Here is a 72089-nt window from a genome sequence, read left to right as displayed (position 1 = left end):
TCCAATGATCTGATTAGGTGCATGGTGCCTTTTGACATATCTTGCTAACGTATGTTTTTTGGATTTATTGATTGAATTATGAACTTTAGTATCAAGCTTAGGTCTCATTGTCTATGACTTGGGTCCATCAAACTCAGTTTGTTCTTGAAGAAGCTCTATAGCTTATGACTGTGACTCAGGTCCTTTAGATTGTGACTTGAGTTGCATTGTCTGCAACTTGGTAGCTATTGAAGATTTTTGGGACTTAGGAGGTGAAGCTTCCTTTCTTTCAGATAGATTTGGCTTGGTATTAGGTTCATAGTAAACCAATCTTCAATAATCCTTAGGCTCTTGACTGCTTTCTTCTTCACTCTTTTTTGCAAACTCATCAATCCTCACATGTGCACTTTCTATGTTTTTATAAGTAGACAAATTCAAAAATTTGTATGCTTTACTTCTAAAAGAGTCTCCTAGAAATATTCCTTCATCACCTTTGACATCAAATTTTCCTTTTCTAGATTCTTTCAAGATAAAACATTTACTACCAAATACTTTAAAATAACTTGCATTAGGTTTGTAGTCATAGCGTAGTTCATATGGAGTTTGATTTGAGTCTTTCCTCAACTGTACTCTATTCAAGGTATGAAATTCAGTGTTGATAACTTCCTTCCAACTTTGATTGCAACATTCTTTTCTATCATAAATGTTCTTGCATAATCCATTATGGATCTATTGCTTCTTTTAGCTATACCATTTTGTTCTAGTGTACTAGGGGCTCATACTTGTCTTTTAATTCCTTTTTCAATGCAGAATTCATTCGAGATAAATTCATCACCTCTATCTCATATAAAACCTTTTAGCATCTTTCCAATTTCTTTTTTCTACTCTTGCCAAATACCACTTGAATTTTTGAAAAGCTTATGATTTTTCTTTTAGATACATTATAATCATCTTTCTAAAATAATCATCAACAAAGAGAATAAAGAACTTTTCTCCATTGTAGCTTTCTATTCCAATATGTCCACATAAGTCTATATGTACAAGCTCAAAGAATTCTTTAGAATGATAGTTTTTCCTTTTGAAGCTAGTCCTCCCATCTTACCAATTTGAGAATTTTTGAATAGACCCATATCAAGTTTCTTCAAGCTAGGAATACCTCTAACTTTTTTATGATTGCTTATATTAACCAAATTATCAAAGTTCACATGACATAATTTTTTGTGCCACAACCAACTTTCTTCTACTTGAGCAATAAAACATAAACTTTCACTAAGATCAAGATAAAATAGGTTACCTTTTGTTTGTTTGCTAGATCCAATTAGATTTCCTTTTCCATCTAGCAATTTTGCCTTCCCATTCATAAATTCTACCTTCAATCCAATGTTATTCAACTATGCCACACTGAATAGATTATTCTTCAGTCCTTGAACCCAATAAGCATTATCACATATAAGTTCATTGGTTAATGAGATACAACATTTTCCTTTTATGCAACAAGGTTCATTGTTTCCAAATCTTACACTTCCGCCATCATAATGTCCCATGTGTTCAAAATTTGTTTTACCTCCAATCATATAATGTGAGTAGCCACTATCAGTAATCCATGTATCATTTTTTCTAACATGAGAGATAAGTTCCATCTTATCTCTGTCATCATCATATTCATATTTTATAGCAATATATATACCATTTCATCTTCATTGCTCTTAGAGTTTTTAGCCATAAAAAAAAGATTTCTTACCTTTATCCTTGAAACTCTTAAATTCCTTCTTGCCTTTGTACTAATTAATTTTCTTTTCATCCTTGTTTTCTTTGTTTGGACACCTAGTAGAAATATGACCAACTTCTTCACAAGAAAAATAGATTAGAGGAATCTTGACTTTGTACTTTCCTCTACTTTTGGAGCATTTCTTTGCAAGTAGGGCTTCAAAAATTTCAACATAACTATCAAAAATTTCTTCTATTTCTTCTTCATTTCCTAATTTATTATCCTTTTATTTCTTGTTATTTTCTTGGAATGAGAGTTTGGCTTCAAATGCAGAAACAATATTTTTTGGAACTAGGAACATAGTTATGATAGTTATCCAATTCAAAAGCTATCTTCCAACTAGAGAATCCAAAGTTATTTTTTTATTTGGATCACATCTCATTTCTTAAATAGATAACACTCTAATTGCATAAATAGGAGGAATAGTTCTAAGTACCTTGCTTACAATTTTTTTTTCATTAGTGTCTCCTCCAGATACTTTGATTGCACTCACAATTCCTTTGATTTGTTCCACATATTTTGCAATGTTTTTGAATCTTCTCTCAATTTCATCTAATAAAATTAACCTGTAAACTTTATTCTTTCACTCTTCTTACATTTTCATTTCCTCCATAGATGTCTTTTAGTTTGGTCCACATTGCATGGGCTATTTTCCAATCTTTTACCCCATCAAATTCAACATAACTGAGAGTAGATGCAATATCAATCATCATGATGTTATGATTCTTATTTTTATTAATGTCTTCCATTGATAATGTTCCAAGAGGAGTCTTGTATTCAACATCAAGATATTTACATCCAGACTCAGTGAGAGTCACCAGATGTAATCTCATAAGTTCTTGGCATGCTTCAAAGTTGTCTCTATTCAACTTGGGAATCTCTCTTGTATAAGACATATTCCCGATCCTTAGATTAGGTCCTTGAAATTTTCTCTACAAGCACCAACAAATTTGATACCAATTGTTGGAAATATAAGAGGAGTAATTGAGAGGGGAGGGGTGAATTAGTTAAGTTACAAAAATAAATCTCATATCCCTTAGATATTAGAAAAATAATAAACTCTACAAACTAAGCTCTATTGATGCTCAACAAACAAACAAAAATATTGTAACTTGGTAAACATTGAGAATGCTTGGTAGTTACTTAACACACAAATCTTAAGATGTTATATGTGATTACTTATTATTTTAGCTTAGTTGCAAACATAGAAAATAAATAGCATGAACACATTTGACACCAAGATTTAACATGGAAACCCAATTTGGGGAAAACTACCAATTGTAACTAGTTACTATTTTCACTCTTATGAAGTGACTCCTATTAGTAGCGAACCCTATTAAAGGATACAAAACACACTATTAGGTGTGACCCTATTAGAAGTGGTCTTGTTAGAGGTCTTTAGATAATTCAATAGAACTACCACCTTGTTAAAGGATTTACAAATAGTTGTGAAGCCAACTTTGTTAAGAGATTTAGATCATTTCTACAATGGTTAGAGAGTAACAATTATATGACCTGATTTGGATGCAATTGAATTGATGATTACAGATCTCAATTCTAGCTTGTACTTGATTCTTCTTGATTGAATGTATCATTTTAGCTTCACAAGGATATTCTTCTTATCCTTCTAATTCTCTTCCTCTCTACATCATGAGATCTTCAAAATCTTCCATGTATTCATATTCAAACTCATACACTTTAATCCTTTGATTTATATCTTTCATATTATTAAGTCTGCTCAAATATAAATTAGAATAACTAGCATTCATCTTATCAGTTAGCTAGAACCAATAGATAAAATAATTAAACTCAATATGCCAAAATAAGAAAATCCTTTGCCAGTCAACCTTGCTCAATTTATACTAAACACATAAATGTTTTTCTTGTGTTAACCAACTAAAACTCAGTCAACACTACATACTAGAAAAGTTCCTTTGGTAAATGAGTGATCTCGGTTAACACTAGCTCCATCCAAAATTTCATTCATTAACTGAGTGTAACACTTATCTTCCACAGAAATTCCTTTGACACCCAAGGGAAATTTGTAGACATTGCCTTCTAAACTAGGCAAACTCTGGATTGCTTGGTAGCCATTGAAAATTATATTTCATGCTTGAGTAAGCTCAACATACACTGACTGATGATGATATGACAATTTTTTTAACATGAAAGACAATACACAATTAATCAATTATATTCAACAAAACATGGGTTTACTTTCTTAAATACAAATCTGAAACTTTTGGCAAATTTAAATAATTCATGGATTTTGTTGAGAAAAAATGTGATTTACTTATCTTGAGGTATTGAGATTTGACAGAGAATGATAGTATAACTCAAATGAATTTTTATATTATTGTAGGACTAATGGAATCAAAAATAAATTTACAACTAGTTACACACCACAACAAAATAGTGTTGCAAAGAGAAAGAATAAAATAACAATGGAGATGGAAAGAAGCATGTTGAAAGGTAAGAATCTTCCTATTGAGTATTGGGCTGAGGCAGTTTCTTGTGTTGTTTATATCTTGAATAGGAGTCCAGCAAAGATTGTGAGCGACATGATTCTACAACAAGCATGTAGTGGTAAGATTCATGGTGTTTCTTATCTCATAGTATTTATTTGTATTGCATATGCACATGTTCCAAAAGAAACTAGAAGTAAATTAGATGATAAGAGTGAGAAATGCATTTTTGTTGGCTATGATGAGAAATATAAGGCATATAGGTTGTTTAATCCTATCACCGAAAAATTCATTGTGAATAGGGATGTTGTATTTAAAGAGGATAAATCTTGGGATGGAAATATAGATAAAATGGTTATAGGTGTTGCAACTATACCATATGATAAAAAGGATAAAAAGGATCATGAAGACCTAGAGGATCAACGAAATGACCAAGAATTAACTCCAACCTAAAGGCCACAAGAAGGTCACTTAGAAAATGAATTTGAAAAAGGAAAATATTTGAATTCATAAGTAAGTAATGATTCAAATCCTATAATTGCACAATTGAGATCAAGGCTTAAAATAAAGAAAACTAGAAGCTTGAATGAGATTTATGATGAAGTAAAATAGATTTGCAATCAAATTTTTCTTTATTTGCTCAAGATCCTATATATTTTGAAGATGCAATTAAGGAAAGACATTTGATTAATGTAAATAATCATTAAATAGAATCAATTGAGAGAAATGATACATGGGAATTAGTTGATTTTCCTAAGAAAAGAGATTGGATAGGTGTAAAATGCATTTATAAGACCAAGTTTAAAGCTAATGGAGATATAGACAAATATAAGGAGAGGTTAGTTGCTAAAGGATTTTCACAAGAATATGGGGTTGACTATAATGAGACATTTTCACTTATAGCAAGACTTGATACTATTAGAATAGTATTAGCTATTGCAGCTCAAAAAAAATAGATGGTTCACCAATTGGATGTCAAATAGACATTTTTGAATGGATATTTGGAAGAAGAAGTCTATGTAAAACAACCACTAGGATATGAAGAAATTTTTTATAAGTTGAAGAAGGCACTCTATGGATTCAAGCAAGTTCCAAGAACCTAGTACAATATAATATATTCATTCATTATGGAGAATAGATTCAAGAGAAGCACCAGTGGACCTACATTATATACCAAGATCAATGAACAAGGTCAAATTTTGATTGTTTATTTATATGTTGATGATTTGATCTTTAAAAGTAATATATCTATTGATATGTTTAAATGAACAATGAAAAAGGAATTTGAAATGAAAAATCTAGGATTGATGAAATATTTTCTTGGCATTGAAGTTACTCAAAATGATAAAGGAATTTTTATTTGTCAAAATAAATATGCAAAAGATGTTTTGAAAAGATCTAGATTGATAAATTGTAGTCCAATGTCTATACTCGTGGTAGTAGGCACCAAACTAATTAGAGAAGATACTGAGAAAGGTTTTGACTCAACTATATTCAAAAGATTGGTTCGTAGTTTGATGTATCTTAGAACAACTAGGCTAGATATTATGTAAGTTTACGCTCTAGATTCATGGACTCACCTAAGAACTCACATTGGTAGGAAGGAAAAAGCATATTGAGATATTTTGAAGGAATTATGAATCATGACATATTGTATTCTACTTTAGATGATTTTCAAATGGTTGGATATATAGATAGTGATTTTGTAGATAATATAGAATATAGAAGGAGCACATTTGGATATGCATTGCATCTTGGGATAGGTGTTGTGGCTTCAGCATTAAAGAAGCAACCTATAGTAACTCTCTCATCAACTAAAGCATAGTATGCATTGGAAACAACAATAGCATGTCAAGTAGTATGGATGTGAAGGATTTTAAAAGAGTTAACGCAAGCTCAAGATGGACCTACTACAATCTACTATGATAACAAGTTTTCTATTACATTTTTAAAGAACCATATGTTAGAAAAGAGAAAAAAGTACATTGACACAATGTATCTCTTTATTAGAGAGCTGATTAGTAATAGAGAAATTAATCTACATATTGCAGATTAGAGGAACAACTTGCAGATATCTTCACCAAGGTTTTGGCATAGGAATAATTTGAGATTTTATGGGAAGCATTGGGAATCATAAAAATTAATGATGTAGATAGTAGAAATTAAGGGGAATGTTAGAAATAATAATTTCTACTTAGAATTAATTGTTTGTCATTAGATGTTTCTAGATTATTAGGATTAGGTATTTTGGTTGTGTCAGCTATAGTATTTTCCATATAAGTATATATATATATATATTTTGTCTTGTCGGCTAATTCTAGATTTCTCTAGAACATTGTACACTTTCCTACAAAAAGACACTATGTATTCATTTGGAAGAATAATGAATGTAATACAATATATTTTTATTGTCCCACAACATACTATATTTGGTGTACTAATTTTCTTGTGCCTTTTCCCATCCTTCATTCTCAACATCTCTATCACAACTGCCTCTACATATGGTAGCTTTTTCAGATCCTCTATGCATAACAATTCAACTCTTTTCCTTCCATGACACGTCTTACCTCCTAATAAGACCTTTCTTGCAAATGAGGATGTATCATAAGATAATCAAGAGCCCATTCTAGAGCCATGGAAGTGCTATCTATTGTGAGAAGAAAGAGCTCATACATATTCAATTTCTTTTCTTCATTGGACAGCTTTAACTTATGCTTTTTATCTTCATCTTCTCCTTCTTTGTTCACAGATACAAACACTTAAAATAGAAATTAGTGGCACTTTACTTGAAGTATAGACAATAACGACAAGAAAATTAAATTAAAGGAAAGAACAACTATAGAATAGCACTATGGTGAGATTTTCAGTTCTTTTTTATTCTTCTTAATGATGGAATAAAGTAGCAAGTATAAGGAAATGAATCTAGAAGCCTTGTAAATGCATAATTGACTAACCTAATATGTTCTCGAATTAGCACATCTAGTCATAGGAGGGAACTCTGGTCTTTAAAGTCAAGGCCAAAGTATACTCGGGCTAGAAAACATAGTGTCATCATTTGCATCCATCTCCTTTTCTAATGTGCTAACAAGATTAACAACACATGACTGATAAAAAGAGTTGTTGGTCGCAATGTGGAAGGAACCAAGAACGTTGTTAGAGTGAAGCTTTCTAAGCTTAGTCCAATGCTCTTTGCAAGAAGAAATGAGAGTGGTTTTTAAGTTTTGCATGGTGCATTGTAGGGAATAAATCATTGGATGATTTGAGAAGTTGGAGGCTTGGTTTACCAGTGCCTCCCATATTGTAGATTGGCTGGTGAGAATTATCATTGGCGATGGCCTCATCATGGCTATCATCATAGGGCCATAGGTCTTAGCCATATTTGTGAAGGTGAAAAGAATATTTTTGCCTTCATTATCTAATGAAGGTTGCCCAACAAGGCTAGCCTAGGAGGACAATATTGATATTGATATTGATATTATAGAAATAGTACATGTAAGAAACAACAAAGTGAGAAGAAGTAATATGACAGTTCATTCTCCAATGGTGAAGTGGAAGAGATGGAGAATTTCATCACAATTGCTACTACTCAACATGTTATCCATGTTAGAATCACAAGTTGTCTCCCAGATGCAAATACTTTTCCTAAAGGGGAATGAGCATTTTGCTAGAATGTGTAATTTCCCCCTCAAATAAAATGTAAAAGCATTGTAGAGGATTCTAGAAACTCTAGCTAGATTACTGAATAGGTTAGGTCAAATTAATATTTAGGTTTTTAAATTTCTAGATGTCATTTATGTTTAGATAGTTCTAGAAAAATCTATTTGTCTTATGCCAATTAATTTTGATGTTTCTAGAAATAATCAAAGATATCTATAAAAGAGACACAATGTAATGGTTTTAATCATAAGGGAATGGAATGAGTTTATAATTTCTATAGGTGCTTTTATTATGTATTTTTTGTTTGATTATTGTTGTGGATCCAATCCATCCACCCCATCAAATTGGTATTAGATCTGAAAGGATATAATTGTTGATTGTGATAAAAGAGCAAGTGGTGTTTCGATGCTACCAAATTGTGGAAGATTGTTTTGTGTTATGAAAAAAGACACTTGTTTTGAAGAGTACCGCATAGGAAGTTTTGAGTAGCTATGAGAAGAGGGCAAGTTGGCATGAAAGAACGTTATTGAGAACAAAAGAATCAATGGAAAGAAGAGTCTTCATGAAGATTATGAAGGGAGCAAAGTGTTTATAAAGCGTAAAAGAAATGACAAGGAAATAATAAAAGGTATGGTTTGAATTCTTATAATTATTTAATTACATTTGAGAAATTCCTCTATTTCCATTGAAAGATAATTATTTAATTACATTTGAGAAAATCCGCTATTTCCATTGAAAGAAAAGAGGATCATTGTCAGAAAAAAGGTGTTAACTAAATTATAACAACAAAAGAATATTTTGTGAAGTCTAGTTTCCTAAAGGGTTTGTTTCATGTTTTTTGAAGATTTAATTCTAGAAGTAAAAAGGCATTTAGAATTTTCTATAAAAAAAGAGTAAGCTATGTTAAATTGTTTATTTTAATAGGAAATGCTGGTAGAGTTCAGCAAGAGAAGATAGATAAGTTAGAAGAAGTATTAGTGATGGTCAAGAAAGAAAATGCATGATTATTGTGTGAAAAATATATTATACAAAAAGAAATGGCAAAAGTAAGAAATCAAATGGGAGAAGAAAAGTTTAAATTGTTAAATGAAATTAGTGTCTATATAGAGGCAATTGAAGAGCTAGAAAATAGGTTAAAATTTGTAGAGGAAGTAAATAGTTGGTAGGTGAAGGAATAATTCAAACTTGGAGATAAAAATAAGGAGTTAGAAGAAAAGTTAAAATTCTTTTTAGACAAGATTAATATATGAAATGGAGAACTAGAAGAAAGAGTAAAGTTACTTGATGGTTTAGAGGAAATGATGAAGAAATGAAATGGAGAAAATAAAAATGTAAAGTCAAAGAGATCAATATGTGATGCTTCATATAGTATAAATGATATGTATTCATCACTTGATAAATGTGATTTTCTTGTAGTTGAAAGTGTTTGTGATGAAAAGTGCAAGAAAGAAAATGACAAAAAGTTTGCAGATTTCATTTTTTATGATAATAATTTTTTTTTAATAATTTTAATAGAAATGTTGGGTTGAGAATAATGAGAAAATTGGGTTTTAGAGGTAAAGGTTTAGGTAAAAATGAGTAGGGAATAAGGAATCTGATTGAGCCTACAATTAGGCCAAAATATGAAGGTCTTGGATATTCTACAAATAATAGAAAGATGAATAAATGTTCAAGAGAATTTATTAAAGGAGTAAAAATTGTACAATGTTCACACTATAATAGAAAAGAGCATACAAAGGATAGATGATGGGATTTAAATCCCTATAATATTTGTGACATGAAAAATCATTGTGATAAGACATGTTGGAATATAGAGTGCAAGAAGGATTGTATGGTAGGTTCGATAAAAATGGATTGTGGATGGAGCTATGGATGAAATTGGTAGAAAGTTGCAGGAATGATTAGAGGTTTTTTCATATACAAATGTTCAACTATAAGAAGGAATGTCATAGTATTGGGAAATAGATTAAAGAAAGGCATCAAAGAGGCAAAATGTTTCAAAGTCTATATGCTTGGATGTTGACATTAGAATTTGGAAAAAGAAAATAAAAAAATATGGCACATTGGAATTTGTGTGCACTAACATATGAGGTTGAAATTAGGGGGGAGTGTTGGAATGTATAATTTCCCCCTCAAATGAAATGAAAAAGCATTCTAGAGGATTCTAGAAACCCCAACTAGATTACTAAATAGGGTTAGGCCAAATTAATATTTAGGTTTTTTAAGTTCTAGAAGTCAAATTTATGTTAAGATAGTTCTAGAAAAGTCTATTTGGCTTATGTTGGTTAATTTAGATGTTTAGCTCTATAAAAGAGACACATGTTTCAATTGCAATTAAGCATCGTCTATGACCTAAAACCAATTTTTAAATTTTTGGTGAGAAGGAACAATTGACCTAAACAACATCTTGTATTGTCACCATTTTTTAGTGTATCGACACCAACATTACCTCAACAACCTCCTTAATATGGAAAGAAATTTAGCTTTAGATCGTTGAATTATAAATTGGCATATTCACCAATCAATCAAGTCATTGATTTTTTAAAAATTATTTGACTTCAAGAGACTGTGGAGCCATAAAAGAGGCTCCTCACAAGATGGTTCTTTTCATTTAATAATTATAGTAAATTAAAACATTAAGAAATAGAATATAATTGTATTAAGATTTTTAATTTATTATTAAAATATAGTATAGTTATATTTTTTCAAATTCAAATATCTTATTAGATGTAGAAAGATAAATTTTATGATATTAATAATCATTTTAAAAATAAATATAGATTAATAAAAGTATTGAAAGGTGTAGATATCTGAATCTTAAGAATCTTCCTTAGTCATAATTGATTTACATTTTTATAAATGAATAAAAGATGGGTGTTTTCTCTCATGTGATACAATAATTGATTTTAAAAATGTTATACCAAAAGAATGGAGCCATCGAAAGAGCTCCAACATAATATCATTTTCCATTTAATAAATTTGATACCTAATGTTAGGAATTTTTTTAAAATAATAATATATTAACAAAAGTATTGATATGATTATATAACAAGCTTATGTTTCCAATATTTGTCACTACATGTAAAAGAATAAATATTAAGCATTTAGCTTTTGTCATCAATGTTTAAATAAAAATTACTTCAACACTAATCATCAACAATTATATTATTGAAGTTTAAATGGGTGCATTCGCCAATGCAATAAAATCATTGATTTAAATAAATACAAGTTGACTACAAGAATCTATGGAGCAATCAAAAAGGCTCCCCACAAGATGGTTCTTTCCATTTAATAAATTCAATAAATTAAAAAGTTAAAATTAGAATATACTTCTATTTTAATTTTGAATTTTTTATTAAAATGTAGTATAGTTTTATTATTATAAAAAATTTGCTCCAAAACCAGTGACATCCCTATATGGTAACTAATTATAGTATTGAAATGAAAATGGGCATATTCACCAATGCAATACAATCATTGATTTAATTGTTTTTAAAAATAACTACAAGAGTCTATAAAGCTATAAAAAAGACTCCCCACAAAACTTGTATTTTGATTTTTAATTTATTATTAAAATATACTATAGTTTTTTCCTCCAAATTCTAATACATTTGATTGAAATTTTATAATATTAAAAATCATTTAAAAAAGGAAAATATGTAAACAAGAGTTCCGTGGAGTTATAGTCGTGCTTTGTCAAAGAATTTAAAAAAAAAAAAAAAAAAAAAAACATGATAGATTTAACCATTTTCTTACTTATTTAGATAAATATAATGTAAAATTTAATTTGAAATATTTTATTACATTAATAATTAATAATAATAAATTTTATACAAATAGAATTTTAATTGTACAACATTGCTAAATATAATTTTCATTGTAAGTTTAAGTAAATAAAATCACATAATTATAATCCTAACCATCATAGTAACAAGCACAACCCATACAAAATATAAGAATGTTATAGTTTTTAATGTTAATAATAGAACTACAGATAGAACATAAATCAACTAGAGCAGATGTACAGTGTTCCTTCCTTACTGTAGATAAGAAAGAACATATACAAAGGAACACTGTACATCTGGACGAATTTATCGACGCCCATAACTTACACACATATTTAAAAGCTTTTCAGGAAAGAAGCAAAAGCACACAAAGTGATGATACCCAAATTGTAGAAATCTTCGTAGCCCTGTGTAATTTGTGTTAGATGAGCTTACTAAGTAGCAAACATATTATCTTTAAGAATGCAAGCCCTCAATTGAAAGTACAATGGCATTTATTAGATCTCTTTCAACCCTCTTCTTTACTTTGAAGTTTCTATCTGATTACCTATAGTAGCTTTTACAAAATAGACCCCATTAATAAAAGTCATTCATAGCCATTACAATATCTCATGAAATCTAAATCAGTTTGGAGAATTTTCAAAACAAGTGGCTAGTGGAAGAATATGCCAAATAGACCTAAGTTTGCAGTTTTGGTGACAAAATAAAATTCTAAGAAATTTAAAGCAACACTTACTACAAATAAGTGATTAAAGTCAAATAAGGTCATAGATATTTTTAGAACGAAGATGCAGGTTGAAGATTCTATGCAATAAATCCACCATTAAAAAAATAACTTAAGCTTTTTGATGCAAAATAAAATCCACAGTCATTATAAATAAATTAAAACAATTTTGGACAATAAGTTGGAGGGAGTAGCTTCTGATAAACAAATCCTGTTAGATAGATTGAGGTCTTTACGAGAAAGTAAAACTCTGAAAGCCAAATCAACTCAAAGAATTTTCAAAACAGGAAGTAGGTAGGTCTTCCATGGGCCAAGAAATAGAAGGAAGTTTCATGACACAGTACACCATTATACAAACCAAATTTCTGCGATTCACAACTTGAACTATTGATTCAGGCAGAGATGAATCCAGGGAACGGAAAACAAAAAAAATATTATTCCTTCCTCAATTGCATCAGAGAGTGAAAATTCTAAACAATACAAATTCTCCTTAATATATGATTACAATGAGTCCACAAAGCTATAAAAAAGTATAAAAACAACCCAAAAATGATTCACGGTTTCCTCAAATTGTCTGATTTAAAGGTGCAAAACAAAAATCATCGTATTGTTATCGCAGCAATACAGTGGGACAATACACGACGGATGGTCACTAAGTGTACACACTATTCCTGTCAATCATTTTTTAACATACCTAGAAATGGGAAATGACCTTTGGAGAGTACTGTTGGAATAATTAAGAGTCTGTTCTCTACATCACTAGTTTGTTGCACTGAATCTACTGTTTTGTTTAGCAATTGACTCCCGTTCCCTATTCTCTAGCCATCAGTTTAGTAGAACTGTACTGCTGTCACAAATAATAATGAAGACTCTGTCCACTACCGTACACTTGGAAGAATTCTCTTTCCATTCATTTATTTCACAATTATCTCAAATTCTATACAAGCATACACATTATACCCAAATGATTATTGGAAAATGAAGAATTTTATTCTCCCATCTTCTATGTTGTAGCAGATTTTTTTATATTAACTTAAGCTGTAGCAAATCTTTCTATTATTTATGGTGTTGTTATTGTCAATTTCATTTTCCATCATGGTATCAGAGCTTTGTTGACACTTGGGCTGTGGCAGATTTTTTTGTGTGATTTTTTTTAATTGCAGGTTATAATGTGATTGAGAAGCATCAAAGAAATCTTTGGGTGTTTGTAAAACCAAGATGAGTGGTGGAATAGATTGTTTTGTTTGTTGAAGTTGCTGCCTAAAGGAGAATAGAAATGTTTGGTAAAAGATTACTCAAGAGAAGGACTGCTAGCATTTTGTCCATTGCTACATTAGGAGAAGAATGATATTGTGGAAGGTAAAATTATCTATTTCATAAATGTAGAAAAAGGAAAAGAAGAAAAAAGGTCATAGAGTTTGGTGCGATATTGTTGAGATGGTGATCATGTCCAATAATCTTATATTTGAATTCTTAAAGGAATAGATGAGGAAATCTGAAATTGTCAGTGTGATTGTGAAATGTGGTAAAATGCCAAGTTAATTCAAAGAAAGTGTTATTTGTGGATTAATAGCAATGGGGAAGCAAGGTAAAAGAGTGTTAAAGACAAATGCAAATTTAATTTATGAGATAGACATTTTAGAAGAAGAATTAATAAGTGTGAAGGAAGAAAATGGAGACTTAATTTGTGAGAAGAATCATTTGCAAGAAGAACTTACACAATTAAGAAATCAAATGAATATAGAAATATGCAATTTTTAAAATCAAATTAATGACTATATAGATGCAACTGGAGAGCTAGAGAAAAAATTAAAGTTGTTGGATAATGTTAAGAATATAAATGATGAATTAGAGGAGGAAATGAAGAAAGTAAAAGAAGAGAATTACTTGTTAAAGGATGAATTAGAGGAGAAAATGAAGAAAGTAAAAGAAGAAAATGACATGTTAAAGGATGAACTAATTCAATTTGTCATTGAAAGAAATGCATGTGTCAAAGAAAAATCAGCATGTGATGTTTCATGTGGTACAAATGATTTGAATTCACCACTAGAAAAGTGTGACTCTATTGAGGTTGTTTGTGATAAAGAATATGAAAATGTGGCATCGAATACTATTAGCTATGATAATAAGAATGTTGGATGGAATATAATGAAGAAAATGGGTTACAAAGGTAAATGATTGGGAAAACATCAACAAGGAATCATGGAGCCTATTGAGCCAATAATGAGACCAAAGTATGAAGGACTAGGATAATAGGATATATGATAGATGAAAGAAATGATTATATAGATTCAATCAAATTTGTTCAATGTAAACAATATATGCAATGCTCAAATTGTAATAGGAAAGGGCACACAAAATACAAGTGTTGGGATCTACATCCATGCAGTCTTTGTGGATTAAAGAGTCATTGTGAAAAGACATGTTGAAACAAAGAGTGTACAAATAATTTTATGGAGAAATGTTTCAAAATGGACATTGGATGGAATTATGGATCAAGTTGGAAAAATATCATAGGCATGATTAAAAGTTTGTTTAGATACAAATGTTTGAGTATGAGGAATAACCAAAAACATTTGTTGAGGTGAAAAAAACTAAAATATTATTGAAGGGTTTGTGGTAATTCAAAACCATTTGTTTAGGTGAAAAACCTAAAATTTTATTGAAGGGTTTGTGGCAATTCGAAACCATTTGTTTAGCTGAAAAAAAAAACTAAAAGTTTATTGAAGGGTTTGTGATAAGCCAAAACCACTTGGTTAGGTGAAAAACCTAAAAGTTTGTTGAAAGGTATGTGGTAAGCCAAAATCACTTGTTTGGGTTAAAAACCCTAAACAAGGAAAAACAAATTTTCTTATGTTGTAAATGGGTACCTAACAATTCTCAATGCTGGGACCTATTCTATTGGAATTTTTTGTCATAATTTCTTCCACATAAAGAGTCTTTAGCAGTAGAAATTAAGGGAGAGTGTTGGAATAATTAAGAGCTTGACCTCCACATCACTAGTTTGTTGCACCAAATCTATTGTTTTGTTTAGAAATTGACTCCTATTCCCTATTCTCTAGCCATTAGTTTTGTATAATTGTAGTGTTGTCACAAATAATAATGAACATTTCCTATTCTCTAGCCAATAGTTGAGTATAAGTTGAGTGTTGTCACAAATAACAATGAAGACTCTGTCCACTACCGTACACATGGAGGAATTCTCTTACCATTCATTTATTTCATAGTTATCTCAAATTCTATATAAGCATAGACATTGCACCCAAATGATTATTGGAAAATGAAGAATTCTTATTCTCTCCCATCTTCTATGTTGTAGCAATTTTTCTTATATTAACTTAAGCTATAGAAAATCTTTCTATTATTTATGGTATTGATATTGTCAATTTCATTTTCCATCAAGTACTGATTTCTAGATGAACTTATGATGAGAAGTTTGGATCGACATCACCAAGTATATAAATGCAACAAAGGATGAAAGAATTTGTAAATAGGACTTCAAAAAACTAATTATCAAAGAACTATAGAATGCATCCATAGTGCTTTTTACTAACTCTTATTATCATGCTAGTTATCATTGTGAATACATTCATTGGTTCTATGGTTATGATGTCTTAGTTAATGCAAACTATTTAATGCACAAGAATCTTAAGAGTATGAGGCTTTATAAGCAAATCAATGAAAGAGATGAAAACTATTTTGTCCACATCACATTGGTTTTAGATCTGATCTTCAAGGCATATTTAGCCCTTTTTCTACTCCTCTTCCTACTCTTGCTTTTGCTAGCACTGAACAAAAATTGCATAGAGTCAGATCTCCAACTTTCTATGATTTCAAACTCTATCAAGAAGTAGTGAAACATTCTCACATAGTCCCAAAATTCAAGCTTCAACATACAATACTAAAATATTTTGCTACAATTTCAATCTTTAGGAAACTTGTAGTGAAAGATACTTAAACACTTTGAAAATTTAATTTTTAAAAGATCTACAATGAAAGAGACTCACACAATCTCAAAATCTCAACCTTTACTAAACCTATAATAAAAGATCCTCATACAATTTCAAACCTCAAGCTTTAACAAACATGTAATAAATACATTCACACAATCAACCATATAGAAAATTGTGGAACACTCTAGAGGGAAAAGAGGAACAATCAATAACAATGACACTCTGTAACCAAAATTATAGCAGAAATATCAATGTAGCTGAAATGCTTGAAGTCAATCGCTGTTAATTATGGTTGTAGAATTAGAACTCCAAATAATATATGAAAAGATGCCTCATAATAGAATCATGGATGCAGTTAGGTGAACTATTATAATAATCCCATCTGTCCATGATCTTTACATATGTGGATTCTTACCTTTTTTCTCAATTTGTTAACCTTCAAATAAAAAAGATTGCCAACAAAATTGGCCAAGGCCAATCATAAAATAGCAATAAAAATATAAAAATATAGTTTAATAAAATAATTTGAGAGAACCATACCTTATAAAAAAAATTTGCACAATTTTCAAAATATTGATTAATTGGAGATTAGCTTTTGAAAGCTATAATCTCTGCCTATAGCTAGGCAAGACTAATAAAAGTATTAAATTATATAGAATTCTAAATTTTAAGGAACTTTCCAATGTCATAAGTGATTTATATTTGTATATGTGAATATAAAATGAGTGTGTTCCTAATGAAATACAATAAGAACTTTTTTAAATGTTAGACAAAGATAATCTATGGAGCCATCAAAAGAGCTCCTTACAAAATGAAATTTCCCATTAAATAAACCCTAATATTATGAATATTTTTATTCCAAATCAAAATATATTAATAAAAGTAATTATATGATTATATAATAAGTTTTAGTTACTAATTGTTGTCATTACATGTGAAAGAGTATGTAAAAGAGTAAATATTAATCATTGAACTTCTATTGTCAATGATTAAGAAAAAATTACTCCAACACCAATGATGTCCCCAATATGGTAAGCAGATATATTATTGAAGTTATAATGGATGTATTCACCATTGCAATACAATCATTGATTAAAAAAATGAATACAAGAATCTATGGAGCCATACAAAAGGCTACCCACAAGATGACTCTTTTCATTTAATAAATTCACTAAATGATTTTTTTTTATTTAAAACATATTTTAATTTTTAATCTATTTTTAAAATATACTATGGTTATAAATTATATGTGAAAGAATGATTTTTATTTGGGAAAAACTTTATATATATTAATAATAAAAACTAGTTCAAAAAGGGTTGCCAAAGAGAAAAATAGAGAAGAAAACTTTTAATCATTGCCTAATACAAAAAAAAATTGTAAAAGGAAAAATACAAGCATTAAACAATGTGAGCCCCAAATTAGAAAGTTTTATAATACTAATCATTAATTTTAATATATATATATAAGTATTAAAAGGTGTAGACATCTAAATTGTAAGGATCACCCCAGTGTCATAAGTGATTTACATTTTTCTAGGTGAATATAAAATATGTGTGTTTTGTAGTGTAATACAATAATCAATTTATAAAATTGTTAGACAAAATGAATCTATGGAGACATCAAAAGGGCTCCTGACATAATGAGATTTCCTATTTACTAAATTTGATATCTAATGTAAGGAACATTTTTAAATAATTACAAATATATTAATATAAGTATTGAAATGATCTTATAATAATCCTTATATTCTAATAGTTGTCACTATATATAAAAGGATAAATGTTAATCTTGAAACTTCTATCATTTATTATAAAGATAAAAATTTAAAACACAAAAAATGCATGATAAAGATGGTCAATAAAAAATCAAATGGTATAAAGAATTTGAAGAAACTATGAAAATTGAATTCCCATTCTAGAACATTTAATCTATAGCTAGCCTTAGAAGTCCATCTGATGAAATAATGGGAAACAAAATAATAAATATGAGATATTTTTGCAGCTAGTCAAATTGTAATATTTTTCTCATGATTCAACTATATAGTTTTGAGTCAAACTCATTGACCTATGATTGATAAGTAACGATTCACAAGAATCTATCTCTCATGAGAATGAATTAGATAATTAACACTCATTGGATTGAGGTGACAATCATAAAGGTGATCAATTCCTTCTAAATATTTAGTTAAATTTTATCATAAGAAGTTTTACAAGGCTATACATTTTTGACATATTTGTGAAGGCTAAGAGAATATTATACCCATTCATTATCTAATGAAAGTTTCTCAATAGTGATCATAAGGGTGGAGAAGGATGCCATCTATTCCCCTTGCCTGATAGATATGTGGCACCGACATACACGATAAAAAAAAAAACTAAAAGAATTAATAAGAGAGATCCTCCTCCAATGGGGAGGTAGAAGAAATAGAGGGTTTCAACATAAATACCACTACATAGGATTGTGTCTATTCTATAATAATAATTGGTTTGATGGACATGTGATTTTTTATCCTATAGTGGAACACAACTCCCAATTGCAACTAAGCCACCTCTCTGAGATTAATTCATATTTTAGATATTCATGTAGATTCAAGAAGAAGGAATAACCCTAAATGCTATCTTATATACATCACTAGATGACTCTGTAATAGGAAACTTATTGGGAGCTCAACTAACCATCTAATAGCCCTTATTTTCACTAAGATGAATTTACAAGATTTTTGGTAAAAATGTTTTAGAATGAGTGTTGTGAATGTTAGGCTTCATGTTTTATTTATTTTCATTTCTAGAGGATGGCCCTAACATAGTATTTTTTTCCTAGCACATAATTAATTTCTTGCCCTAGGATAAAAAATGATGCCCTAAGGTTGTGTATTCACCTTTTTCATGAGAAATTCCATTAAATTTCATAGTCTTTCCCTTACCCTAGTTTTTATTTCTATGTAGGAGATTGTTTTTCAATTGAATCATCTGTTATGATCTTATAATCAAGGTGTTCCTATGTGATCAGAGGGTTAAAATCCGAGTCTCCCAATCTTACAATTTCCTTTATGTCGTGTCATCATAAGTTCTAATGAAAAGGTTTTAAAAATAAGTTATGTGATGTTACGAATAATAGGCAATCATGAGATCATAAAGACAACCATGCAATGAGAAATTTGTTGTAGGATCATAGAAATGTAAAATGCAAAGGAGAAGCTTAAGAGTTCCAATGCTATGATAAAGGTGTGATCAAGACATTGCTAAGGTCTTCATAAGGTCTTCCAATGTTATGCTAAGGTCATAGTTGCAAGATCATGAGAGAAAATTCTGAGGTGCTCACTGGAACAATAATGAGACCATCATAAGATCATAGGGATCAATTGATAAAGCAAGGTGGGGCCAGGCACTAAATGTAAATGGTATTTGCAAGGCTTTATGAAGTTGAGGTAATATATGTCATGAGATTGTAAAGAAGGAATTTGAAGCTTACGATGCTACGAGGGGCTAACAATCGTAAGATTGTATTGTAATAAATGACAAAACAAGGTAGTAGTTTAGAGTCAAAAGTAATGACATGTGTTCTATTCTGTTTGGTCCAAGTTGGGTTGGTGGAGCCAAAAGAGTATTTGCAAAAGTTTTATGGAAATGTAATAGTTTTCATTAGATCTCAAGGGAAGGAACAAAGAGTTACAATGCTATGAAATAGTGTATCATGATATTGAAATATTGAAAGTTAATGTTGATGATGCTACGATGAAGAAAGCTAGTGGGTTGGCATAATATCTTAAGGGTTTGATGGGTAAATACTGAAGTTATAAAATACATATCTAAGTTGTGGTTGTAAGATTATGAGGCATAAGGAAACAAGATAAGATGCTATGCTACTGAGTGTAAACTGTATCTCATATGATTATAAATGACATAAAGGCAAGCTTTGATATCATAGTAACTATTGTATCATGATATTGCAAGGGCCTTTTTCAAGATTTATGACAACATGAAAGGTCTTGATTTCAAATGATCATAGGATCGTAGATCCATTGTTCCCTACTTCAGATCTTACAAAGGGTTTTGACTTCTATGTTGATTGTAAGATCAACTAAGTTTGACATGAAATGTGCTTTTCACTTTTTCTAGGTGGGAAACAACAAAGGACTCCTAGCCAATGAGATTTGAGTAATGTGAAAAAAGTATAACATTGGATAGTAATGGTAATGCTCCCCTAAGGTGAAAAAGTAAATTGAATTTAATGCTCAAGCATGCTAAAAATCAATGCAAAAGAAATATTTATGATGTATACTAAACTATAAAAATATTCTATTGATCAGATAAAGATTACATTCATAGAGAGAAGAGATTTCAAGAAATTACAGTGTTTTATAGTGTGTACAAGTTATTTCTTTTACTGCCTAAGTAGATTTTACCTAGTATTTTTCAACATGAAATTGGAATGTCTGATAAGGAAGTAGAAGAGATTCAAGCATCAGACATGGATGTTACAGAGACTTCAACTTCCAAGAGATGTAGAAAAAGATAGAGAAAACCTAATAGGTTTGTTGTAGAATGGATCAAATTGTTCCTAGAATCCTCAAATGAAAATGAAATAGATGATCATGCTTTTGTGGATCCCTATGCATTGTGTAGAAATGCTACTATTGGACACAATTGATTAATTGTGCGTTGTCTTTGATGCTACAGAAATGTCATACCAATTGGTGGATAGTGCTTACCAAGATCACTTGGTCAATAAAGGAGCTTTTCCTTGTCTACCGAGCCTTTAGAGGTTTACTCTGAATAGATGATAGTGTCTACCAAGCTCACTCATGTGTTGAAGGAATTGAGGTAGAAAAGAGTGTAAACCAAGCTCACTTGGTTAGTGAAGGGGAAGATAGATAGAGTTAGTATTCACTGAGTTCACTTGGTTGCCAAAGTATTTCTACAAGTTCATAGTGTTGACCAAGACTCTATTGGTTAACATAGAGAATTGTTCAAAGTTAGTTTCTAGCAAGCACCTGTCAGCATACGAAGGATCTTTCTTGTTTTGGCATATGAAGATTAATTACTTTATGTATTGATTCTAGCTGACTATGATGATGAATATTGGTTATTATAATTTGAATTTGGGTCGACTTGACAATTTGGAAGTTATAAATAAAAGGTCAAGTTGAGATTTCTAGTGTTTGTGCAAGTCTGTTGATTGAATTAAGAAAAAAGAGAGGGAGTGAACTTGAAGGATAAGTAGGTATCCTTGTGGAACAAAAAATTAATATTCAATTAGGAAGGATCAAGTTTAAGCAGAAAAGAGATTGGATTTAGCAATTCAGTAGCATCACAATTAGGGATGGCTTCTAACAGGGCTCTCTTTAAAAGAGTGAAAAATAGTAACTATTTACATTAGTGGCTTTTCCTAAATTGGGTTTCCATGTTAAATCTTGTTGTCTCATGTGTTCATGTTATTTCTCTTATGCTTGCAAATTAATTACAGTTAATGTTTTAAGATCTACCAAAAGTAATTCAAACTCTACATTTACTGAGTTACAACATTTTTTGTGTTTACCGAGTAACAATAGTAATTAGTTTTCTTGATCTAAATTTTATTGTTGGCATCTAAGGGATTTGAGATTTATTTTAGTATTAATTCATTCACCCCCCCTCTTAGTTACTCCTATATTTCCAGCAATTGGTATCAGAGAATTTGGTGCTTGCAAGAAAGGTTTTAAGGACCTAAGCTAAAGATCAAAATGTCTTACAAGAGAGAGATTCCAAAGCTAAACAAAGACAACTTTCATATTGGCAGGGACTCATGATACTTCATCTAGCTACCATTACTAATTCAAGCTGCAAATAGCTTGATGAAGAATAAAAAACTCCTACTAGTACATTATCTGTTGGAGATCTTATAGAGCAAAAGAACCATAACATTATGATGGTTGATATTGCATTTGCACTAAGCTATGATGAATTCGATGAGATCAAAGATTTCGAAACTACTTTTGATATGTGGAACAAGCTAAAGGACATGTATGGTGGTGATGATAGTGTAAGGAGAGCTAAAGTAGAAAGCCTTAGGGGATAGTTTGATCAAATAAGAATGAGAGAAGATGAAAATGTTGCCAAATATGTGGAAAGAATCGAAGCTGGTATCAGTGTAATCAAAGCTTTTGGAGGAGAAATCAAGGAAGAAACTATTGTAAATAAAGTTCTCAGATTATTGCTTCCTATATATGCAATTAGAGTATTTTCTATTCAAGAAAAGAGATGTAATCCTAATCACAGGTTAATTTTGGATGCCTTGGTAGGAAGATTGACAACCTTTAAGGTAGACAACTTTGATAATTATGTTCTAGCTTCCAAAAATGTTGAGTGTACATTTGAAGCCAAACTTTAACTAAAAGAAAAACACAAGAAAATAAAGGACATTCAATTGGAAAGTGAAGATGAAATAGAGGAAAGTTCTGATAGTGATCTTGAAGTTGTTGAAGCTTTAACTGAAAAGAAATATTCTTGAAGTAGAGGAAAGAATAAAGATAAAGTTCCTTTAATCTACTTTTCATGTTAAGAAATTGTTTATATTGTTTCTGGGTGCCCAAACATAGAAATAAAAGATGAGAAGAAGAGCCACACGTATAAATGCAAGAAGGAATCCATAATTCATAAATCCTTCAAAGAAAAAGGTAAGAAGACTTGTTTTATGGCTAAAGATTCTAATAATTGATGCAGGAGCATCCAGAGGTATAAGGGCAATCCTGTGTCACCCAAAAAAATGTACTTAGACTTAGTTTCTATTTTATGTCTTTGCATTTTTGGATACCCATTTGGCTCAAATAAAGGTTCCAACTCTCATAGTTCAACTATCAGTGCATTTAAAAATCCCAAAAAAATAGGAGCATGCAATTTGACCATCATTTTGGTGACCTAGAAGGTGTGACTTGGCCAGATGAATGTAATCGAGATTTAGAGCATTCCAGAAAAAGAATCAGGTCAAAAGGCCCCACGGTTTGAAAGTTATTGCAGTTTTTCGGGTTTTGGAGACCCCCTAAGAATGCTTCAGAGTCAGGTTTGGGGCATTAAATGACCTCGAAAAGGGTCAAAAAAATGGGGGATGAGTGAAGCTGGTCCATAGGGCTATAGAGCGCTTCGAGAGCTTTCCGAAAATGTAAACGGTTCGTCAATCGGAGTTACGGTTCAAAAGTTATGCCTCCCGGAAGTTCGGCTACCGTTTCTGGATTCTTCTAGAATTGCACCGACTTCTAACGCAGCTTTCAGAACCTTCTATTTTGTTGGTGGATGCCTACTAGCACTTTCTAGAATGTACTCCTAGTCCTTAACCCTTCGGGGTCTATTTAAGGAGATTTCTGGCATTGTAAAAGGCAGTTGGGGGTGGAGTTTGAGAGGAGGTGCTATAAGGAGAAATATTCTCCAGATTTATGCTATTGTAAGCCCGTAGGGCATGTTTGAAGTATATTTTCTCTGCACTGTTTGTACTAGCATATTTTCTTGGTTAATATAATTCCCCCTTTCTATTGTGTCTATTCTGTTGTTGGGTTGTGTCTCCATCAAGTGGTATCAGAGCGGGTTTTCCTGAGTGTGTAGACAGAGTGCCGACTGTGAGGCAGTTTGCACCAGGACTGTGTGGTTGTGGGTTCGAGTTAGAAGATGCCTCCACGAAGAGAGCATGGTGGAAGGGCCAGAGCTGTTGATCCTGAGGAGGTTAGAGCCCTCCAGAGACAGGTACAAGCATTGCAAGAGGAGCTTCGTAGAGGAGAAAATATTGCCGCAGATGATAATAGTGAGGATGACAATGAAGAGGAAGTAATGGAAGTTGACAAAGAAGTTCTGAATCCTGTAGAGGAAAGGCTTTTTAGGGCCATTTCTAGGTTTGGGAAAAGACCTACAATTGAAGTGGGTATATTTTCGGGAAATTTGAAACCAGATGAGTTGATCGATTGGATCAATGAACTGGACGAATACTTTGAGTATGAGGATATAAGGGACCCAGATAGGGTTAAGTTTGCAAAGGCCAAACTAAAAGGCCATGCCAAAATCTGGTGGCAGGAGATTCAACTGGAAAGACTTAGAAGAGGAAAGGAGAAGATCACAAGATGGGATCGCATGGTGGACAAATTGAAGAAGCAATTCATTCCTGTGGACTACGAGCTTGATCTATTTAAGAAGATGCATGGGTTAAAGCAAGCAGGAAGATCAGTCCAAGAATATACAGAGGAGTTTTACCGACTCCTTATTAGAGCGGGGCATGCAGAAGCAAATAAGGAGAAGGTTGCTCGTTATATCAGTGGGTTACGACCTAGCATCCAGGAAGAACTAAGTCTGGTAAGAATGACCAGTGTTGAAGAAGCATACCAGTTTGCCCTACGAGTCGAAGAGAAGCTGAGTAAAAGGTTTGAAGGAAGACAAAGAGGGCGTGGTCAAGGAGGAAGGGGAAGTGGTAGATCATTTGGAGGCCGCAATGAAACTCAAAAGAAAAATGAAGATGAGGGTACTAGCAGGAACCAGAGGAATGAGGGTTTCAACTGCTCCCGTGATTAAGACTTTGGAAATCAAAGAGGAAGAGGTAGAGGACGTGGGCAAGGAAGTGGAGGCTTCCGTGGTACCTGTTTCCATTGCAATGAAGAAGGTCATCGTGCCTTTGAATGCCCTCAACGACAAGGAAGGACAGATAGGAGAGCTGAGGGCCAAGCTAGGGTTGCTCATGTGGATGAGGATGCACAATCATCACATTCAGAGGATGTAGAAAGAGGAGAGACCTTGGTAAATGAAAGAGTCCTACTAAGTGGTGAAAATGAACCAGGACAACGGAGGAGCTTGTTCTGTACCAGATGCAAGTGTGAGGATAAATGTTGTGATGTGATCATTGATGGTGGTAGCACTGATAACTTGGTATCAGAAGAGATGGTCTCTAAGCTGAAGCTCAAGAGGGAGAAACATCCCCAGCCCTATCAGATTTCTTGGGTAAAAGATGATCATAAGGTCCTGGTAAGTGAACAATGTTTAGTAAAATTCAAAATTGGGAGTTACCATGATGAAGTTCTTTGTGATGTTATTTCGATGGATGTTTGCCATCTATTGTTGGGTAGACCATGGCAGTTTGATAGACATGCAATACATGATGGACATGCAAACACATACTCTCTGAAAAAGGATGGAGTTTGCCACAAATTGAAGCCCATGAAAAAGGAAGGTGAAAAGGTATGTAGCAGTGCTAGGATTTGTCTTGTTGATGGAAGGAAGTTTTTAGATGGCATGAAACATCAGCGCATGTGCTATGCTTTGATTCCTAGAAAAGATAAAGAAGGTAGTAGTGAAATACCATTTGAAGTTTCAGATTTACTAGGAGAATTTGGAGATATTATCTCTGATAATTTTCTAGATGGATTGCCACCAGTAAGGCAAATCAGTCATCAAATAGATCTGATTCCAGGAGCTAGTTTGCCTAACAAGGCTGCTCACAGGATGACTCCTACTGAAACAGAGGAGCTAAATAGACAGGTTCAGGAGCTGTTGAGGAAGGACTTGATTCGAGAGAGCCTAAGTCCATGTGAAGTACTTGCAGTACTCGCACCAAAGAAGGATGGAGAGTGGAGGATGTGTACAAATTCTCGAGCTATAAATAGGATAACCATCAAGTACCGATTTCCTTTACCAAGGATGGATGATCTTATGGACTGCTTGAGCGGAGCTCAGTACTTCACAAAGATAGATCTGAAGAGTGGCTATCATCAGATACGGATTCGAGAAGGAGATGAGTGGAAAACAGCCTTCAAGACCAAGGAGGGTCTTTATCAGTGGTTAGTCATGCCCTTTGGATTGACGAACGACCCAAGCACCTTCATGTTGCTCATGAATGAGGTACTTAAGAAGTTCTTGGGAAAATTTGTTATTGTCTATTTGGATGATATTTTAATTTTCAGCAAGACTTTGGAAGAACATTTACTGCATATTCGTAGTGTCCTTGAAAGGCTAAGGGAAGAGAAATTGTTAATTAATTTAAAGAAGTGTGTCTTTGCAAAAAGGGAGTTAGTCTATTTGGGATTTGTTATCACCCGAAGGTCTCAAAATGGATCCAGAGAAGGTAAAAGCCATCTTGGAATGGCCTACTCCAAGGTTTGCTACTGAGGTAAGATCATTTCATGGTCTGGTTAGTTCTTACAGGAAGTTTATTAAGAATTTCAGTGGCATATGTGCACCCCTAACTGATACGATAAGAGGGGATAGAAAAGAGTTCAAATGGACTGCAGCAGCCGTGAGAAGTTTTGAATTGCTAAAGAAGAAGGTGACTGAACAGCCTGTGTTGGCACTTCCAGATTTTAGAAAAGTATTCCAGGTGGATTGTGATGCTAGTGGTAGCACTATTGGGGCTGTATTAAGCCAAGAAGGTAAGCCTATTGCATATTTTAGTGAAAAATTGAATGATGCAAAGAAGAAGTATTCTGTTTATGATCAAGAGTTCTATGCAATAGTTCAGGCCTTAAAGAAATGGAGGCATTATTTATTGCCAAAGGAATTTGTTTTGTATACTGATCATCAGGCATTATAGTACCTAAATAGCCAAGGTAAGTTGAATCAGAGACATATGAAGTGGGTAGAATTCTTGCAGAGTTATACATTTGTGTTAAAGCATAGAAGTGGAAAATCTAACAGGGTTGCAGATGCATTAAGTAGGAGACAGCTGTTGCTTACAACAATGCAGGTTGAAGTAGTTGGGTTTGATGAACTCAAGAATTTGTACCCTGAGGATCCTGATTTTGCTGAAGCATGGAAAGCTTGTAAAGAACCTGTTGCTGTAGATAGAACCAAGTGGTTAGACTATTTGATTCAGGATGGCATGTTGTTCAAAGGTAGTCAATTGTGCATTCCAAGGAGTTCCATGAGGGAAAATCTGATTAAGGAGAAACACAGTGGAGGGATGGCAGGACATTTTGGTCGGGATAAGACCATTGCCATTCTTAGAGAACATTATTTTTGGCCTCAAATTACACAGGATGTGAAGAAGTTTGTACAGAGTTGCCAGGTTTGTCAAGTGGCCAAGGGGTTTAGTCAAAATACTGGCCTATATCAGCCATTGCCTGTTCCATCAAGGCCATGGGAGGACATAAGTATGGATTTTGTTCTTGGATTTCCAAGGACACAAAGGGGTAATGACTCAGTATTCGTGGTGGTTGATAGGTTCTCCAAAATGGCACATTTCATTCCATGCCACAAAACTCATGATGCTGTCCATATTGCAAACTTGTTTTTCAAAGAGGTGGTAAGACTACATGGTCTTCCAAGAAGTATAGTTTCTGACCGAGATACTAAATTTGTGGGGTATTTCTGGAGGACATTGTGGAAGAAGTTGAGAATAGACTTGAAATTCAGTTCCACGCATCACCCACAGACTGATGGCCAAACAGAAGTGGTAAATAGAAGTCTGGGCAATTTGTTGAGATGTTTAGTTGGAGATAAGCCCAAGGGATGGGATGTGATTCTACCACAGGCAGAGTTTTCTTATAATAACTCTGTAAATAGGAGTACTGGAAAATCACCCTTTCAAATTGTATATGGAAATAGCCCAAGGACTGCACCAGAATTGAGGAAGATAGAACAAGGGGAGAGAACAAGTGCTGAAGCTGAGGAATTTGCCGAACACATCAAGCGTCTACATGAGGAGGTCCAAGCACACATTATCAAGATGAATCAAGAGTATAAAGCTAGGGCTGATGCAAGGAGAAGACATAAGGAATTCCAAGTAGGGGATCTTGTCATGGTGCACTTACGAAAAGAAAGATTTCCAGTTGGTACCTACAACAAGCTGAAAATGAAGAAATTTGGCCCTTGCAAAATTTTGAAGAAACATAACTCAGGAAATGTATATGAGGTGGAGTTGCCAGATGGTATTCACATTTCTCCTATTTTCAACATTGCAGATTTGACAGAGTATCATGATGATGGTGCAGATGAGGAGCTGGTTTTAGAGCTGTGTCCAATTCCTGCTTCTAAGAAGGAGGAGATAGAAGACATTCTAGATCATCGTGTGGGTAGGAGTACCAGAAACAGGCAGTATGAAGAGTATTTGGTGAAATGGAAAGGACGACCGACCGAAGACTCAACTTGGATTTCAGCAGCTGAGGTTTCCCATTTGGGATTTCCTCTACCATCCATAAAGTGACAGGGTCACTTTTCAATCTACCTTGGGTGTCTGATGCAGGAGCATCCAGAGGTATAAGGGCAATCCTGTGTCACCCAAAAAAATGTACTTAGACTTAGTTTCTATTTTATGTCTTTGCATTTTTGGATACCCATTTGGCTCAAATAAAGGTTCCAACTCTCATAGTTCAACTATCAGTGCATTTAAAAATCCCGAAAAAATAGGAGCATGCAATTTGACCATCATTTTGGTGACCTAGAAGGTGTGACTTGGCCAGATGAATGTAATCGAGATTTAGAGCATTCCAAAAAAAGAATCAGGTCAAAAGGCCCCATGGTTTGAAAGTTATTGCAGTTTTTCGGGTTTTGGAGAACCCCTAAGAATGCTTCAGAGTCAGGTTTGGGGCATTAAATGACCTCGAAAAGGGTCAAAAAAATGGGGGACAAGAAAAGCTTGTCCATAGGGCTATAGAGCGCTTTGAGAGCTTTCCGAAAATGTAAACGGTTCGTCAATCGGAGTTACGGTTCAAAAGTTATGCCTCCCGGAAGTTCGGCTACCGTTTCTGGATTCTTCTAGAATTGCACCGACTTCTAACGCAGCTTTCGGAACCTTCTATTTTGTCGGTGGATGCCTACTAGCACTTTCTAGAATGTACTCCTAGTCCTTAACCCTCCGGGGTCTATTTAAGGAGATTTCTGGCATTGTAAAAGGCAGTTGGGGGTGGAGTTTGAGAGGAGGTGCTATAAGGAGAAATATTCTCCAGATTTATGCTATTGTAAGCTCGTAGGGCATGTTTGAAGTTTATTTTCTCTGCACTGTTTGTACTAGCATATTTTCTTGGTTAATATAATTCCCCCTTTCTATTGTGTCTATTCTGTTGTTGGGTTGTGTCTCCATCAATAATAATGAAGATGAAATAGTGTATAGTGCTATAAAAGATGAATCTGATGAAGAAGAAGAAACGATGACACTTATCACTCATGTTACTAAAAAATGACACAAGGATCATAGATAGTGGATGTTCACATCATATGATTGGACACAAAAATAAATTTGAACACTTTGAACACTATGATGGAGGTAGTGTAATGTTTAGAAACAATGAACCTTGTTGCATAAAAGGGAAAGGTTGCATATCGTTAACCAATGAACTTGTATGTGACAATGCCTATTGCATTAAAGGACTAAAACATAACCTACTAAGTGTAGCACACCTAATCAACATTGGATTCAAGGTAGAATTCATACATGGTAAGGCAAGACTACTAGGTGACAAAGGGAATCTAATTGGAATAGGCAAACAAACAAGAGGTAAACTATTTTATCTTGATCTTGGTGATTGCTCATGTTTTATTGCTCAAATGGAAGAAAGTTGGTTATGGCACAAAAGACTATGTCATGTAAACTTCAATAATATGGTCAAGATAAGAAAATTTAGAAAACTAAGGGGTATCCCTAGTTTGAATAAATCAGATGTTGGATTATGCAAAAATTGTCAGATTGGCAAAATGGAAAATACTAGTTTTAAGAGAAAAAGCTATCAATTTGAAAATGTCTTGGAAATTGTGCATACTAACATATGTGGACCCATTGGAATAGAAAGTTATAGTGGACAAAAATTCTTTATTCTTTTTGTTGATGATAATTGTTATGTATCTTACAAAAAAGTCTGAAGCATTTAAGAAATTCAAATGGTATCTAGCAAGAGTAGAAAAGGAAACATGAAAAATATTGAAATGTTTAAGATTAGATAGAGGTGGTGAATTCATCTCCAATGAATTCAATAGTTTTTGCATTGAACGAGGTATCAAAATGCAAGTATCAACCCCTGGCACTCCTGAGTAGAATGGAATAGCTGAAAGAAGAAAAAAATCCATCATGGATTGTGCAAGGACTATAACAGTGGAAAAGAATGTTGCTATCAAATACTAGAAGGAAGCCATCAACACTATAGTTCATACTTTGCATCGAGCACAATTGAAGAAGGGCTCACATAAAACTCTGTATGGACTATGGTATAGCTATAGACCAAATGTAAGTTATCTAAAAGTATTTGGCAATAAATTTTATATCTTAAAAGAGTCTAAAAAAGGAAAGTTTGATGTGAAAGGTGATGAAATTATATTCTTAGGATATTCCTCCAGAAGTAAGGCATATAAATGTTTGAACTTGTTTACTCATAAAATCATAGAAAGTGTACATGTGAGAATTGATGAGTTTGCAAAAAATACTGAAGAAGAAAGCAAAAGGGAACCAAAAGATTGCAAAATATTTATTTATTTTGAACCTAATACATTTCTAGGCACATCTAGCAATAACGAGACTTTACCTCTCGAGTCTTCTAGAGCTACTGAGTTGCAAGAAGTACAAACTGAGTCACAAGGAACCAAGTCACATTCTAAAACTACCAAGTCAATGCCTACTAAGTCCAAATGACCTAAGCCAGAAGTTGAAATTCAAAATGAAGATAGTGCAATTCATTCAAAAGGAAAATAACCTGTATTGGCCAAGTATGTCAAAAGGCATCATGCACGTGATCAGATTATTGGAGATAAATTAGAAGGTACTATGACAAGAAGAAAATTGAAAGGTACATGTCTACTTGCTTATTTTGAACCTACAAGTGTTAAGGATGCTATAGAAAATGAAAGTTGGATTGAGGCAATGAATGAAGAAATAGAATAGATGGAAAAGAACAAAACCTGGACTCTTGTTCCTAGGCCTAAAGATAAAAAAGTGATTGGAACAAAATGGGTATTCAAAATAAGACGAATAAAGATGGACAAGTATCAAGAAATAAAGCTAAATTAGTGTGTAAAGGGTATTCTCAGGAAGAAGGAATTGATTATGGTGAAACATTTTCTCCTATTGCAAGATTAGAAGGTGTTAGGACCCTACTTGCATATACAACTCATAGAGGATTCAAAGTATATCAAATAGATGTTAAATCTACATTCCTAAATGGAATTCTTGATCAAGAAGTCTACATTGAACAATCATAAGGTTTTGTTGATCCTGACAAAATGGATATGGTCTCAAACAAGCTCCTAGAGCTTGGTATGAAATACTACATAACTACTTGATACAGATTGGTTTTTAGAGAAAAAATGATAACAATAGTCTATACATCAAGGAAGGATGAGATAACAAAATTGTGTTGTCAGATATATTTGTAGATGGTAGTTTATTTACAGGAAATGATTTCTTATGCAAAGCTTTTGCAGAACAAATGAACAAAGAGTTTGAGATGTCCATGTTTGGTGAAATAGAATTCTTTGTTGAATTGCAGATACAATAAAACAAAAATGGTATCTATATCACCCAATACAAGTATGTAAAAGAGATACTCAAGAAGTTTGGTATGGAAGATTCAAAACTAGTTGGTATCCCTATGTGTACTAGACTCAAGCTTACCAAACATGATGAATCTAAAAAAGTAGATCAAACCTTATAAAGATCAATTATTGGAAAATTATAGTACATAGTTCACACAAGGCTTGATATTGCCTTAGTAGTTTGGATAGTGGCAAGATTCTTAGCTAAACCCACAGAAAATCATATGATGGTAGTCAAAAGATTTTTGAGATATCTAAAAGGTATTGAGGACTATGGCATATGGTACAAACTTGGAGGAAATCTAGACCTAAATGTATTCACTGATGTTGGTTGGGTAGGAAATCTTGATGACAGAAAAACCACAAGTGGTGGACCTTTCTTTTTTGGTAAAGGGTTGGTATCTTGGACAAGCAAGAAGCAAAATTACACTTCCCAATCTACAGTAGAAGTAGAGTATGTAGCAGCTATAGTGAATTGATCTAACATTGTTTGGTTCAAATAATTGTTGGAAGGAATGAAGGTTGAAATCAAAGAGCTAGTAGTCATATATTGTGATAATACCAACATAATTAACATATGAAAGTACCCAATGATGCATTCCAAATAAAAGCACATTGCTATAAATATCACTTTATTAGAGAATAGGTGTAGGAGAAAGAAATCAAATTGGAATATGTCCATACAAAAGAATAAATTTTAGACATATTCACCAAGCTATTACCTAAGGATGCATTCTTGTATCTAAGAGGTAAGCTAGGGGTCATTCCCCTATTTGAAGCTCACTAAATAAAGTTTAGTGGTGTATCAAACCAAGTCAAAGATCAATTAGTTGATGCAACATAATCAAGAGAATATTGCATATGAATCAGTACTCAAGGTACATTGGTACAAATTTGGCATGTGTTGTCAAAGAGGGAGAAGTTTACTGTCATAACTTTATCTTTCTAAAATTTTGTATAGGGAGAAGTTTAAGAAGAAGTTATGCAAAGGGAGACTACAACATAAAGTTCTTCTGTAAAATAAATGAGGGAGAATTTTTTTGTCAAAGGGAGTATTTTTCTCAAAATTTCATTGCGCTATGAAATGTTGTGTTGCCATCAATGCCAAAGAGGGAGATTGTTGAATACAATTGATTAATTGTGTGTTGTCTTTGATGTTACACAAATGTCATATCAATTGGTAGACAATGCTTACTAAGCTCACTTGGTTAGTAAAGGAAGTTCTCCTTATCTACTAATCATTCATAGGTTTACTTTGAACAAATGATAGTGTCTACCGAGCTCACTTGGGCATCGAAGGAATTGAGGTAGAAAAGAGTGTTAACCAAGCTCACTCAATTAATGAAGGGAAAGATGGATAGAGTTAGTATTCACTGATCTCACTTGGTTGCTAAAGGATTTCTACAAGTTCACAATGGTAACTAGGCCTCTATTGTTTAACACAGAGAATTGTTCAAAGTTAGTTTCTACTTAGCAAGGTCAACTTATGAAGGATTTTTATTGTCTTGGAATATGAAGCTTAATTACTTTATGTATTGATTCTAACTAAATATGATGATGAATATTGGTTATTGTAATTTGAATTTAGGCCGACTTGACAATCTGGAAGGTATAAATAAAAGGTCAAGTTGAGATCTAGTTTGAACAATTCAGTTGCATCACAATCAGAGTTGGCTCCTTATAGGGCTTACTTCAGAAGACTCAAAAATAGTAACTAGTTACATTGGTGGTTTTTCCCAAATTGGGTTTCCATGTTAAATCTTGGTGTCTCATGTGTTCATGTTATTTCTCTTATTTTTGTAGGTTAATTATAGTTAATATTTTAAGATCTACCAAAAGTAATTCATACTCTACAGTTATTGGGTTACAACTTTTTTTTGTGTTTACCAAGTAACAACAGTAATCAGTTTTCTTAGTCTAAATTTTATTGTTGACATCTAAGGGATCTAGGATTTATTTTAGTAGTAACTGATTTACCCCACCTCTTAGTTACTCCTTCTATATTTCCAATAGCTGCATACCTTGGAGTCACAAGTTCTAATATTTTTAGATATTTCTACCATAATAGAGAGAAGAATATCACTATTTGCAATCCTTGGAAGAAGAACATAGCAAAGTTATTCTTTCTAGAAGTCTTTGTGGATGTGGATTTGGCTAAGGCCCTAATCTAATTATATAATCTAGCCACCAAATCCTTCCATAAGAGAGATAGAACCATTCTTTGTACATTAGACTATGCTTCATTTATAGAAGCTTTTGGATTGAATGGTGGCATGGGACAACCAATTGATTTGGAGGATCTATAGAAGAAGTTTTAGAGAAACACAAAGCCTACATAGGGAAGTCTATGCTACAACATATTCCCATGGACATAAAGAATGTGGGTGATTACCCTAAGAAGGTGGATAAAATGATATCTTCGAAAAAATTTAAGAATTATTTTGTAAAAATAGTATATGATTTCCACAAGATGGTTGGCAAGTATGGAATTGTCATGGTATATGATTCAAAATTTATCATTTCTAGAGATGTTAAAGACTCATACCATGGAGAGGAATATGATTACATGGAGTATATTCTGGAGGTGATGAGGGAGAACATTGCACTGGCTCAAAGTAGAGAGATGAAAGATTTCAAATTCCATCATTACTCATTGTTGATGCACTTGATCCTATACAAGAATGTAGGTTACATAAGCCCCAAGTTCATTGATTGCACCTCTAATGGAAATGGATAGCTTTCAATTCAGCTATGGATATGGGTATGTTATAGTTCATACCATTTTTCTAATTATGTATAATTTTTCAATAACTTTAGTACTATCATAATGCAAATGATAGACCCAAGTTACTTTAGGAAACCTAAGACCTTGAAGAGTTTTCTGAGACCAACCCTGCTTCCTGAGGGTAAAAAGTTAGACCATAATTGTGGTGACATTTTCCTTTTTCCAGCCTTTTCCTTGATGAGAGTATATGGTTGTCCCCAACCACCCCACACATTGCCAAAGTTTATTTCCCCCTAGATTGGATATAATTGACTTCATGTGGCAACTTTTAATGGTTAATAGGGAGTATCTAGTGCCGATAGTGCATAAAGGCACTTTCTTATGTAGATGTTCTAAGGTGGGGGACTTTTCAATTGGTAAAAAAGGCGTTAGATCATATCCATTCTTTCCTTGAGGACTATAACCTATCAACTAGTCCTTAGAGGATGTATGATCTTGATAATTGGATGAAGAACACCCTCAAGGAAATAAGGAACTATGTGTTTGCTAGTAGCAAGGAGCTAACCTATGAAGACCTCATTCCAAATATTTTTTCAGAGGGGGAAGAAACAAATAGATTTTCCAAACTTGATAACATGTTGAGGGTAAAGAGGGAGATCAAGAGAGTAGATCCCAATTTCAAATGATCTTATATGGATATCCCCTATCATTATAGGATTATGAAGATGGTCATTGAACATGCTAAAATTATTGCTCAAATGCTATAGGGACGCATAGGAGAAGAAAAGAGGGTATGTCTTGACAACCTTGAACTTGATGTGACTCTAGAAATAGAGGAAGATGACCCTGTTGAGGCATCATAGCTCACCAAGGGAAATAAGAGGAAAAATGTTGTCCATATCCCTACAGAGGCAAAATAGAGGACATTGTAGATCCTACCTCGAAAAAGTAGTACTTTGCTGATTTGAGAAAAAGTTATATCCAAGATAGGGTTACTGCAACTAAAAACACACTAACTGACTTGGAGTTAGTAGCAGCAAGGTTGGTTGATGTTATAATTCTTTAGAATAACTAAGAGAGTGGGGGGTGAATCAATTATCCAAGATCCAATGCCACTTTTTCCAAATCTTTAATAGCACATAACTGAAACTATCATGCATATAATTTGAACATTTAAACAACTATGAAAAGTAAACATGCATCACACCATAACACTAAGAATTTGATAACCCAAAAACCCTCCAAGAATAAGAAGGTAAAACTGGAGTGGGGATGATACCTACAAAATAACTACACAATTTGATTTCAACCACTTCTGATGGTCTGCCCTGTTAAAAGCCTACCTTATTAAACACTACAACACATTGTTAAATGTGACCTTGTTAGAGGATTTCACCATACTATTAGGAATGAGCCCAGTTAAAGGACTTTGGAACATTACTTGGAATGTCACCCTACTAAAGGATTTATAACATGGCTATTAAACCAACCTAAGTCCATAGGATTTATCTTAACTATTACAATTGCTAGAGAGTAACATCAATGGCTTTTGATCTGATACAACTTACAACATATCTTGTAGATTGAAAATCACACTTTAGTTCAATCTTTTGCTTGGCTTTAAACACTGCAGCTTTGAAAGCTTGTCATCTCAAGCTTCATCATCTTGAGTCTTCTTACTCATTACACCAATACAATAATATCTATGGTCACCTATCGAAGCAGAGTATCTGTGCTCTCTTCCACCTTAACACCTTCTTTAGCATTTCATAATTTCATGCTTGACCACTACACCACACTTTGCTTTGTGACCTGATGACTCCTTAAATAGAAATTTGGAATACCTTTCCTGCTTGATTATTCCTCTCCAATTTTAGGGTTTCAATGGATTAGGTAAGATACAATGTATCTATTCCACATCTTGCTCCTATCTAGAAACTTTGTCTGGAATCCAATTATATTTGTCAAGAATGATTTACATAGTGTTCTATGCCACCATCTTATCATTCTTATCTTCTATCTAATTCATAGAATTCTAGATAACTACCATGTTGTCTCAAATCTGGTAAATCTTTGATTTTTGAAATAATTCAGCAACTCGACATTATTGATTTACTGATGCTTGGTTTCCTCTGTGTTACTTGGCTCCTGTATTCTACTTGCCATTTGATCTTCACTCGGTACGTGATCTTTACTTGGCACTTGAAGATCACTCAGCACTTGAAGATCACTTAACATGTGAAAATCACTCGACACATTCTAAAAGTGAACTTGATCGGCTTCAACTGAGAATTTGTTCGGCACTAACTTGCTTTCTCAGCACTCTCTTATGAACTTAGTTAGGCTTTACAAATGACTTAGCTAAACCTGACATATTGGATATGTCTTGGTGTGTCCATCCTTTGAGTCTTAGAGTATGTCATCAATACACTATTTCATCAATGACCTAGCTGATCCTTATACTTCATTACAACATCATAACTTCAATCTTTGTCGAGGTACTCTAGTTAGATCTTATTGATTGCCACCTCCTTGTCAATCAACCAACTTATAGTATTTGGATCACTAAAGAAATTGTCATTCCTGCAAGTAGCAAGTTTGACATCAATGAAAAAACAGTGATTGAAAACATTCTTTACCTATTCCATTACTCTTCATTCATGAGCTTTTCAAGAATTTTCAACAATCTCCCTCTTTGGCATTGATGGAAAAGAAAATTGATCACTCAATCAACTTAGTTACCACCAAAATTTTTTGCTACATTTTGCTTCCTTCTTGACTGCTACATCCTTTACTACTGATCACATATATCTCCATATGTCTACCTTTCATAAATATATATATCTCCCTCTTACTTTGTATAGATGATCAGTTTTCTACATATATCTCCCTCTTTGACATAAATGCCAAAGATGTAACATATTTAACATGTGAAATATAATCTTTGAATCTCATATTGTCTCCCCCTATCACCATGCTTGTGACTGATTTGGAGTTTCTGCTTCTGCTATCATCCTCTACATCATTCTTCTGATATTTCATTGATTTGGTCCTATTGATAGCTTCTTTGTTGTTTTTAAACTACTTGAGTTAGGGGTATTACCCCCAACTTGCCTTTAAAATATTCATAAGTATCCTTGGGAAATGGTTTGGTGAAGATATCTGTAGTTTGTTCCTTTGTGTGAATGTACTCCATCTTCACTTGTTTGTCTTCTACCAGTTCTCTGACGTAGTGATACGTCATTGCAATATGTTTGGTTTTTGCATGCATTGCTAGATTCTTGGATATGTTTATAGCACTTGTATTATCACAATACAATATCACAGGTTTGGTTACCTCTTCTTTCATTCCTTGTAATAATTGTGTGAGCCACACAATATTTGTGCAATTGACTGCTATTGGCACATATTCTGATTCTACAATGGACTAAGATGTGCATGTTTGCTTCTTGCTAGTCCAAGTAACTAGTCTTTTACCTAAAAACAATGCTCCTCCACTTGTGCTTTTTTCTGTCATCAATGTTGCCTCTCTAATCTGCATCTGTGTATACATTGAGCTCAAATTTTTTGTTCTTTTTATAATATTGGCAAAAATCATCAGTTCCTTTGAGATGCCTCATTATTCTTTTTACTGCTATGAGATGATTCTCTTTAGGATTTTCAGAGAATCTATCCACTATTCCAACTACTAATGCTATGTCTAGTCTTCTATGTGCAACATATTGTAGTTTTTTGATGATGGATCTATACATTTTTTGATTAACTTCAGCTGATACATCATTTTTGGATAGTTTGTGTCCTATTGCCATTGGTGTGCTGACTTGTTTGGAGTCCTCCAGTCCAAACATTTTAAGTATCTCTTTGATGTACTTTGATTGTGTCATAAATATACCATGTTTTAGTTGATGTACTTGCAAACCAAAAAAAAATTTAATTTCTCCAAACATAGACATTTTAAAATCATGTTTCATTTTTTTTGCAAAAATTTTGCAAAGCACTTCCTTTCCTCCAAACACTATGTCATCCACAAAGATTTTAGATACAATAATATGCTTACCTTCTTCTGATTTGATGTACATGTTGTTGTTATCATCAGTTCTTTCAAATCCTATTTGCACTAGATACTTGTGAAGTCTTTCATACCATTCTCTAGGTGCTTGTTTCAGACCATAGAGTGATTTATGTAGTTTACAAACCATATCCCTATTATTTTCATCAAGAAATCCTTCTGGTTGTTTAATATAGACTTACTCTTCCAATATACCATTCAGAAAAGTAGACTTTACATCCATCTGATAGAATTTAAAACCTTTATATGCAGCATATGCAAGTAAATTTCTTACTCCTTCCATTCTCGCAATAGGGGCAAATGTTTCCCCATAGTCTAATCCTTCTTCTTGAGCATAACCCTTACATACTAGTCTGGCTTTATTTCTAGCAATCTCACCATTCTCATCTAGCTTGTTTCTAAATACCCAATTGGTGCCAATCACATTCTTGTCAACTGGTTTGGGAACCAAACTCTAGGTTTTGTTCTTCTTTATTTGGTCAATTTCTTCTTCCATAGCTTTATACTAGTCACCATCTTGTAATGCATCATACACTGTCTTAGGTTCAAATTTTCTTAACAGACATGATTCATTTCTTAGTCTATTCCTTGTCATTAGTCTTGCATCTTTGTCACCAATTATCTGTTCAACAGGGTGATGCCTCTTCACATATTTGGATAATCTTGGTTTTGTTCTTGTTTCCATATTTGATCTTTCAGATTTAGGATCACTATGCACTTCATTGTCAGGTTGTTCTACATTTCTATCATGTATACTGATTTCAAACTCAGAATGAGTATTTCCTTCATTTTGCAACTTGGCTTCTGAATGCAGCTCGAGATTCACTGGTTGTGACTTGGCTAAGACTGAAACTTGCTGTTGAATTCCAATTTGATTGATAGTATCCTCTTCAATAGGCATTCATTCATAAGAATATACAAAGGTTCTATAGTCATCCATTTTCTTTGTTTTTTCAACTTGGACATCTGCATGCTCATCAAAGTTTACATTTACACTTTCCACAATTTTGTCAATTTTAGTATTTAAACACTTGTACACTTTACTTCTAGTGGAGTAACCAAGGAATATGGCTTCATCAGTTTTTGCATCAAAATTTCCATTTATAGCATCTTTAAGGATAAAGCATTTGCAACCAAATACTTTGAAATGCTTTACATTGGATGAGTGACCATACCATAATTCAAAACATGTTGCATTAGTACCTTTCTTGACTTGTACTCGGTTCAGTGTATGAACACCCACACTTATAGCTTCTCTCTGATATTTTAGAGCAATAGTCTTTTCCATCATTAATGTTCTGGCATAGTCAATCATAGATCTATTTCTTCTCTTAATAATTCCATTTTGTGGGGGAGTTCTAGAAGCTGATGTTTGTCTTTCGATTCCTTTGTCATTGCAAAATATCTCAAATTCATTTGATGTGAATTCACCACCTCTATCTGATCTCAAGTAGTTCAAACTCTTTCTTATTTCCTTTTCAACTCTAGCCACATACCACTTAAACATTTGAAAAGCATCAAATTTTTTCCTTAAGAACATAACAGTCATCATCCTAGAATAATCATCAACAAACAACATTATATATTTATCTCCTTTTTAGCTTTGTACTTCTATTGGTCCACATAAGTCAATATGAACTAACTCAAGTACTTCTTTAGATGTATAGTTTTTTCTCTTGAAACTTGACTTGGTCATCTTTCCTAGCTAACATTGTTTGTGCATGATATTGTCAGTTTTCTTCAGTTTAGGTAAACCTCTGACTTTCTTCATTTTATTGATATTAACAAGATTATCAAAGTTGACATGATATAGCCTTCTATGTCATAACCACACATCATTAAATTTTGCAACAAGATAAGAAGTATTTTCCAGATAAAGATAAAATAGATTACTTCTTGTTTGATCTCATTTTCCTATCAATCTACCATCAGTATCATAGATTTTTGCAGTTTTGTTTCCAAATTCTACTTTACAACCTACATTGCCTAACTATGAGACACTTAGTGAATTGTAGTTTAGTCCTTCAACATAATATGCATTATCACATGAAATTTTCTCTATAAGCTTAATGGAACCTTTTCCTTTGATTTGACATGGAGCATCATTACCAAATCTAACACTATTTCCATCATACTGAATAAAGTTAACAAACTTACTTTTGTCTCCTATCATGTGATGTGAGCATCCGCTATCTATGATCCATCTGTCATTCTTATTCATACATGTTACCAGTGTTGTAGGCTCTTCTTCATCAGATTGGTCCTTCATGGCTACGTAAACAACTTCATCATTATTATCAAAATCTTCTTCAACAATATAGCACTTCTTTCCTTTGTCTTTGTAATCTCTCTTATCATCTTCTCTTCTATTTTTGTACTTGTTGCCTTCCTTGTATTCCTTTTTCTGTGTAAACCTTGTAGCAATATGTCCTACTTCATTGTAATTGAAACAAATGATAGGAAGCTTACCTTTGAATTTTCCTTTGCCTCTATGAAATCTTCTAGCTAGTAAAGCTTCTAATTGATCCACATCTTCCTCATCAATGCTACTGCCACTGGATACATATTTCATCTTTCTTCTCTTCTTTATTTTCACTTGATCAGTATCTTTCAGTGATAGTTTGACCTTGAAAGTAGGTTCAACATTCTCAGGTCTGTAGTTGTCAAAGTCAGATAATTCAAATGTAGTGAGTCTACCCACTATACCTTCAAAACTTAGATTATTTCTTGGCACACATCTTAGCTCTTGTATAGCTGATACTCTAATAGCATAGATAGGGAACATGGTTCTTAAAAACTTACTATTAATGGTACCATAATCTAATTGAACATTCAAACATCTTATTGCACTTACCACTTCTTTTATTCTAGAGGCATACTGAACAACATTCTTGCTTTCTTCCATTTTCATACCATCGAACTTTCCTCTAAGGCTTTCTCCTTTTTCTCTTTGGACATTCTAATCTCCTCCATTAATGTTTGATAGGGCTTTCCACATCTTGAATGTAGTGTCACATCCTTTGATATCATCAAATTCAGCATAGCTGAGTGCAGAACTAATTTCCAACATTGTCTGATTATGTTCCAGTTTGTTTTTCAAATCTTCTGCAGTAAAAGTACCAGTTGGATCAACATGTTCAGTAACAATTAAATTTTGGGCATAATCTTGGATGGATCAAAGATGTAGCTTCATCAAGCTTTTCCATGCAACAAAGTTGTCTTTATTGAGCTTGGGAACTTCTCTCTTAGGCATTTTGATCTTTTCTACTTCTAGTCCCTTTAAACTAAGTCAGCAGCAAAGCTCTGATACCAATTGTTATAATTCTTTAGAATAACTGAGAGGGGCAAGGGCGGGGGGGGGGGGTGTGAATCATTTATCTAAGGTCCAATGCCACTTTTTCCAAATTTTCAATAGCACATAAATGAAACTATCATGCATGTAAAAAACAACTATGAAAAGTAAACATGCATCACACCATAACACTAAGAATTTGATAACCTAGAAACCCTACAGGAATAAGAAGGTAAAACTGGAGTGGGGATGATACCCATAAAATAACTGCGCAATTTGATTTCAACCACTTCTGATGGTCTGCTCTGTTAAAAGCCTACCTTGTTAAAGGCTACAACACATTGTGAAATGTGACCTTGTTAGAGGATTTCACCATACTATTAGGAATGGGCCTTGTTAAAGGACTTTGGAATATTCACTTGGAATGTCACCCTGTTAAAGGATTTACAACATGGCTATTACACCAACCTAAGTCCATAGGATCTATCTTAACTGTTACAATTGCTATAGAGTAACATCAATGGCTTTTGATCTGATACAACTTACAACATATCTTGCAGATTACAGATCAAACTTCAGTTCAATCCTTTGCTTGGCTTTAATCGCTGCAGCTCTGAAAGCTTGTCATCTCAAGCTTTGTCATCTTGAGTCTTCTTACTCATTACACTAATGCAATAATATCTATGGTCACCTATCGAAGTAGAGTATCTATACTCTCTTCCACCTTAACACCTTCTTTCGCATTTCATAATTTCATGCTTGACCACCACACCACACTTTGCTTCATGACCTTATGACTCCTTAAATAGAAATCTGGAATACCTTTCCCACTTGATTCTTCCTTTCCAACTTTAGGGTTTCAATGGATTAGGTAAGATACAATGTATCTATTCTACATCTTGCTCTTATCTAGAAACTTTGTCTAGAATCTAATTGTATTTGTCAAGAATGATTTACATAGTGTTCTGTGCCACCAGCTCATCATTCTTATCTTCTATCTAATTTATAGAATTCTAGATAACTACCATGTTAGCTAAGATCTAGTGAATCTTCGATTTTTGAAATAATGCAACAACTCGGCATTATTGATTTACTAATGCTTGATTTCCTCTATGTTACTCAGCTCCTATATTCTGCTCAGCATCTGATCTTCACTCAGCACCTGATCTTTACTCAGCACTTGAATATCACTCGGCACTTGAAGATCACTTGACACATTCTAAAAGTGAACTTGCTCAACTTCAACTAATAATTTGTTCAGCACTAACTATCTTGCTCGGCACTCTCTTATGAACTTAGTTAGGCTTTACAAATGACTTAGCTATACCTTACATCTTTGATATGTCTTGGTGTGTCCATCCTTTGTGTCTTAGAGTATGTCATCAATACACTATTTCATCAATGGCTTAGCTAATCCTTATACTTCATTACAACATCATAACTTCAACCTTTTTCTAGGTACTCTAGTTACATCTTATTGATTGCCACCTCCTTGTCAATCAACCAACTTATAGTATTTGGATCACTAAAGAAATTGTCATTCCTATAAGTAGCAAGTTTGACATCAATGAAAAAACAATGATTGAAAAAATTCTTTAGCAGTTCCATTACTTTTCATTCATGAGCTTTTCAAGCAGGTTGTCCATATTCCTACAAAGGCAAAATAGAGGACATTGTAGATCCTACCTGGCAAAAGTAGTACGTTGATGACTTGAGAAAAATTTATACCCAAGATAGAGTTACTGCAACTAAAAACACGCTAATTGACTTGGAGTTAGTAGTAGGAAGGTTCGTTGATAGGATCATCCAAGCCTAATAGTTTATAGAAGATGATAAATTCATCAAATTATCACATTTTGAGGGTTTCTTGTACAAGGTGAAACAAAGTGAGTTGGCACTAAAAATTAAACCAAAGGAAACTAAAGAATAGAAGCAAGAGCTAGTTGAGAAATTGCATGATTATGATCTTAAGAGTAATGTCATGATGCAGGAGCATCCAGAGGTATAAGGGCAATCCTGTGTCACCAAAAAAAATGTACTTAGACTTAGTTTCTGTTTCATGTCTTTACATTTTTGGATACCCAGTTGGATAAAATAAAGGTTCCAACTCTCATAGTTCAACTATCAGTGCGTTTGAAAATCCCAAAAAAATAGGAGAATGTATTTGGGCCATCATTTTGGTAAACTAGAAGGTGTGAATTGGCCAGATGAATGTAATCATGATTTAGAGCATTCCAAAAAAAGAATCAGGTCAATAGGCCCCACGGTTTGAAAGTTATTGCAATTTTTCAGGTTTTGGAGACCTCTTAAGAATGCTTCAAAGTCAGGTTTGGGGCATTAAATGACCTAAAATGTAAGCTCATCCATAGGGCTATAGAGCGCTTCGAGAGCTTTTTGAAAATGTAAACGGTTCATCAATCGGAGCTACGGTTTAAAAGTTATGCCTCCCAGAAGTTCGGCTACCGTTTCTGGATTCTTCTAGATTTGCACCGACTTCTAACCTAGCTTCTGGAACCTTCTATTTTTTTGGTGGATGCCTACTAACAATTTCTAGAATGTACTCCTAGTCCTTAACCCTCCAAGGTCTATTTAAGGAGATTTCTGGCATTGTAAAAGGCAATTTGGATTGGAGCTTGAGAGGAGGTGCTAAAAGGAGAAATATTCTCCAGATTTATGCTATTGTAAGCCTGTAGGGCATGTTTTGAAGTTTATTTTCTCTGCACTATTTGTACTAGCTTATCTTCTCAGTTAATATAATTTCCCTTTTCTATTGTGTCCATTCTGTTGTGGTTTTGTGTCCCCATCAAGTGGTATCAGAGCAGGTTTTCCTGAGTGTGTAGACAGCGCACCAACTGTGAGGCAGTTTGCAATAGGACTATGTGGTTGTGGGTTCGAGTTAGAAGATGCCTCCATGAAGAGAGTGTGGTAGAAGGGCCATAGCTATTGATCTTGAGGAGGTTAGAGCCCTCCAGAGACAGGTACAAGCATTGCAAGAGGAGCTTCGTAGAGGAGCAAATGATGCCGCAGATGACAATAGTGAGGATGAAAATGAAGAGGAAGTAATGGAAGTTGATGGGGAAGTTCTAAATCCTGTAGAGGAAAGGATTTTTAGGGCCATTACTAAGTTTGGGAAAATACCTACAATTGAAGTTGGTATATTTTTAGGAAATTTGAAACTTGATGAGTTGATCGATTGGATCAATGAACTGGAAGAATACTTGGAGTATGAGGATATAAGGGACCCAGATAGGGTTAAGTTTGCAAATGCCAAACTGAAAGGCCATGCCAAAATTTGGTGGCAAGAGTTTCAACTGGAAAGACTTAGAAGAGGAAAGGAGAAGATTACAAGATGGGATCGCATGGTGGACAAATTGAAGAAGCAGTTCATTCCTGTGGACTACGAGCTTGATCTGTTTAAGAAGATGCATGGGTTAAAGCAAGCAGGAAGATTAGTCCAAGAATATACAGAGGAGTTTTACCGACTCCTGATTAGAGTGGGGCATGAAGAAGCAAATAAGGAGAAGGTTGCTTGTTATATTAGTGGGTTGCGACCTAGCATCCAGGAGGAATTAAGTCTGGTAAGAATGACCAGCGTTGAAGAAGCATACCAATTTTCCCTATGAGTTGAAGAGAAGCTGAGTAAAAGGTTTGAAGGAAGACAAAGAGGCCGTGGTCAAGGAGGAAGGGGAAGCGATAGATCATCTGGAGGCCGCAATGAAACTCAAAAGAAAAATGAAGATTAGGGTACTAGCAGGAACCAGAGGAATGAGGGTTTCAACCTCTTTTGTGATCAAGACTTTGGAAATCAAAGAGGAAGAGGTAGAGGACATGGACAAGGAAGAGGAGGCTTCTGTGGTACCTATTTCCATTGCAATGAAGAAGGTCATCATGCCTTCGAATGCCCTCAACGAAAAGGAAGGACAGATAGGAGAGCTGAGGGCCAAGCTAGGGTTGCTCATGTGGATGAGGATGCACAATCATCACATTCAGAGGATGCAAAAAGAGGAGAGGCCTTGGTAAATGAAATAGTCCTACTAAGTGGTGAGAATGAACCAGGACAATGGAGGAGTTTGTTCTGTACTAGATGCAAGTGTGAGGGTAAATGTTGTGATGTGATCATTGATGGTGGTAGCAGTGATAACCTGGTATCAGAAGAGATGGTCTCTAAGCTAAAGCTCAAGAGGGAGAAACATCCCCAGCCCTATCGGATTTCTTGGGTAAAAGATGATCATAAGGTCTTGGTAAGTGAACAATGTTTAGTAAAATTCAAAATTGGGAGTTACCATGATGAAGTTCTCTATGATGTTATTTCGATGGATGTTTTCCATCTATTGTTGGGTAGACCATGGTAGTTTGATAGACATGCAATACATGATGGACATGCAAACACATACTCTCTGACAAAGGATGGAGTTCACCACAAATTGAAGCCCATGAAAAAGGAAGGTGAAAAGGTATGTAGCAGTGCTAGGATTTGTCTTGTTGATGGAAGGAAGTTTTTAGATGGCATGAAACATCAGCGTATGTGCTATGCTTTGATTCCTAGGAAAGATAAAGAAGGTAGTAGTGAAATACCATTTGAAGTTTCAAATTTACTAGGGGAATTTGGAGATATTATCTCTGATAATGTTCCAGATGGATTGCCACCAGTAAGGCAAATCAGTCATCCGATAGATCTGATTCCAGGAGCTAGTTTGCCTAACAAGGCTGCTCACAGGATGACTCCTACTGAAATAGAGGAGCTAAATAGACAGGTTCAGGAGCTGTTGAGGAAGGGCTTGATTTGAGAGAGCCTGAGTCCATGTGTAGTACTTGCAGTACTCGCACCAAAGAAGGATGGAGAGTGGAGGATGTGTACAAATTCCCAAGCTATAAATAGGATAACCATCAAGTACCGATTTCCTTTGCCAAGGATGGATGATCTTATGGACTGCTTGAGTGGAACTTAGTACTTCACAAATATAGATTTGAAGAGTGGCTATCATCAGATACGGATTCAAGAAGGAGATGAGTGGAAAATAGCCTTCAAGACCAAGGAGGGTCTTTATGAGTTGTTAGTCATGCCCTTTGGATTGACGAACGCCCCAAGCACCTTCATGTGGCTCATGAATGAGGTACTTAAGAAGTTCTTGGGAAAATTTGTTATTGTCTATTTGGATGATATTTTAATTTTTAGCAAGACTTTGGAAGAACATTTACTGCATATTCGTAGTGTCCTTGAAAGGCTAAGGGAAGAGAAACTGTTAATTAATCTAAAGAAGTGTGTCTTTGGCAAAAGGGAGTTAGTCTATTTGGGATTTGTTATATCACCTGAAGGTCTCAAAATGGATCCAGAGAAGGTAAAAGCCATCTTGGAATGGCCTACTCCAAGGTCTGCTACTGAGGTAAGATCATTTCATGGTCTGGTTAGTTTTTACAGGAAGTTTATTAAGAATTTTAGTGGCATATGTGCACCTCTAACTGATACAATAAGAGGGGATAGAAAAGAGTTCAAATTGATTGCAGCAGCTACAAGAAGTTTTGAATTGCTAAAGAAGAAGGTGACTGAACAGCCTATTTTGGCACTTCCAGATTTTAGAAAAGTATTCCAGGTGGATTGTGATGCTAGTGGTAGTGCTATTGGGGCTGTATTAAGCCAAGAAGGTAAGCCTATTGCATATTTTAGTGAAAAATTGAATGATGCAAAGAAGAAGTATTCTGTTTATGATCAAGAGTTCTATGCAATAGTTCAGGCCTTAAAGAAATGGAGGCATTATTTATTGCCAAAGGAATTTATTTTATATACTGATCATCAGGCATTACAGTACCTAAATAGCCAAGGTAAATTGAATCAGAGGCATATGAAGTGGGTAGAATTCTTGCAGAGTTATACATTTGTGTTGAAGCATAGAAGTGGAAAATCTAACAGGGTTGCAGATGCACTAAGTAGGAGACAGTTGTTGCTTACAACAATGCAGGTTGAAGTATTTGGGTTTGATGAACTCAAGAATTTGTACCCCGAGGATCCTGATTTTGCTGAAGCATGGAAAGCTTGTAAAGAACCTGTTGCTGTAGATAGAACCAAGTGGTTAGACTATTTGATTCAGGATGGCATGTTGTTCAAAGGTAGTCAATTGTGCATTCCAAGGATTTCCATGAGGGAAAATATGGTTAAGGAGAAACACAGTGGAGGGATGGCAGGACATTTTGGTCAGGATAAGACCATTCCCATTCTTAGAGAACATTATTTTTGGCCTCAAATTACACAGGATGTGAAGAAGTTTATACAAAGTTGCCAGGTTTGTCAAGTTGCCAAGGGGTTTAGTCAAAATACTGGCCTATATCAGCCATTTCCTATTCCATCAAGGCCATGGGAGGACATAAGTATGGATTTTGTTCTTGGATTGCCAAGGACACAAAGGGGTAATGACACAGTATTAGTGGTGGTTGAGAGGTTCTCCAAAATGGCACATTTCATTCCATGCCACAAAACTCATGATGCTATCCATATTGCAGACTTGTTTTTCAAAGAGGTGGTAAGACTACATGGTCTTCCAAGGAGTATAGTTTCAGACCGAGATACTAAATTTGTGGGATATTTCTTGAGGAAATTGTGGAAGAAGTTGAGAACAAACTTGAAATTCAGTTCCATGCATCACCCACAGACTGATGGCCAAACAGAAGTGGTAAATAGAAGTCTGGGCAATTTGCTGAGATGTTTACTTGGAGATAAGCCCAAGGGATGGGATTTGATTCTGCCACAGGCAGAGTTTTCTTATAATAACTCTGTAAATAGGAGTACTGGAAAATCACCATTTCAAATTGTATATGGGAATAGCCCAAGGACTGCACCAGAATTGAGGAAGATAGAACAAGGGGAGAGGACAAGTGTTGAAGCTAAGGAATTTGCTGAACACATCAAGCGTCTACATGAGGAGGTTCAAGCACACATTATCAAGATGAATCAAGAGTATAAAGCTAGGGCTGATCAAAGGAGAAGACATAAGGAATTCCAAGTAGGGGATCTAGTCATGGTACACTTACGAAAAGAAAGATTTCCAGTTAGTACTTACAACAAGTTGAAAATGAAGAAATTTGACCCCTGCAAAGTTTTGAAGAAACATAACTCAGGAAATGCATATGAGGTGGAGCTGCCAGATGGTATTCACATTTCTCCCATTTTCAACATTGTAGATTTAACAAAGTATCATGATGATGGTGCAGATGAGGAGCTGGTTTTAGAGCCATGTCCAATTCCTACTTCTAAGAAGGAGGAGATAGAAGACATTCTAGATCATCGTGTGGGTAGGAGTACCAGAAACAGGCAGTATGAAAAGTATTTGGTCAAATGGAAAGGATGGCCGATTGAGGACTCAACTTGGATTTCAGCAGCTGAGGTTTCCCATTTGGGATTTCCTCTACCATCCATAAAGTGACAGGGTCACTTTTCAATCTACCCTGGGTGTCTGATGCAGGAGCATCCAGAGGTATAAGGGCAATCCTGTGTCACCCAAATAAATTTACTTAGACTTAGTTTCTGTTTCATGTCTTTACAGTTTTGGATACCCATTTGGCTCAAATAAAGGTTCCAACTCTCATAGTTCAACTATCAATGCGTTTGAAAATCCCAAAAAAATAGGAGCATGTATTTGGGTCATCATTTCGGTAAACTAGAAGGTGTGAATTGGCTAGATGAATGTAATCATGATTTAGAGCATTCCAAAAAAATAATTAGGTCAATAGGCCCCATGGTTTGAAAGTTATTATAGTTTTTCAGGTTTTGGAGACCTCTTAAGAATGCTTCAAAGTCAGGTTTGGGGCATTAAATGACTTCGAAAAGGGTCAAAAAATGGGGGATGAGCGAAGGTGTCCATAGGGTTATAGAGTGCTTCGAGAGATTTTCAAAAATGTAAACGGTTCGTCAATCAGAGCTACGGTTCAAAATTTATGCCTCCCGAAAGTTTGGCTACCATTTCTGGATTCTTTTAGATTTGCACCGACTTCTAACGCAGCTTCTGGAACCTTCTATTTTGTCGGTGGATGCCTACTAGCACTTTCTAGAATGCACTCCTAGTCCTTAACCCTCCGGGGTCTATTTAAGGAGATTTTTGGCATTGTAAAAGGCAGTTTGGATTGGAGCTTGAGAGGAGGTGCTAAAAGGAGAAATATTCTCCAGATTTATGCTATTGTAAGCCTGTAGGGCATGTTTTGAAGTTTATTTTCTCTGCATTGTTTGTACTAGCTTATCTTCTCAGTTAATATAATTTCCCTTTTCTATTGTGTCCATTTTGTTGTGGGGTTGTGTCCCCATCATGTCATGACTATAGAGAAGGCAAAAAACCTTGTAAAAAGGAGTGGGATGTTGTTGGTGCCTATATTGGATTTGGATAGTGTCATCTTATATGACCTGCTTACGGTGCTAGTGGAGTATAGAGAGGAACTAGATTTAACATTGGCACCCAATCTCTTGCATTATGGAGCATGGATCCTTCATCCAAAAAACCTACTAGATGGATGTGTAGAGCACTGAATAGGGTAACATGATTGTATTGACATTACAAGGTAATTCATGTACAAATATATCAAAGGCCGTGAAACATTTTTTATTTATGAATGAGGGCTACGTAGAGGAAGTAGAAACAAGATTTTCCAATTTTGTACATGATTGAATTGATGTAAGGAAGCTTGGTGAGAATCAACTTAGGAAGAACCTTTTCTATAAGGCGAAGATTGAGGAGCTTGAAGCTAAGGTCCAAGGTTTGGAAGCTGAGGTTGCATCTCTCAAAGAGCACCTAGAAAATAAAGAGAAAGTTACTACCATAGAACATAATAAATAACATGATAGTCAAGAGAAACCATGTAAGATCATGATAGAGACCACTACATAGATAGATGAGTAGGAGGTAGATGATACAGAGTCCAATAGAATGAGCATTGCTTCTCCACCAACTTATTAAGGAGATGAGGTAAGGACATTTGTCCCTAAACATATGATAAGCCACAAGGTTGAAACTCTTGAGAGTATATCACAACAAGTGCATACTTTTATGTTGATTTACAAAATGATAATCAATTTTACAATGAAGCACTTTCATGGCTGAGACCCACTTTCAATCTTTGGGGGCCATATGTACTCAATTCTTAGAGAGGCTTATTATGTTGATGGTTAAAAATCTAGATTTTCTTGATAAGATTATCACAGTGAAGGAGGGCTTAGCAGTAGTAAAGGAGTTAATTAGCTTTTTTTACAAGAACATATTACATAATACAAAGAAGAATGAGTTTTTTATGTCATTGAATTAAGCCATGTGTTCCAACAATTTTGCATGATAGCAACACAATGAGGGATTGGTAGGAATGGTCTAATTTATTTAGTACAATTTTGACTCAAGAGATTACTACAAACATTTTTGAAGATATGAATGATGCTCCTTTCAAAAAATTGATTGAATCTTTGTTTAGGAATGAAATAGATTTGAATAGGTTCTCAATGGAGTCTAAAGATATAATAAAAGTTAAGTGGACATGAAGCCATAAAAGACTTAGAGGAATTCAATTTGGCAAAGTGGCTCACTAAGACTGAGATTTACGTTTGGGAAGTGATGGGAGAGATTAAGGCTCTATTGGTGGAAGGTAGCTAATGTATTTCTTGCTGAGGATAGATGAGGAAAAGGAAAGTAAAGAAAAGGCTCCAATAATGAGTTATTACCTACTGACCTTGTATCTACTTCCCTTTTTGTGCTCAAGCACAAAGGAATGTCTTAAATGTAGCATTTTGTACATGTCTAGCCTACTTTTCTTTCTATTAAAGGTTTGACATGTGTCCTCCTCCCATATATATCTTATTGCAATCCTTTATAAGGATTTCCAAGATGTGGAGTAGAGGTCAAAATTCTGTAGAATTTTTCTATTTTATGTCTTTTTCTAATCTATCTAGTTTTTCAGTTATATGTATGTAATCAATTTTCTATACTTGAATATACACTGAATACCAAGCATCTGTTGTCAATTTTTGAGTCGTATTTCAAGTCTTTATTAGCATTATACTCATTTTCAAAGGAAATTAATACAAGAAAGAAATTCTACATATCTATGTGTTCGAATTTTGTCTCCTTCCGTATACGTCTATAATATTTAGATTGAAGTGAACAAGTTTTTTTCAATTTAATGAAATTTAGGTAAATTGTATGTCTCTTATTGATCGTTGTTAATTAAGAGAAATACGTAATTACTCTTTGTAAGTCATAGGGTTTAGGGTTTATGAGAAGGATATGTTCAAAATGAAATTCAGAGCTCACTATTGACAAATTTAACTACAAGTTGATTAAATAGGTCAAAGTTGTTGGTTTTACTTTATATAAAAATGGACAAGACATTGGTCAATTAATTTTAGTTAAACATTGATAGCTCATAAAGTTGAAGAACACACATAATAATCAAACAATTAATTTATGATCTTGTGTAATGAAGAATCATAAGCTGCTAGTCATTACTTATTTTTTTAAACTTTTCCTTTTGGTTATAGTTAGCTACTGTAATCAGGAAGTTTATAAGAAAATCATAGAAGAACATTGACCACTTTCTACTATATGGGATAGTTTTGAAGAGAAGAATATCATAAAATTAGTAATATCGATCCCTAGGGTTTTCTTACCTTGGCCCTACTAAGCCTAAAGTGAAGGGAGTCCTAGTGACCCTATTGATGTTGGCCTAGAGCTAAAGCTTAACAATTTTAAGTATAAGATTTAGCTGATCCTTAGGCTTGTCCATGTCTTATGCTTCATGTTATTAGGTCTAGAGTACCCTAGTATGTTCCTTGCCAAAAAGAACACCAACACCATCCATCAATGTATCAGAATCAACATTTCTCCGACTGCCTCCCTAATTCCATAAATGGCTGTGGTTTATATTATTTTATTTAAAATTAGTTTAGCTTTATAATATTGCATTTAAAATTAAATTTTCCCCAATGCAATATAATAATTAATTTAAAATTAGAGTATAATTTTATTCTAATTTTTTTATTTACTAGTGTATAAATTTTCCTATTATAAAGAATGAAAATGCTAATATATCAAAGCTCAATTGATAGCAAAAATAAGAGAGACAAAATAACATGATTAAATTTTTTTATTCAATATTAATCAAATACTTTTGAGGATAAAATAAATGAATTCAAAGTGGACATGTCTAAATATATAGGCAATGTATGGTATTTATACGAATGATGAAAAAGATAGCATATGAACTATACAAGGTGTAATCACATGTCCATGCCAAAGGTGGATCATCCTCCATTGTATAATAAAGTAGGTGCAAGATGTGCAACAATGAGATGTTAAAAATGTTACAGGAGAAATAGGTGGATCTCCACATAAAGAGGTATGAAATGAAGATTGTATACGAAAAGTATAGTACACTTCTATAAATTACTAAACTTGAGAGAACCGATGAATGATGGAGTCTCAAGAAGTGGCTTATATCTTTGTACTTGTAAAATTAAAATTAAATGAAAGAGATAGTTTACATGTGTCTCTTGAATGAATGAAGATTAGTGACCCTATCAAGGTGCACTACAAGATGAATGATTTAATGGAGTGAGAGAAATTAGGTGCTAATATCCAATGATTTCTAGGTGAGAATGCAATATAGATGAGAGGAAATATTCCCCTATTTAGACTATGTGATTTAAGCTAAATGGAATAAAGGAAATATTAAGCTCATATTCTAGTAATATAACTAAGAATAAAAATGTGAGTCATCAAAGTGATCAAGAATTCAAGTGAAATTACAACATAATAATAGCATAAAAGTTTAGGATATGACAGAATGAGGAGAAAGTCTCCTTTCAAAAAGAAATGAATAGTAAGAGATTAAGAATAAAAATCAAGGGTGGAGAATAATTCTTGTTTTAATTGTGCACATAATTCTAAAGAGGCCAAATTAATAGTTATGTTTAAGAGAAAAGAGATGTGTGGAGCAGATTAAGAAGCGAAAGAGATTTGACTTTCCTTGGATAGTGTGTATTCAATATGTAAACATAAACTCTTTTTATTTTATTTTTAAATTAGTAAATTTCTTTTAAGTGCACACATAGGATAAAAGGAAATTTTATTTAATTAAAAGGGGTCTTGTTCTTCTAATTAATAAAGACTTACGATAAGAGTATCAATCCATAGGAAACAATTATATAAATGATTAAATGATTGATCAATTATATAAAAAAAATCATTAAGCATAATATTAGTCTAGTATAAGGATTAAAATTTCAAAAAAGGGGCTTATAGCTTACTAGACTAGTTTTGGGTGATTACAACAACTAAGTCCATTGCAAGTGGATTTTTACAATACCATGTACTAAAATAAAATGCAAATTCCTATGTGTCTATAGGAAAACAAATATGGAAATAAATTTTCTTAAGTACACTTTATATAACGTATAATTAGTAATAGTTATTATACCATCAACTTGTAATTCTACCTTTGTCTCCAATTGGTACATCAACAATCTATTAAAGAGGCAAAAAAATAAAAAATGGAATATTATATTTTTCCCCTTCATGAGTAGTATTAATCATAAATTGTATTTAATATTGAATTCATTTACAAATATTGTGATCATTCAAGCAATAACAACAAGCTTATTCAAGCTCCTTTTGAGAAACCACACTAGAAACAACATTTGAAAGACCAAAAGTCAGAACTTAGAATCCACCTTTTACAATGAGACAAATACAACCAATAGAAGACTAAAGTCACAAATTAGAAATTTAAAAAGATTTCTCTCTTGGGATTTGAACTAGGCTCTTTACAATGACAACTCATCACTTCAACCAACTAAGCTAAATACCTTTGAAAATCATAAATTATCTTTTATAATATTACCTCATAGAATATATAACACAAATATGCAACATGTTTAGTAATGTGCCTTACTAGGAACCTTAGTCATTTCTAGAGATGATCATTATAAAATCTTATAAATATGAAGCTAAAAGAAGAAGCTAACATACAAAAGCAAAGAGGGGTGTGGAAATAGATAGAGATAAATGGATAGAGATATCAAGACATAGGTAGAGAGGGATATGGAAAGAGATGGATGGATAAGGAGAGTTGGATCAAGAGAGGTAGAGAGAGAAACATATAGTAAGAGATATAGATAAGTGAGAAGGAGATCAATAAATAATGAAATAAATTATTTTTAATTTGTTGGTACATTTTGAGATTAATAATTTTTAAAATTGGCCCCTTTAGTGGAAGTTCTATGATAGGAACACAAAACAAAACAAAATTCTGCCAAAGAATATAGATAATACATATCTTATATTTGTTTACATAACTTAGAAAACACATAAGATATCAACTAAAATAATGCAGTGAATATGACATGTTTGCAAGTTTTAAAATAGAAAGAAAGTTAATCTTTTTCATAATTAGTTTAAAAAAATTCTAATTTCTTTTAGTTCCTACCAAGAAACAATAATGAATGCAATGATAATGAACAAATAATTAATTTATTCCCTTTAAATAATCAAAATTCTAAAAATTTGAGGCATAAATTAACTTCTTACTATATCTTATGAACAAGCTATTAATTTTGTAACCAAATTTCTAATGTAAAATTTAATTTTCAAATTGAAATAATGTTAAAAGTGATTATTGCATTCATTGTATATATCAATACCAAAGAACATAATACTATCAAAATACATGCCATAATATCATTATGTAATTATGCATTGAATAAGACTATGTTAAGGTGCTATATAATTTAGACAATACAAGTATTTTGTGTGTGAGTTGTATGCAAGAGAAACAAAATGTACATAATTGTCTAGCAAAGTATGAAGTGTCTATGTGATTGAGGTTCCTATTGCTTCCAAAAAGGGGTTTAGAATACTGAGTTATGACTATTGTTATGAAGGAAGTGGATAGAAACTAGAAAGACTAGAAGAAAAAATTGGTTATTCATGACTTCTTAATTCTTCTTATAGCCTACTTTTACAGCTCTAATCATAGATGAGTATTTAAGTCTCTTATTGCACATTGAATCCCTTTTTGATATATCCTTATACATATCTAACACTATAAAAAAAAATGGTATTTTCCTACAAATGCAAATTCATATTCAATTTTTATTCCTATAGAGTAGTTAGAGATAGAAAAGTTAACATAGTACAGCTTCTCTAAAAAATATCATCTAGGAAGAGATACAAGAGATGACGAGGAATTTTATTTAATATAGTGTGTCATCATATTTATGGGACAATGAGTTCAAGCTTTAATGATTTTTTGTATTCTTTCAAAATAATCATGCATGTTAATTCTCTAGTTTATAATTTCAAATAAAGCATCCTTGTTATTACTCTATTTTTTAGATTAAATAAAACACCATGATTTCACTTCTATATAAGAAAATTCATTTGACAAGGTGAGGAAGATGGTCCCTTGCAAAAAAAATAAAAAATCATAAGATAGGAATGCCACATTTTTCAATTTTATTTTATGTGCGTGATAATTTTAAATTCTCAATAGGAAGGGTATAAACACAAAGTATTTGTTATAAAGGCATCCAAAAGATTTTTAGAGAAGAAAATATTGTAAGTTGATAAGTTTTCTTATAGTTCCATCCATCCTTCCATAGATTATGTTCTTCATATTTCTAACTAGAATCTTGGAAGATGTTTTGTCCTTGTTTAATTATCTCTTGACTTTATTTACCATTTTTTTTGAGAATGTAAGAGATTGTTGACACTTATGGAGATTTTTGAGGTTGTTGAGATGGAAACCATGTATTTATGATAAGTTTGATGTCAACATTTTCTATCTAGTTGTAGATAAACTGAAATTTTCTGTGTTATAGGTTACTTCTTAGTACAGTATGGATAGTGATGCAGTGCAAGGAAGGTGAATCCCCAAAGGACAAGACCTAGCTGCCAAAAACAACTATAAAATAGAAAATAAATAAAACACATATATTTAGATCCCCAAAAATACCAATTCTCATAATAGAATCATAAGATTTACATCCAACATGCTCAACTTAAGGCCTTTTGGGTTATGACCAAATACAAAGAAATTACACTAGCAACTCTATAATATCTCACAAGATCCAAACACTAGGATCTTTGTAAGACCTCATAAGATCCAAACCCTACCTACCCTAGAACCACACTATGGTAGTAAACCATAAGAAGAATCTAAAATTATGCTTGCAAGGCCCAAAACAACCTTCTTGTTTCCTAGGTAGTTAGTTGTTAGTTTTGCTCAACTTCACTCCTCTTAGCTACTGTTGGAATTTACAAATGGGAAGATTTACTTTTGAGAGGGGGAGGGGTGAGGGGGTGAATTAGAAGTAACTAATTTTAACATTTTCAAACTTTTAGCTGAGATCATTCAAATGCATCTAACATATCTACTTAACATGAAAAATAAAGACATGCATGAAAATAGATAACACAAGATTTTGGTCACCCAAAAACCCTCCAAAATGAGAAGGTAAAATTGGGGTGGGGATGACACCCACAAATTATCACTGCAACAATATGTAACTATTTATGGTTACAAAGTTTGACCACTTCCAATGGTCTACTATATGAAAGGTCTGCCCTATTAAAGGCTTTACACCCTATTAAAATTAACTTGGTTAAAAGATTTACAAACACTCACTTGGAATGTTAACCTATTAGAGGATTTAGTACCTTGTTGAAAAGGCTTACAACATGGCTATTAAACCAACCTACCTATCATCATAGGATTTTCATTCCTAATAGAATGGCTAGAGAGTATTAGAATGTATTGACCCGATGACTTATAATCTTCAATTTTTTATTCCAGATCATTGTTCTGCTTAGTCTGTTCTGATCCTTATTGATCTGATATGTATCTGTTTGAAGTGATGATACTCTATTCTAATCAAATGAATTTTACAATCTTCCTCTTCCTTCTCTAAGTCTTTACACCCCTTTGAACTTCACTAGCATTATCCCATCTAACTCTCTTACACACATGAGATATGGTAACCTCCTTTTAAAGGCTTTGAATTCTTAGGGTTAGGTATGAATCTACGATCAATAATGATCCTTCTTTTTCCACTCAAATATTTACACTTTTCCTATTGGTTGAATGCTTTTTCCATTTTTCTTATTTGCTTCAAGCTTATTACATAGGGAATGCAAAAGATTTGATCTTATCTTTTAGATCCTTCAAGAATCGTCCTATGTTGGCTAAAAAATGGTTTGCATCTAATTTTGTGAAGGCACAAACTCATATGTTGATTTTGTGTTACTCAACACTTACTGATTGTTGATGCTTGACACATATAGGATTTTTGTCTTGCTGGGCTCCTATAGTAACTCTGTCTTGCTTGGCATCTATACTTTGCTTCAACCCCTATAGTTATTATTCAACATCACTTATCACTTGGCACTTGAATCTTGCTCAACAAATGAAGTTCACTTGACACCTATTGAACCTCTAGCTCAACACATACTATAGCTCGGCATCTATATTATACTTGGCATTATCTTGAAAATTTGGTTAAGTGTGTTCACACTCAATTGTCAAAACCAATCTTAGACCAACAATCTCCCCCTTTGACATGACTGGCAAAATTACTTAACCAAACATTATGAATCTAATCTCTATGAGTATAACACACATCTTGTTCATCATATGTACAAAACTTCAAAGACTTGTTCAAAACTTTGTAGGAGACTATATACCTTAAAAACTTGTAACTCCCCCTAAGTTGATGTGTCATTTCTGTAACCAAAATTCCTTATGCTATATTTGTCTCATGTTTTTTCCATTTCTTGCCTTGTCATTCATTTTCTTTTGTTTCTATCCACTCTATTTATGTTCTTTGTCTACTCCCCCTTTCACACATCTCCTTGTAGTTTTTGTATCATTTTGGCTTTATCTCCTTATTTTGTTATCTCCCCCTTTGGGTAGTGTTTATTATCTCCCCAATTTATTATATCTCCCCTTTATCTACACATCTATTCTTATTACCTCCTATCTTTATTATATCTCCCCTTTATCTACACATACATTCTTATTATCTCCTATCTTTATTATAACTCCCCCTTTTTGATACTTATGTCAAATGGTCCTAAGAATGAATGGAATATTTAGCCAAAAATATTTTATTTACCTCCATTTTATCTTTAAAGAAGCATCCCAATTGTCAAATTTTATTTCCAATGCTTTGAGCTGGATGGCTTTCTCTATTGTAAGATGTACTAGGCCTTCTAATGTAGAAACATTTGGATATTTCTTCAAAACATTCTTTGCATAGGCCATCTCTTTATGCAAAATTTTCATATGTGGGGTTATTGTAGACTATATTTGTATCAATTTGGCCTTGACATTAGCCTCATCTACTATTGATACAACTAACTCCTTTTGAGTGTGAAGCATTGTGGAAAAATGTTTCTCATTTTGAGCTGGATCCTTTGGTAGCTGTGTGCTTGATATCTTAAGATTCCTCTCCAGGCTCAATATCTACTAGCTAGTCTCTTGTGTGAAATATGAAAAGTCACATAGTTTGGAGTATAATAAGAATATATTCTCAAGTACTATTTTTACCTTCTCAACCTTCTTAGCTAGTTCTACTTGCAATAGTGCTATCTCACCAAATATCTTCTCATTCACCTTCATTTTAAATTTTTTCTTATACCATTCTCATAATTTGAGATTGGTATCAAGGTCTTCATTTTGTACTTAGTCCACTATGTTGGATAGTTGCTCCATAATGGGCTTTGTTTCATCAGGTACTGGCAAGCTGAATAGATCAAGGAAAATGTCTTTGATTTCTATTAATTCTTACCTTTGTCTATACTCATTTCTAAGTATCTCCTACCTCTTCCTCTTCTCTAGTGCCTTTTGTAGTTCATTGATCTATGTTAAATTCATTATTTTGTAGTCATAACTTGGTATGACTATCTCTTCATCAAGTGTAGGGTCTCCATAATGAAATACCTTTACTACCTTTGTAGAGCTCAAGCCTAGCACTAAAATTTGCAATGGTACTACATCAAAGCTCAAATGCTCAGTAGGAGTCACTTTAGTAGGCAAATTGACTAGAGTTTATATTGCCTCTTTCTCTCTCTCCTTGAGGGTCTTCTCATCTTCCTTGTCTTCTTCACTTTTACCTCGATCAATTATAGTGATTACAGGAGGTTCACCTTGACTCTGTGTTGTAGGATCAGCGGTATCCTTCTATCCTATGTTTTCCTTAGCTTGCTCCTTGGCAGTTACTATAACTATAATGTCAACCTTAGAATATGCATCTTGTGTATGTTGCTCTTTTGGCTGATCACTTGTAGTTGTAGGAGGTTGTGAAGTTGATTCTTGTGTATTTACCTTCTCCTTAGTTATCTCATCTATAGCTTTTTGAAATTCCTCTACACTCATGAAAACTAGATTTGTACACAACTGTGATTGCAAAGTTGTTTGGTGAAGGATCTTTTTGAGATCCTCTATAATTAATGGGTTAATGTTCTGACTTGAAGTATCAGGAACATCCTTTAAAATTATAGTTTTTATAGATGTAGATGTTTTATGTGGAGGACTAGTTGGTAGCATTTTTTTGTCTTGGACACTTTATTCTTATTGTTGCTCCTCAGTTGTTGCCTCGTCACCTTTTTGTGTTTCTTTCTCCACTGTGAATTCTTCTTTCTCTTTGTTTCCCTCTTCTCCCTTTTCATTTTCCTCTTCTTCTTCACCATCATTTATTCCCTCAAAGGGATCTTCTTGTCCTTCCTTCATTGTGGTCAACCCATAAATAAATTTTTACATTTGTGTTGACCTCTTTACAACATCCTCAATCTTATTTTATAGAATGTTGAAGGCTCTGTATTTGGGTGCAAATTTGCTCCCATGTTTATTGCTAGCCTTTCTTATTTGACCTTTTTTAAGGTCGTGCATTACACGAGCCGATGTTGACTCTCTTATTTCTTTCTCCATGTTCAAGCAATAATGCCATTTATTTTCTACAATTAAACTTAGCTCCTTAGGCATATAATTATCACGTTCAAGTGGAGTAGTCCTGAACTTGGCCATCATAGTGTAGATAGATTCTTCCACTATGTTCTTCTCTTCACTTGAAAGCTTATTAAAATTAGTGTTCTTTAATTTAGTTAAATTTTCATTATCCTTAATGTTAGAACAAACATTTTCAAGATCAGATTTGGTGGTGTAACTTAACACTTTGAATTTCTCATTGTCAAATTTTTTTCTATCTTCATTTGACTGTGGGGGTGCCACATATTTTCTCCTCTTCTTTTCTACTAGCCCTCATTCTTTTGTATCTTTCTACTTATCCTATTCCTTGGCCACTCTTTTTGTTTCCCTTGTGTCTACCCTTGTGGTAGGCTTGGTTGGGCTTGGCTTGGCTACTTTCTTCTTGGCTTTTGATTATGTTGCAGGCTATTTTTGTGTCTTTCTCTTCTTGGATTCAACCTTAGGTGCTTCCTTCTCATCTCCTCACCCATGCCTTGGGTTAGTGCTAATGGATCTTGCCCTTGTTTATCATCATCATCATCATCATCATCATCATCATCTGCCTCTTCATCTTCATCTTCCTTGGCCTCAGCTACCCCTTCTCCAAATTTAGCCTTTAACTTTTTCACCAATTTATCCTTTTTATTCAATGTGGAGGTAGTTTTCAACTCCATATCTACCTTTGATCTCACCACATCATAAGTGCCAAAATGAAGACCACTCTTAGCTACTTCTTCTGCTAATAATGTTGTTATAGCTAGAGATGCCTCATCAATGTTTATTTCATAACCAAGAGGTCTTAGCCATCTAACCCTTGGTATGACTACTTGAATATTGGTATAATCAATATCCACAAGAAAATATAGACCATTTACATGTTTCTCTACTAGGGAAATAGGTATCCTCAGTCTCTATTTCATGGATTTCTTGAAATCTTCAAAATAGGTAGTCATAATTGTCTCAAAATTAGCTCCAATTTGTTCAATGTATTCATTTACTTGAGCTAGTATGGACCTATTCGTTTTCTAGCTGACTTTACCAAAATATGGAAATTCATTTTTTACATTAAAAAAATATAGAAATCAAAATCACACCAAATTTGTATTGTGCTCCCTTAGTTCTCCTTATAGCTGCTAGATTTTTATTAATTTGTTGCAATTGCAATTTTGAAAGATCATAAGTATGATCCTTCTTAACTAATTTGTACCTAACATCTACTACAATGCAAGGAACACTATGGAGTTTGCTAGATTGATAAAATTCATGTGAAATAACTCTAATGAAAAAGTCAACAAGAGAATCTTGAATGGTATCTATAGTCATTCCTCTCTTGTTCCATTTTGCTCATGTATTCTTCTCAATTGCTTCCTTAGAGTCACTTCTGAGGGTCTTGGGCCAATCTAGCGTTGGATACCCCATTACCCTATGACTAATCCTCTTTGATATTTTAATTGGGCCATCTTCCAACCATAAACTCTCATCATGAATCCTACTAAGCACAATTCTAATCCATTCAGTCTTAAAGATAGTGGGGAATTCTAGGGCACAAGTCAAACCCTTCCTCTCAACAATTCGATATTCTTCTTTCAAAACTCTATTTTCACACAATATCTCATAACCTTCTCTCATCTCTATGTCTCCTATAGCACCAATCTTACAATTATAACACCTCCTACCATCTTGGACCATAACTACCTTAGGAGGAATAATAGATAGGGCTCTAGCTAGGTCATTTTTGGATGCAATTTTAGGAATTAGCTAGAAATCAAGTTGTTTAACTTTGTTTGGCAGAAGTTGAACTTCAAATGGCTCTTTCCCATGAGGTTTCCTAGAACTAGAGGCCAATTTTTCTATCTAGGGTTTAAACGTGAAGAAATTTAAAATTGCATAGCTCAGTACTAGTGTAAATACCTTGAAATTGATGAGACTAAGTTGAAGCTCTATTGAAATTAGCTCAAATGTTGGATTCTCTACTTGGAATTTTTTCTACTCTCTACTTTTTCTTTTCTCTTTATTCACGATGAAGAAAAAATGATTGAAAATGTGAACATATACCCTAATTTCATAGCATTTAATGCTTAATGTGTTTATAGCTATCCACTTAGCTTCTTAAGCATTTTTGCATTACTCAGCTTCTATTGCCTTTCAACCACTCAGCATCAACTAGAATTTCTCTTCACTCGATTTCCACTGGAGTTTCTCTTCACTTGACATCCACTACCAATTCAGCTGTAACTAATCATTCAACTTCTACTAACTTCGACAATCAACTCGGCATGTTCTGGAATTTTACTTGGCATCTGAGGGTAACTCTTCTTACTCAACAATATTGGTGAAAAACTTGAAGTTTTAACTTTTCATCTTTGTTAATGCTGATCTATCCTTTTTAGTACTTGCTTGTCTTGGAACCAATGTGTGATAAAGCTTTGTATATCACTCCCACATACCTTCTTTTGCTTAGTTGGATGAAGTGTGACCACTTGACCTTTTGGGTGAAGTGATCCCTTCATTGTATGTGCTACTTCTAACTTTCTTCTTCCATGTCTTATTCATTTCTCCTCTGATGTATTCAACATCTACCTTCCTTTTCCTTTGTAGAACTCTAAGTTGTGTGCCTTTGACCTTGTTGGGTAGTTCCTGTTGATGTGTCTAGTCTTCAAACAATTAAAGCATCTATTTTGGCTCAACCATATACTATAGTTTCCACTTAAATGTGTTCTTATGTAATTTTTAGGGATGTGTCCATATTCCTGATAGTAGTGATAGCTACACCTGGTGTTTTAGTCCCAATTATAGTGATATCCATGATTATTTCCCCATGCTAATTGATTAGGTATCCACATGGGCTTAGATCTACACTCAAAATCTCTATGTCCATACTTCTTTCAACTATAGTAGTGATCTTCAAATCTTGGCATTCTGATAGTTCTAGTCATGTAGTCATGTGCTTGATGTCCTAGCTTGTTGAACTTGTGATAATGACCCATGTTTTTAAGTTTTTCATGTTGATGGTCATTCTTACTCCTACACACATTAGAGATATATCCCGTTTTACCATAAAAATGAAAAGTAGGTTTAGTGTTCTTACCTTTGGTACTTCTTTCTTCTGCAGCCTTGGATGACTCTCCTTTCTGAGTGTTGGTGTATCCTAGTCCTAAAGTACCATTGCTAGCTCTTGGTGATTTTAATAGTTGTTCAAAGTACTTGATGGCCTCATTTGGTTTGTTGAAGTTCTCTACAATCTCCTTCTCTCTTTTCAAGTCACTTTGCAATTCTTCATTTTGCATCTTCAATGTGGAGATCTCCATTTCCTTAACATTTAGTTCATGATGTGCATTCATCATCTAACTTAGGGTGTTTAGCTACATGTTGGAAATTCTTGCAAGCTTAATTGAATTTTCTTCTAGTCTATTGGCAAGGTTTCTCTCGTTATCTTCTAGCATAGTCTTATCTTCAAAAGCTCTTTTCTTCTATTTAGTCACTTAACAAAGCATTATGGCTTCAGATTCATGTTCAATCTTGAGTATTCTAATCTCCTCTACTTGAGCTCTATTCTTCTCCATTAGATCTACTATTGCTACATCAAAATTTTTGGAATCTCCATTTGCAAACAATTTTGAGGTGTCAACCTCCTTATACTGTGTATCATTCTCATCTATGGCAATTTCTCTTCTTCTCTTTAAGGATTCTCTTAGTTCTTCCCTAGTTTCTTCCATAGTATGTAGAGTGAGTTGTATATCAATCACCTAGTTTTCTATAACCTTCCCAAGATTGTAGACTTCCATTTCCAGATGTTTTGTCCAAGCTATAAGGCTCCTCCTTGTGAGAGCTTGGCTCTGACACCAATTGTTGGAATTTACAAATGGGAAGATTTAGTTCAGCGAGGAGGGGGGGGGGGGGGGGGGGGGGGAGGGTGAATCAGAAGTAACTAACTTTAAACATATGTAGTTAAAATTAAAAATAAAGACATGCATGAAAAAAGATAAGACAAGATTTTAGTCACCCAAAAATCCTCCAAAATGAGAAGGTAAAACTGAGGTGGGGATGAAACCCACAAATTATAACTATAGCAATATGTAACTATTTATGGTTACAAATTTTGACTAGTTCCAATGGTCTACCCTATGAAAGGCCTACCCTATAGGGTTTACACCCTATTAAAAGTAACCTGGTTGAAGGATTTACAAACACTTACTTGGAATGTTACCATGTTAGAGGATTTAGTACCTTGTTGAAAAGGCTTACAACATGGCTATTAAACCAACCCATTATCATAGGATTTTCATTCCTAATAAAATGTCTAGAGAGTATTAGAATGTATTGACTTGATGACTTACAATCTTCAATTGCTGATCTTAGATCCTTGTTCTACTTAGTCTGTTCTGATCCTTCTTGATCTGATATGTCTTTGCTCAAAGTGTTGATACTCTGTTCTAATCAACTAAATTTTGGAATGCTACTCTTCCTATTCTAAGTATTTATAGTGCTCTAAACTTTTCTAGCATTTCCCATATAACTCTCTTACACACACGAATTATGGGGTATCAACCTCATTTTAAAGTCTTCAAAGTCTTAGGGTTAGGTATAAATTTATGATCAGTATTCATCATTATTTTCATACTCCAGTCTTTACACTTCTCCTATTGGTTGCATGCTTTCTCCATTTTTCTTATTGGTTGCATGTTGATTACATGGTGAATGCAAAATATTTGATCTTATCTTTTACATCCTTCAAGATTCATCCTGAGTTAGCTCAAAAATGGTTTAAATCCAAGTTTGTAAAGGCACAAACTCATATGCAAATTGTATGTTACTTGGCACTTACTAATTGTTGATGCTTGACACATATAGGATTTTTGGCTTGCTTAGCTCCTATAGTAACTCTATCATTCTCGACATCTGTACTTCACTCAACACCTATAGTGACTTAGCGTCACCTATCACTTAGCACTTGAGTCTTGCTCAGCACTTGAAGTTCACTTAGCACCTATTGAATCTCTAGCTCAGTGCATACTGTAGCTCAGCATCTATATTATACTCAGCATCATCTTGGAAATTTGGTTAATTTTTTTGACACTCAATTGTCAAAACCAATCTAAGACAAATAGCTACTCTATGTTGAACTAAATGAATCAAGAAAAAACAAGATGCTCTACTTATACTAAAATAAGATCTAGAAGTTGTCCTAGAATGTTACATTAATTAAATTCTTACATTAAATAAACCTTCAAGCCACAAGTTGGCTTGGCAATAAATATTAAATACATGAAATAACTAAATAGTTAGGCCAAGCCCCATGTTTACAATGCAGTACTAATTCATATAAAAATTGAAAATTATACACCCTTAGGAATAGGTCAACATGCTATATAATGACCCAAATCCAAGGGCACACATGCCAACTCACTCAAATCAAAGCTCATGAATGCAATCCCCAAAGTCTCCCCATGAAATAGGAACATGTTACTAGTAGCTAGCAAAAGGGTTATAACTCCAATACGATAACTCTAATCATTGTGTGCACTTAAGGGAAAGGTTCCCCAATCTGTGTTAATTAAATCCTTGGGTGCAAAGGATATATGTTCTTAACAACTAGTAGAACATCTTCTAGTGTTCAATACATTAACCCCAAATTCTCTCTTCACATAAATATCCTTCAAGTTATCATCTTGTACAGTCCTTCCTTTGTTCCACTTCTACAATTCCTTTCCTATAACTATCATCTTCATAAGTGACTTTGATGTGCCAAAAGTCTATTTCCCATGCTTTTATCTAACCCTTTGAGAATTCCTAAACTCAACTCAGCTATCAAATCTTAGGTTCCTCCTACCAAATCTACATTCTACATAGGAATCAAGGAAACTGTCCTAAAACCCTTCTTAACAATAAACACATTCTTAACACAATCTTGCACTGCACTACATGGTCTACCAAATATTGTTACATCTACTCATGTCCACAATATAACACAACACTTAATCCATATAATATCCAATCTGAAAATTAACAAGAGATTTCCCCCTCACTTCCAAAACACACTCATCTTATATCTAATTGATACTATCAAGACAAGGATGTTTCAATTTTTTCAAACCATGTTTTTGAACCATCTCCTTAGTAAGTAGGTTATTAGTACTACCATAATCCAAAATCACATTCCAACATTTACCTCTAGACTTATGATGAGTCCTAAATAAATTTCTCCTTTGACAAGGTTCAAAAACCTTCTTACCAAACAACACTTGCAAAACCAATAATTCTCCTCAACCTTAGGCTCATTCACCAAGTGTATATTCTCATTCATCATGTTTCAAATCTTTTATAACCATCATTTTTTGAATATTCAATAAATTTGTGAAATTCTTCTCTACATATGAAATAAGTACCCTTAAATTCATCACTACTTGTTCTCTTCCTCTATTCAACAAGTTTTAGTTTATCCATAGAAATTTATTTTGTTCTTCACCAAGTGATCATGTTTCTCCTTGGGGTATACCTTGATTTCTTCTCTTCAATTTATTTTCTATCATCAAAGAATACTAATAAGCATCATCAACTAAATCAATCATCAACATATCACTCTCATCCACGATATTGAATTTCATAGTATTAATATATCTAGTCACCTTTTCCTTAGAAATTTATATATGTCCAGAATGAGTAGTCAACTTGTAAAACTCATGGGTTCAATCCTTCATAGTCATATCTTTTCATTTTAGAGTTTTCAATACTCTAAACAATTAAAGTTCATAATCATCTTAAATGAACTTATCCTTCGATTATTTCACTGTTAATCTCTGCCTAGTGATCTTCATTTCAACTTCTTCTTCTCTATCTCTTTGTAATTCTTTTCAGCATAAAGAAGCATATCCTTCTAACTTATTCTATGTCAACCTTACTCTAAGTAAATTACCAATATCCTCTAAATAAAATTAGTCTTCCAACACACCAATCCAGTTAATTAGGCCTTCAAGTTTGAAAGTACTTGAGAAATTAGCAACCTCCATCTTATGCTTCAACTTCATCTAAGGTCAAAATCTATCTAATTGAATAGTTGTTTCTTCAATGAATCTCTCCATGAAATTAGATATTTCTTCACTAATAGATCTAGAAGCCTCAAAGTCTTCAACAACTTCCTCATAACCATCTTTAGTACCCATAATCCTAGCTGCATTATCTATAACTCTCATGATCTCAGTAACCATATCATTCTTCATTAACTCCATCTTAGATATGAAATATGCTTTAGCCTTCTCTAAAATATTAGAATCCATGACATTGTAGATATATGCAATCTTCTTTGAGGAATCTTCCAAGATCTTTGGAAACCCAAAACAAAAAATCAACAAAATGAACTTGGCTCTAATACCACATGGTGTAGTACAAGGAAAAAATCTCCAAAGGAGATGTCCTAGCCCTAAGAAAATAACCACACATTGTAATAATAAAAATTAGACATAGATTTAAATCCACAAACATACCAATTCTTATATTAGAACAATCAGATTTACATCTAACATACCTTGTTGTGAGGTCTTCTAGGTAATGGCCAAATACAAAGAAAAAACAATAAAATTTTTGTAAGACCTCACAAGATCCAAAATCTAGCTAGCTCAAACCCCAGATTTTGTAGAAAATCCCAAGAATAATTTAAACTTATGCTCATACACCACCAAGAAACCTTTTTCTTTCTTAAGCCAACACTTAGCTACTAGCTCTACTCAACTTCTCTCCTCTTAGCTACTCCATGTTGAAAATAATAATGAATCAATAGATAAAAAGACTATTTAATTATACTAAACCAAGTCATAGATCAGCCTAATAATTTATATTAAATAAATTATTACATTAAAAAAAGCCAAGCTAGAAGTCAACTTGGTGATATTAAAGACATGAAATAACTAAATTCTTAGGACAAGCCCCAAGTTTACAATGCATAACTAACACATATGACAACATAAAAGTTCCCTCCCTTAAGCCTAGGTCCATGTGCTATACAAAAATCTAAATTCAAGAGAACACATGCTAGCTCCCTAGGATCAAAGCTCACAAATAAAATATCCAAGGTCAACCCATGGAATAGGAACACCTTACCAGTATTCACCAAAAAGTATCTAACTCCAACATGATAATGTTGAAAATAATTATTCAATTGTATATTGTCTTTGATGTTACAGAAAATGTCAAGCATTTATTGAGAAGTTAGTGGTAATTGAGATCACTCGGGCATCGAAGGAAATTTCCTGTGTATGCCAAGCATTCTAGTTATAACCAATCTTAGAACTAGTATTAACTGAGTTCACTCAATTACAAAAGGAAAGACACCACAAAACTAGTATTAACAAAGTTCACTCAGCTACCAAAGGAAATTTAGTTCAGAACTAATATTAATTGAGTTCACTTAGTTACCAAACAAAAGTCAACATGAATCTTGTGTCAACTAAGTTCACTCCATTACCAAAGGAAAGTTAACTCAAATTTAGTATTGACTAAGTTTGGTTAGTTAACGAGTAGTTTATTTCTGTTGACTAAGCATGAGAAATTCTATATTAGCCGACTATTAGCATATTGAGTTTGATATATTTATTGGTTAATGCTAGCAAACTGAAGGGATGAAAATTGTTTGATTAAAAGTGTGTTCAAGCTGACTTGACAAGGTATATCAATAAATATAAGGTCAAGTTGAGGATTCATAAATGGGAACATGTGCAAGAGAAGAATATGAATAAAGGCAGTAAATTAGAACAATAGAAAAGTATCTAAGTTGACCGAGATGCAAAGAATAATCTGATCAAGGAGGATCAAGTAATCAAGTTAGTTTTGAGATCTAAATCAAAAAATTCAATTGCATCAACAATCAAGTCATGTCATTATTACTATCTAATAATTTTAGCAATGAATCAAATTTCCTAAAAGAGTTATCCTAATAGCTATTTTGTAAATCCTCTAAGAAGGTGGCATTTCTAGATTGAAGTGTCTAAATACTTCTAACTAGGTCACTCCCAGTAGGGTGAATTAAATCCTCTAATCAGGTTGCACCTAATAGTCTATTTTGAAAAATTTAATAGGGTTGGATACAAATAGGGATCACTTTAGAAGAGTGAAAAATAGTAACTAGTTGCAATTGGTGATTTTCCCAAATTGGGTTTCCACATTAAATCTTGGTGTCTCTTGTATTTATGTTATTTCTTTTATGCTTATGCAACCAAGTCAATCAAGGTTAATCACATTAATATCTAGAGATTTAGATTATTCTATGTTAACTAAGTGATGGTAATTTCTTAGTGTTAACTAAATGATCCTGTGTTAATCGAGTGATTATGTGTTAATTGGGTGATCATGTGTTAACTGTGTTACAACATAATATTTAGTTTATAAAAGTTTTGGGTTTTATATTGTAGGCATGTTAAAGGATTTTGGATTTGTTTTAGTGGTAACTAATTCACCCCTCTCCTCTCAATTACTCTATTCTATTTCCAAAAATTGGTATAAAATTTATTGGTGCTTGTAGATAAGGTTTCAAGGACCTAATCTAAGCAACTAGATGTCTTACAGAAGATCAATTCTTAAGTTGAAATTAGCCAACTTCCTAGCATGGTAGGAACTCATCAAGAAAAGTCAATTGCAAGTCAAAGATCTACTATTTCATCCTAATAAGTGAACCAGTCAAAATCCTCTAATATTGTAGACTTAACAGTCTTTCATAAATCTCTTTATTGAGTGCATACTTCATTGTGTATTTGTAAATCCTCTGAAAAGGTGGACCTAATAGTGCTATTTGCTCCTAACAAAGAAGATAATCAGAAGTGATCAATGTAAGCCTTAATAGGAAAACTTTATGCTGTAGTACTAAAGTTTGTGGGTATCATCCCCACCCTAGTTTTACGTTCTATTTGGAAGGTTTTTGGGTCACCGAATCTTTTTTTTTCAAGTGTTATGGATTCTTTCATGTTTTTAGTTTCTCACGCATGCAATTAAATCAAATGTGATGAATTAAGTGCTAATTGATATATTGGATTAAAATTGAAATAGATAAATTTTTAGAAGTTATTAATTTACCCGTACCCTCTTAGTAACTTCGCATAGTATTGAATATTTCCAACAACATTGATCATAGATAGTGGTTATTCTCGCCACATGATTGGTGATAAAACAAAATTTGAGCACTTGGAACACTATAATGGTGGGAGTGTTAGATTTGGAAATGATGAACCTTTTTATGTAAAGGATGCATTGCATTAACTATTGAACTTAGGTGTGGCAATGCTTACTAGATTGAAGGACTAAAAACAATTTAATTAGTATGGCACAATTGAACAACATTGGATGTAAGATAGAATTCATGGATGGGAAGGCCAAGCTATTGGATAGAAAAGGAAATCTAGTTGTGACTAGAAATGAAACAAGAGGTAATCTACTCTATCTATATCTAACTAAGACTTACATGTTTCATAGCTGAAGTAGAGGAAAATTTGTTATTGTATAAAATATTGTATCATGTGAAATTTGATAACCTAGTTAACGTAAGAATGAATAAAGAAGTGAGAGGCATTCCAAGTCTAAGGAAACCTAATATGGGCATGCAAAAGCAATTGTCAAATTGGAAAGATAGGAAAGATAAGCTTCAAAAGAAAGAATAATCATTCTAAAGAAGTTCTGGAGCTGGTTCATACAAATCCTTGTGGACCTATTAGCATAGAAAATTATTGTGGAGAAAATTATTTAATTTTATTTGTTCATGATTATTCTAGGATGGTGGTAGTGATGTACTTGAAAGATAAGTCTGAAGATTTTTAAAATTTCAAGTGGTATTTGGCTAGAGTGGAGAAAGAAATAGGAAAGAAACTAAAATGTCTAAGGTTAGACAGAGAAGGAGAATTCATCTCAAATGAATTCAATCAATTCTTTAATGAAAGAGGAATAAAAAGACATGTATTTGCACCTGGTACACCTTAGTAGAATGGCATAACAAAAAGAAGAAATAGATTCATTATGCATTATGCAAGAACAGTGGTGATAGAGAAAGATGTTGCAATCAAATACTAGAATGAAGCAATCAATACAATAGTTCATACCTTGAATAGAGTTCAACAAAAGAAAGACATAGATCAAACTCCTTATGATCTATGGTATGGCTATAAACCTAATGTATGCTATTTCAAAGTATTTAGAAACAAATATTATATCTTAAAAGAAAAAAGGAAAGGAAAATATGATGTGAAAAGT

Source organism: Cupressus sempervirens, chromosome 4 (genome assembly GCF_028749045.1).
Source record: "Cupressus sempervirens isolate cs-2001-9-10 chromosome 4, ASM2874904v1, whole genome shotgun sequence".
NCBI lineage: Eukaryota > Viridiplantae > Streptophyta > Pinopsida > Cupressales > Cupressaceae > Cupressus > Cupressus sempervirens.
Note: the sequence above shows the minus strand (reverse complement) of the source record.